Source organism: Manacus vitellinus, unplaced genomic scaffold (genome assembly GCF_001715985.3).
Source record: "Manacus vitellinus isolate BGI_N305 unplaced genomic scaffold, ASM171598v3 scaffold_7_pilon, whole genome shotgun sequence".
NCBI lineage: Eukaryota > Metazoa > Chordata > Aves > Passeriformes > Pipridae > Manacus > Manacus vitellinus.
This window is the reverse complement of record NW_021940813.1, coordinates 22,047,770-22,117,737: the sequence shown is the minus strand read 5'-3', so window position 1 is coordinate 22,117,737 and position 69,968 is coordinate 22,047,770. Positions and strand designations below refer to the sequence as shown.

At 40.5% G+C, this 69,968-nt stretch overlaps 1 long non-coding RNA gene across 1 annotated transcript; it reads right to left on the bottom strand.

Annotated features, from left to right (window-relative positions):
* Positions 1-9,332: 9,332 nt before the first annotated feature.
* On the bottom strand, positions 9,333-53,787 carry LOC115307989. Its single transcript, XR_003916343.1, has 3 exons — positions 53,540-53,787; positions 39,730-39,888; positions 9,333-9,494 (listed from the first exon to the last, which is right to left on the bottom strand). It is a non-coding gene; the product is annotated as an uncharacterized LOC115307989 (long non-coding RNA).
* Between the last annotated feature and the right edge of the window lie 16,181 nt (positions 53,788-69,968).

Below are 69,968 nucleotides of genomic sequence, written 5' to 3'. Positions count from 1 at the left end.
CGGGGCCGGCAAGGCTCGGCTGCCCGGAGCCCCCCGCCCTGCGGGGCGCGGGTGCTGGGGACGGGGCGCGACACGGAGCACAGGGGTGTACTCAGGGCCAGCCTGTTCCGGGCAAAATCAAAGCGTCCTGAGGGCAGACGGCTGTTCCGTGTAGGTACTTCCATTTATTTATTTATTGTGCCAGATAGAAGGGGGGCTGGAGACGTTTTTCTAAAAGAATTCTGCATCACCACTGCCTCCCCAATGTCGATAAATTGTCCCTTTCCGAAGAGTTTGTCTATCCAAGCCTTTCTGTTTTCGCTCCTTTCTAGTTTCTAGTTTCTAGTTTCTAATTTCTACTGGCTTTGAAAACGAGCTTTATCTTTTCTCTGCGCCTAAAAGTAGTATCGATCTCCCCACACGTTTGATCTCCGCAGTAGCCGGCGGCCGGACCAGGACGACAGCAGGTCCCGGTGGGCAGGTGGGCCGGGAGTGTCATCTCCCAGTTCAGTTCCCGGGACCGACACTGCAGAGGGAACGCCGAGGCACACCTCGGTGGGGGGGCAGGACGGTCAGTCGGCGCCTCAGCAGAGATTTGCTTCCCCTCTCGTCTCCCCGAGAGGACATACTGCATTGCCCCCTCGCATTGGAGCGGCCCCGATCCTTCGCCCGATGGGAATTCCGGGTCGGCAGAAAAGGCAGAATCGTGACTTTACGAAATTTTGCCAGCAGGAGCATTTTCTAAAAATGTTTGTTTATGCTACGCATTAGGTCGACTTCCAGCACAATATTGTTCCGAAAGAGGAATATCCTGTATTGTGATCTATCCTTGTCTTATTTTGTCAGTAATTACAGTAAAATTAAATGGGTCATTGATAACACTCCAATGACACAACTCCCTGTAATTAACAAGCTGAATACACCTTTTTTACATTACACAAAAGTTGTAATTTTCAAGTCTGTTCAGATTTTTTTTTTTTAATTATTATTACTAAGGCACATGCCAGGAATATGTGCTGATCAGATGGCACAGCATCTCGCGGGAGAAGAGGGTTTGCACTATCCTATTTCCTAGGGTTTGGGGCTTCTACCTAAGTGGATGGCCACACCTTTAACTTTTTACAATCGAGTTATCAATTGGCCCTCTAGACAAAAAAAAAAATAATCCAAAACGAACCCCAAGAAAACCTACCAAACATTTTATTTTCCAACAAAAAGAAAATATTTTAAAAGTATAGTTTTGCAACTGTGAACTTTTAAAGGAAAAGGAAGAACTATGGGGATAGAGAGTCTGTCGGACTAGCATGACACGGGAAGTTAGTACGAAGTTAATCTTTAAAATTGTGCTGCTGAAATGTCAGTCACGCAAAAAGAGCTTCACAAGCCCAGGTGCGGCATCCCATTTCCAGAAGGGCAACCTGGCTACTTATGTCTGTGGCATGTCGCTCAGAACACCATAAAGGTAATATTTCTGGTTTGCATCCTCGTCAGTTATACCCCAATTGCAAAGGCATCATTTAGGGCAAGTCGGAATGAATTTGCATAAAAAATAAACGAGAGGGGGGAAAAGAAATAATGTAGAAGCTTATTTCTTGCAGGCCATCCTGTTATTGCAAATTAGATTAGCTACATAGGCTTCAATATAAACATGACACGAGGTTCACAGGAGAGTGAAAGTATCATCCACTCCAATCTCTCCTTTCATTGAAACGTCCCCCACAAATTACATCTTCTCATTTAATATACTTTTTCATGAGATTAAAACATCACTTTGACACGATTTCAAACCTTTTTGGTCGCTCATCCAGTGCTTACTTCAGAAAACAGCAAACAAGGGGAAAACTAGAAACATCTAAATAATCTCAGACCGCTGGTCTGGAAATTAAAGGTACCCAGAGGAAATACATGATCCTCTTGCTCCATCCAGTGCAGCATTCTGGCTATGGGAAGGCGGATAATGAACCCTTGAGACACGAGGCGAAAAAACCGGGATCCCACCAACGGGATATCCCGATTACTTGGCCGCAGCCGTGTTTATTTGCCTTTGGAAAAGCGGTGTTTGTCTCGGATCTGTTTTTCAGCAGATCGCTGTCTGATACTTCACATTCCCGTTACACGGATTCCCTGGCTGTCAACGTAAGGCGGGATAGCAAAAAGGCTACTGACACCTTTAGCAAATACATAATTTACATCAAAGATTGGCAAACCTGAAAAAGGTGCTGGGGCGGGGGGTGGGGTGGGGAGGGAGGGCAGGTTGTTCATAGATTGTCCTGTTTTAGGAATAACAGCGCTTGCAACTATCTAAGGCTACAGTTTATCTGCACCCACAGCCTGACCCAGCCCGCAGCTGGTGCAGGGAGGCAGCCCCCGCCCCCGGCCGGACCCCTCCTCCCCGAGGGGCATATCCCTTTCCCGAGGTGGATGTGTCAATTTTTGCCACAGGGGCTGCGCAACCGGGGGCGGCCCACGGCGGGCAGGGGATGGCGGCAGCCCCCTGGGCCCGCCAGCAGCCGCTCTGCCCCCTCCGCGGAGTCGGGACCAGGAGCGGCGGGCGGAGACGGGCGCGCTGAGTCGCTGGTGCAGCCCGGCTTGGTGGGAAGAAACGGTAGTTCGTCATCTTACTCCCTGCTTGATACTGTACGTTTGGGAACAATTTGCAACCACCCTTCCTAACCCCATCCCATCATCTATCCATCCCTTCATCTATTCATCCCTCCATCCATCCCTCCATCCATCCATCCATCTACCCTCCCCCCCTTAACAAAGAGGCTTTCAAACCATAACCTTTTATGGCAGCCCGCGGGAATCAATGCGATAAAACGGGGTTTTAATGGGTTAATTGACTGGAGCCGCTATCATGTTTAAACACCTGTTTCTGAAAAGAGATTCAGCCAAAACCAGTCCCCTCCCTGATCGATAGATGTACAACCTTCCTCCGTTGCCTGTTGATCGACCCCAAATACCATCGTCGAATATGAGAGGAAAAATCCATGTCACCGTTTTAATATCCCGATACTTTATGGCAATAGTCAGAAGCTCTACAGACACTTTGGAGTCGGGGAGAGAGGGTGGGACCCTGGGTCGGACCAACCCAGGTAGCCCTAAACCCCTAGTGTTTTTTTCTCCGGGACTTGACTTCGAGAGGCTGGGCACAACCTCCCTGTCGAGAGGTCCCGGCAGCTGTCACCTTCACAGAGAACCGGATCCGGGGATCCCCGTTCCCTGGGAAGACGGAGCCGGGCTCATTCCGGCCGCATTAGCAGTGCTGGGAGCCCATATGAATGCTCGTTCCGAGGGGCAGAGATTAAGCAAGCATTAGTTGTAATAGCTGAGGGCTGCTATGCCTACTGATTTCCCTTTTTTTGGCAGTATTAATACAGCCAAGCCCACCGGTCAGTCACAGCGAAATTGATTCTTTGCCCAAGACACCTTTCACTAAATGGCACCCGCGCACCGACATGTTAATTTTTGAACGTGTAACCGGAGCGGGCGCTGCGCGCTCGGGAGGCAGCGCCGTCGCCCCCGGCGCCCGCCTCCCGCCCCAACCCGCCCCAGTCCGGCCCCGGCCCCCGGGCGCTTCCCTCCTCGCCCTCAAAACCCATGAGGCGTCTTCCCCAGAAGGCGGAGGGGGGCAGCCCAAAACACTGTCGCCCGCGCTTCCCCCCTCCCCCCAAATCCGTGTCATAGCCGATAACCCAGTGACTGCAATCGGCTCTTCCCTCCTTGCAGCAAAAGTAACTTGGAAGCCCTCCCTTCGCCGGCTTTCCCTCCTCCGTTCCCAAGACAGGGTGAAGACCCCCTCAAAAGTTAGAGGCACACTTACAGTTGCTCTTCCAGCTCCAGCCTCCTCCCAACATATCATCTGAAGGGGCAGCCTTATTATTATTACTTCCCTCCCCGCCCGCTCTAGCCTAGCTCACACCTTCATCCGACCGTGCCCGCAGGTGCAGGGCAGCGCGACATGGAGCCGGCGGTCTCGTCTCGCCCCTCGCCCAGCCGCAAGCTCCAGGCGGCTGTGCCCGAGCCACGAGTGCCCGGCGACACACGCACACTCACCATTCGCGCTCTCTCGCTCACTCGCTCTCTCTCTCTCCCCCTCACACACACACGCGCAACACACACACACACACTGCACTGGAGAGGGGGAGAGAGGGAGAGTGGGAGAGAGAGAAGAAAATGAAATTTATTATCGATAGAAAAGATTTTAAAGACAATTTCAAGTTATTGTTTCGGTCTGGAGAGAAAAGGGAAAAAAAAGAAACGGGGAAAAAAAAGAGAGGGGCTTTTCTCCCCACCCCAACATAATGAAATGCCTTTTGTGTGGCACCGAACAATACCAAACAAGTATTCTAATAAATAGCCACTTTTTTGTTCCGTCGCGGCAGTGAATAGAATTGAGCAGTTGGTTTGAGAGCAGCTGGAGCGCCGCGCCGAGCGGGGAGGTGGAGCTCGGAGCCTTCCTCCTCTTTCTCTTCCCCTTTACCTCTCTCACACGCACTTTCTCCTCTAAGCTTGCATTTCTGCCTTCCAGCTCCTGCTGGGCCACTCTTCCCTGCCCCTTTCTCCGGTGGAGATGCCTCCTGGAAGGGAAGAGCCACCCCTGGATGCTGCTTCCCGCACCTGTGTCACGCCGCGGGGCTCCCCGCGCTTCCGCCCGTCCCTCCCCACGTTCGCCTCGGTCGCCCCGAGACCCCGCTCCTGCTCTCCCCGCTGTGTCCTGACGGTCCCCGGCCGCCCAGGGACCCCTTTCCCGCGCCCCCCCGCCGTACTCTGCCTCCGGCAGCTCGGGACGGCGGAAGCTCCGAGCCTGGTCAGACCCTCCTTTGTTGACAATAAACTTGGATTTCACAGGGAGGCTCAGAGCCCCTCTCCGCCCCTCTCGCTCCCCCTCTCCCGGCCTTCCCTCGCTTTCCCCGAGCTGGAACCGGGCTTTGTCAGCCTCCCACTCTCCGCTCGGGATCGCTGCGGAGGGTCCGCACCTCCTCCACCCTGTACCACTGACTGAGATCACCTCCCCTTTCCTAGACAGCACCGTTAGTTTTTTCCTGCATGTTTTTTCCCTCCCCGAAATACTCTTCCAGTCCCTCTCTGCCAACATGACAACCGTTCTAGGAAAGCAAGTCGATAGATGTTATTAAAATGGACAAAATCAGCTAAAGATTTTCAGGTAAAGCTGAGTGCCCCGTTTTCCGTTCTGCTTCGGTTGTGCGGGTGTGTACCTGTTCGTCTGTGCCAGGGGTGTGCAGTGAGGAGAGAGGGCAGAGGGGGACACAGGATATGGTTTTCCCCGCCAGTGGAGCCGGCTCTAGCGTCCAGGCGGGTCATGGCTGCCTGTACCCTGATGGGGGACCAGCCGCGCCAGGGCTGGGAATGAACACCGGGGGCAGCCGCCTTCCTGTGGCCGGACTGTCTTCTTCTCTTATTGGGGAGGGATCTAGTCTTCATTTAAAAAATAAATTAATAAATACATCCTCCTACCCCCACCGTTAACCCCCCATTCTCTTGCCATCCAGAGCTCTTCTTGTCTCGCAAAAGCTGCGGGAAGCACCCGAGGTTCAAATACACCCCAACAATTTCTGCAAAGACTCCTTAGCATGCAGGGATTACCTCGTCAGCTATTTCGAGTTGCTCAGTCACATACAATCATTAGATATGTTGGAATAAAAAGCAGATTGCTTTAAAGTTAAACCATCGTTGCCCTTTACAGACTCGTATTGGCGCCTGAAGGGGGAACAAGGGAACGGACGGGCATATATATTAAGGACACAAATTAAATGTTACATCCTCATCCGTGGGAATAGAAGTGGGAGAGACCTCGGCCAAGGTGCAGCGCTCGCTCTCCATTAGCGCTTTCCCTTGCACGTCCTTCCAGAGCTGCCCAGAGGGATCCCTGAAGGTGGGGGCAGAAAGCGGGGGGGGTAGGGGGGGCCTCCGCGGGGGTTGCAGGAATGCTTCGGTGTCCCCTCCCCAGAGCTCGTCCTTCCCCGGGGATAGTCTCGCTGTGCTCCCGCCCGGGTGCGTACCTCTGCCTGCACGGAAAATTTCCTCTCCCTTCTTTCCCCCCCCCCCTCCCCTCTCTTTTAAGTGGATTTTTGCTCTCACTTCAATAACACATCGGCTCTAATTAGCTGCAATATTAAGAAACGCTGCTAAATGACAGTTTTATCGGGTTTGTGCAGATAGGAGGAACGCGGGGACCCAGCGAAATACCCACCCAATGCGTTCGGCGCTGGATCCCCGCCAGCAACCGCTGCTCGCTCTTTTTATATGGAAAAATGGCAACATTTTGGAAAGCAGCTTTAAAACTTTGACTTATATTTTACATGCTAAATAACGGGGAGAATGGCGACAGCGTTACAGAAAGCTTCAACCCTGCAAATATTTGAATGGGGCTTTTTTGTAAAGTAGAGCAGCTGTCAGTCAGCTGGCTTTGACAGCCTGCCACAATTTTGTCATTTAATAGTGGGTGTTAGGCTAAGTGCAAAACACTCTGGCAAACAGATGTCAAACCTACATCTCATATAAATGGGGGTTGTAAAATTGAGTTTTAACCCACATATAGGGTTTTAAAAAGCGGTGCCAGTGTGTAAACTGTATACAAAATAGAGATACTGACAATCTCCCGCGTGGGTTTGTTATTTAAAGTAGGCTTATTTAGAAATCTGACCTCCAAATTATGCTAAATCTTCCTACATTTCAAACAGTGGAATATGAGAACAGTGCTTGGGAAAGTCGAAATTAAGGACAAATATGATGGCTTGTTGAAAGGGGCTGATTGCCATGTGTACTGAGAAACCAAGGCACATTCAACTCACCATCGCTCTTCCAAGTCCGAAGAGAAGGCAGGAAGGAAGGAAGGAAGGAAGGAAGGAAGGAGGAAAGGAGAGAAGGAAGGGGGGAAGAAGGGAAGGAAGGAGGGAAGGAAAAGAAGGGTTTGGCAGGTTCCGAGGTTCAGGGACTATTTTTTAAAGCGGGACCCGAGGGATTTGATTTAGGCGGCAGGGGAAGGAAAGATCACAGACGCAGCGAGCACAACCACAGACTCCGTAGGATGAACGAGGGACCGTGCAAGGAGGTGGCCAGACCTGCTGAAAAGAATGGCAGGCACCCGTCTAGAACATGGCAAAAGAGATTTTGAGCGGTAGCGGGAAGAAATATTACTCAGTGTTAATTTCTTCGGAAGTTCCTATTTGAAACACGAACTGCTTTTTCTTTTAAACTCACATTTCCAAGACTCATATCTTCACTGAGATGTGGTTTTCCCCTGTACTTCGAGGGACCTCCCTGACAAATTTCCTTTGAACATTTAAAAACGTCATAAATATTTACACCAAAAATTGTTCGTTGCCTCAGCTGGTTAGAATGAAGCAAGAAGAGAAAATGATTCAGTAATGATATTATATGGATTATATCAAATTCCCTAGAATAAATCTGCACCCATATTATCATTTTCGAAGCTAGACATGTAGCTTCCTACACAAGTCAATATGAGGGGATTAAATGAAACATTTAATCGAAAAGAATTGTTCATATTAATAATTAACCACAGTTTAAATACACGCTCTGCTGATTTATTTGTCGAGTACTCAGTTGCAATATTTGAACGGTCCTAGCTGATGTTAAATGAGTAGAGGAATGCACACGGGATGATTATTGATCACACGCAGTTACTGCTGTCTACTTTAAATCCCGTTTGATCCGAACTCTCTCCACGCTCATCTCAAATTCCCCAAAGCTCTGCTGCTTGTTTACAGCGTTTCCTCTTCGCAGGTTTTTGTTTGTTGTTTTGCGGGGGCTGTAGACACTTACTTTTGCAGAACTACAATGAATGCCTGAGACTGGCTAATTCTGCCCCAGGTATTCAAAAAGCACAAGGGGAGATGTGGATGCCCGCAGCCCCGTGCCCGACGGGAGGTCACCCCGCTCTGTGGGTAGCGGGCAGCGGCCCTTGGCCGCAACTCCGAGGTTGCAGATCTCACTCCTGGGCTCTCGGAAAGAGGCTCGGAGCCTCTCGCATCCCTTACCAGGACTCTTGGGCCAGTACTGCAGACACTCTCCTTTCAGGTCTGACCTGGAAGTTGTCGCTTCAGAAATTCCAGATTTAAAAAAATATATTAAAAAAAAGCCTAGCGCTTCGCCTAGAGTGCTCCAGGCTGAGGGTACTGAGGGCTCTTCGGGTCCCAAGCACCAGCCCCGAGGTAAGGTCTTTTCCATGCCTTGACAAGGCCAACTACAGTCTAGCATCGGTTAATATCGTCGAAGAAGAAATCCGGTTTTAGTTTGGAATAATTGCCTCCAACTTGTTTTAAGTCAATTGTAGCTGGAACTGTGATGGACAGTGAGGCTGGCTCTGTGGCCAGTCCCCGGCTCTGGAGAGGAGCCGTGGTCTGTCTTTATTCAGTTCCCTCACACAGAAAAATTCCTGTATGCAGCCCATTTGCCTGCAAAGAAAGGCTATGGTGGAACACGACCCTTATTTTCAAACAACTGACTGACCAACAAATATGCAAAAAATATTTATCAATATCTTTGATAGATACTAAAAATCTCCTCTTGCCACCTAAAAATGAACATTTTGTTACCTCTAATGTATTTGCTTTTTTAACAATATACTTGTACAATTGTTGCTTTCCGTCACAGACACAGCTGCCCCCTTTTCAGCATTCTGCAATGAAACAGTTCCAAACTTCAGAATTCAGAATATAATTGACACAGTAAAATATTTTTTTCCTCAAACATAGCAGTTTGATCAAGTCTTGAAATAAAGTCCAGTGACAACCCGCCTGTTCTACAATTGCTCTGAAATACAGATCTGCACCCTCTCCAACTGCAATGTCATAAGAAATCCAAGCACTCAACTTGTATTTATTCCCGTACTTCAGACATTAATATTAGCATGTTTTCAAGGATGAAATATCATAGCACAAATTCAAATGGTAGCACTGGGAAATGACTAAAATAACATGGGAAATGTAAACAAAGATGATTATGATTTTAGCATTTAAGGATTAAATGGTGTTTGTGCTGTACATAGGAAACCCAAAGTTTGCCAAAATTTTGTCTTCCTTGACAAAATGAGTGTGGTGGAATAATGCCTAATCCGTACTAGAGTGAAATCAGAGGGAAGCTACAAGTCTTGTAACATAAAGATTGCAAGCTATAAAAATCAAAATCTAATTGCATTGCTGTATAGAAATCATTTTTTACAATGTTTGTGTTGATTCTCTCATTTCATTTTAGAGCAGCAGATAGCAATGGAATTGCTTCCTTAGTGTTTTGTAGTTTTGGTTTTAACTTTTCTTTTTGGTGCTTTTTTATTTTTTAAGGTCTTAGACCCTTTCAACAGGGTCTGAAGTCTGAACCACACCATTCAAGTGCAGAATATACATTCCAAGACCGAAGTGCAAAACAGTTTTTCAAATGGCTTGTGCATAGAAAGTATGGGGTGCAGCTCAGGTTATCCCACTGTGATGTGATCCAGTCCTTCGAGGAAATCATCGAAGTTGAAGGTAGTGCTGTAAAATGGAGCATGGCATAGCATCAGGTATTAAAGAGACTGAGGCAAACTAACCCTTCTCAATGTACAATGAAACATTTAGAGACTGTCATCACTGTCATGAGCCCACCAGAACATGTTATGGCTTTAAGAAATCAGTTTCTTTCTGAGTATCTAAGCAAATGTATTAAAGATCAAATTTTTACTGTGAGGGCAAAAATGTTTGCACATATTTTATATACACTTATAATATATTTGTAATTCCTGGGGGAGGTGATAGTACCTTTTCCATTTGATGCCCTAGCAGTCTATGCAAGTTCCAGTGCTGGAGAAGTGCCTTCTCAAGTCATTGGGATGAGAAGATCATAATGAGGCATAGCGTGCTGATACAGTGACTGCTATGAAACTATTCAAACCTTTCAGCTCCTCTTCCAGTGAAGATGATTCACTTCTGTGATTTTACCAGGACTGTCACTAGTTCACCCAAGGGTTGAATTGCTTTTCTGTTACATTAGGTCCAGCTGTGCTGTCAATTTGCTGCCTTAAGCTTCAGCCAAGGGTCCTGATGTCCTAATTGTTGCCATTGTAGAAATCCTGGGCTTTTGGCTGGGATGGACATCCTTTGTGAGAAAACCAGGAGGAAGGAGAGAGGATGGTTTTCCCCAAAGCCCTCTCCTCATAGGCACTATAGCCATGGGCCAATCTAAAGTGGGAGCCATGGACTCAGTCCCTGCTGCAGATCCCAAAAGTTGTTCACATGCATTGAAACAGTTCAATCAACTGGCTGTTAATAACAATTAAAAACCAGCCTTGAGTCCTTGGTAAGTCCGTTATATTTCAACATTTGTAGGGATCCAGAATATTTAGACACAAAATTCTCACTGAACATAAACTCTGCATATAAATCCTGGACTTAAATCTCCTTGAGCTGGAGATGTGAGATATCAGGCTTAATCTCCCCGAGCCTTCACTGAACCATAAATATGCTGACTACCATAGCACACGGGAACATCACAGAAGAATTGACTACAAATTTGCTAATACTTTTAAAGAGAGATAAAGAGGTAACAAATGTGCTAATGATGATCATTACTGTTTACCACTATGACACTCACTGGCTGGGAAGGCAGGAAATAATGTTCAGAATATCTGAGGAATATTGCCTTGTTTGAAAATATCTCTGCTACTAATGTGATGACTATCTATGGAGTTGTGGTTGCTGGGAATTCACACACTGATTTCATGGAGAGATAAAAGAGTGGAGTTTATATGGAATAAACCCCTTTTGAATAAAACAATCTGCATAAATGCTTTAAGAAAGCCTATAATTATGATAAAAATGTTGCTCAAAGTTAAAATTATGAAGCAATCAAAATTTATAAACAGTCTCTCATCGACTTTTAATCATACTTTCTCATATACAAACTGTAGAAAACATATAGTAGCAATATATAACAATATGCATTTTATTTTTGGTAATTTAGGGTGCTATGTCATGCTCTTTAATCAGACAAAGCTTGGCTTGTCAAGATCTGCCGTATTATCCTTAAATGTCAAAAAACACATTTAGGCCTCTAAGTTATATATACACTTAGCTGAGGTTTTATCCTGCTGGCAGCTAAACACCTCTGGAGAGGTGGTGTGCCCTCTCTTGGCTAGATTCAAAGCTTTCTTCTGTCATATTCCCACCAAGAACCTCTGGCTAGGGCCTCTACTCTGACTGCCTGCTCTGAAGGTGCTCACTCAGTCTAACACAGGATCCTACTCACACCTCCCCTGAAATTCTCTTGTAGACATTGCTCTTCATTTGTGATTCACTAAAGAGAATGCTTAAATTATATGCATCATGTAGAACTTGGATGGCAAGAGATATTCAAAACAAGGAATATTTGTAATGGGAACCTTGCCAACTTGAATGGTAGCCTACCATGTCTATAAGCTCCATTGTTTCCTTTGAGCTGAACTAGCTGAACACATTCAGGATGCATCCTGATAGTAACATGCCTCTCTTGGCAAGTAGTAAAATTCACTGGTACTGTGTCCTTAAAAATGTTATCACAGATAGGTCAAATTAATGAAGTATTTGCTTCAAACAATACATATTTTTTTAATGCAGTATTACTAGATTATTTTCTGGAACAGAATAGCATGCAGAGTATTCCATCTGAACTCCTTATGAAAATGAGATCTTCTATTGAACTGACTGGCACAGCCCTTATAGATAGATTGAAGGATGGAGAAGCACCAGGTATGCAGCTTGACGTACATTCTCAGATAGCATTTGACTATCAAGCAGTGGCATTCTTGGATGTGCTTGTTATGCTCCTGCCCATGCCCCAAATCCAAGCATGGTGCAACTTCCCTTTTCAGACAAAGAAAGAGGACCATTCTAATTTTAGGACTTTGTGGTTTTGTGAGAGAAAGGCGGATTTTATTTTTTCTTCTTTTTACAGCCCAATTTTCTGACTCCTGGCCCTATTAGGGGTTTGCCTCCTGAAGGATGGGTAGAAGTTATTTTCTGTGATTAATACAACACCTCACTTAAAAGACTTCTTTGCTATGAAATCTCTATATTTAGCAGTCTATAATCATTAAATGTAAACATCAAGCTTCGCTTTGTGTCTGTATGTGGCCTAAAAATGTGGTTCTGTTTCTAGCTGAGAGAGATGAATGTCATGAGTGCTCTGTGTAGGATGGAGAACACAAATACCACAACAAAACCTAAACAAACCTAAAGCATGGAACAAAACATTTTGTACACGTACATTAAAATTATATTGAAAATTGGGAGCATGAACTACCAAACTAGGCTTCTTTCTGTTTTACAAACTGCAACGTCTGTTAAAAAAAATTTAAAGTATAATTGCAAATTGAAATTTCCTCCCTATTCTTACTTCGACATTTGTGTTTTTCTCTTAACATCTCCCACATGTTAATGCAGCAGCTTCCTAACCCTCTTGTTATGTATCACATTCAAATGTAACAGTTTAGCAAATTCTCCAATTGTGTTGGTGTTCCCTTTCAGACATGGAAAGCAATTTGATGTGTCCTTTTAATGAGCCATTTTCATGCAAGGAGGAAAACAGTGGTTGGGGAAGTTACTAAAGCTTTCTGCTCATTGATTTTAAGACTCTCTATTGAATCTATGTTGCTTAAAACCCAGATTGTTTTGTTAGAAGAGTTATTCAAACCATATTTTCTTCTAACTCCTAAGTTTGAAGAAATCTAGATTCCTTTTACTCCTTTGCAGGGGCTGCAGATTTGTCACTGAATTGACTCTGCCACAGAACTGTGAAGTGAAATCCAAGACTTAATTTAAAAAGTTTTTAGCTCTTGGGTTGCTAATGGTGACTGTCAAAATGTTAGAAGGATGCAAAACCATTTGTGGATGGTAGTGCAGGGGAAGTGCAGAGGGAAGTCTAATAGGGGCAGGAGTTCCCTTCATCTGTAGCAGGCACGGGTTCTAAATCATAATGGTGACAATATAAATGCCATTTTTTAAGCTGTGCTCCCGTGCTGATCATTTCAGTGATATTTCTAATGAACACAAACCTACTTATCTTGGTTGAATGCTGAAGTGGACAGAGGGTAGCATGCTCAAGAAGAAAACTAATTGCAATGGATGGTTTCTTTAGAGAAACAAGAAACTTGGGACCCAACAAAATGACTGTGAGAAGAACAGATGTGCCAGACCCCCTACTCTAGTCACTAAAGCAACCACAGCAGTCATAATCCTACTTATGGTCACATGTCTTCTTGTACTAGGGTTCCTTCGGGGTTTCACTTAACTGAGAAGACTCTGAGAGACGGCACATACTGAGCTTTCGAGCACTGACCAATAGTGACCAAACTTTTGGCTACAGGGAGCCACATGAGCTGTGTCACACTGTAGAATGTAGGTGTGCTTTCCTAGCCCTTTGCTCTGGAGAGACAACTCAGACAATGGCCTAGCTCCATGATGGAGATAGATTGAAGTACACACCATCTCATCCCTGTGTTCAGGTTGTTTTTTTTTTTTTTGATGCACTGGAAAAGAGCTGCAGCATGTATGCCAGTGAGTCCCCTCATCTAAAATGTTGAGACATATGGCTGTTGGGCATGCTGATGAGCATGTGCACCCTACAAAAAAGAATACAGCTGCAATCATCTAAGGAGGTTGGAGAATGTACAACAAAAAAGCATAAAGGAAGGTGGTCCCTGTAGCATGTTGCAGACACACACATTCCCACATGTGCATGACATTTATCAGGGGCTGTGGGTAGTGCATGTGTGCAAGGCATGAACTTTTGGTCATGTTGTCGGGGCAGCAGGGATGTGTACTGGGACACTGGGGAAAGAAGGTTACAGGATACAAACTGCCAGAACAACTCATCCAGATTCCAGCTCCCTCACAGCAAGTTGGTGGTCACAGGGAATAGGTTACAGGATTGAATGAATGTTTTTCTGGACTGGATCTTGCTTGCTGAATACATGTGAAGCACATTGGTACAACTCATGACTACAACTCCGTCTTGCAAAAGTAAATTTTGTTGGAATAAGGGACCATTAGAAAGCAAATTCTATAGGACTCATGTGAGTCCATTTAAAAGCAAAATTGTAGCTCAAATAAGCTGTTGGTTTTTTTTTAAATTAAAGAATGGTTTTCTAAAAGCAAGGACTGACCATAATGTAGTTAAAGTGTAGGTGAAATTGTTAGTTGAAGCTACCGGTGGACAGAATTTAGAAAGTGCAGGCTCTATAAATTATATTCAGTATGTTTTCCAAACTACATAAGTAAAATGTCAATTATTTATTAAAAATCCTACTTCAGTACAAAAGCTTAAAGTTTCTTTTTGGGCACAATGACATTGGCTGTACTTAGAGTCTGTATATTAGAATGACATAGGTCATTGGGAAATCATAAAAGTCTTACCAAAGAGTGAAACCACTGCATACATGCTGAACTACGTAACCCCACCACGAATTGTCTAAACAAAATAATTTGATACTGGCTGTTTCCCACACTTTAATTAGCAAGCACAGATGGTTGTTGCATAATCCTATTTAATGTCTGTGTTGGATACCTCCTGAATTGCTCAGTGATTAAGTTCATACCTTAGTTTGGCTAAATGCATTAGCTGAAAGAAAACTGCTCACACTAAGATTCACTTTCTGACATAAATTTAATGCAGGCATGTTTCCTTCCACTGGCTTAAGTGAGAAAAAGCTCTATTAACTTATAGTATGTTGGTTGCAAAGATGCCCTGAGGTATTTTGTATAAATGTATATTGATGCCTTATGCGAATTTTTCTTCCCCAGCAGAGTTTCTTTGCAACAGAGATCACAGTGCCCCCATTAGATAATCACCACCCTCAATGACATCCAGGCTAATCATGCAATTGATCACAGGAAATCAAAGATTTGGGAATTCTCCGAACAGCTGTCTGCAGCTAACCCTCTCTGTGCAATGGGCTGCCTTGGCCACATTTCCCCTGGAGGCAGATTTATGAGAGGGTGAGGGAGGGCAGATGTTGAGTCTGCAGCCCACCTGTCTGCAGTGCTGGGCCCCAAGGTATAGTGATGGCTGTAGTACCACTCCTGTTCCCCACCACTGCTGCTGCTGCCTTGGAGTGCTTTTTGCCACAAAGCAACAAGATCTCCAGTCCTGTTAATTATGGTGGCTAACAAGATACTTGCATACCTGTATGCAACATGAATCATACTAATTCAACTCTCATCATTTAAGATTTTTGGAGTTACAAACAGTGACAGTTCTACCCTGCTTTACCACATTAGGAAATATATTTTAAGATGCTTAACCATTTTTTCATGTGAGAAAAGCAACTTCTTAGTTGCTCAACAGGTGCATAAGCAGTTATTGGTAGAGAAGTTATGTGCATTTACTTAGACAAATAAAAATTTACATAAAAATAACTTTCAAGTATTTAAAAATGTAGAAATGAACATGATAAAAAAATTCTAAGTGATTACACAAGATTTTAATAATTTTACTATCTCAGCTCAGTTGGTCTCTCTAAAAAAACCCCTAAAACTACCATAAAGAAAAGTAATTATGTTTTATCTTATCTCTCCCAGAATATATTTTATTACAAAAGTCTAGAACATCTGTTGTGTAGCTTTCTGTGCATTTTAATAACATATTTTAAAAATTTTTAAAGGGAGGATACATATTTCTGTTTATCAAAATATTTATTGGATGACAGAATGTACAGATATCAGTGGGATGTGTACATATGATTTTTAAAGAAAATGGCAGTGGACAGCTTGTGGTGGGTTTGTCTTAAAATCACAGTAGTTCTTTCTGTGTCTGGCATAAAGTTACAACTCACTTCCTAAAGTTACACACTGGTTCTGTTCAAGAACATGGGACAATATTCTATCTCTTGTCAGTGGTGGAAGAACAGATACATAATTTCACGCTTGATTTTTTTATAAGGAAGTTAGTTTTGAGAATGCACTATGACTTAGTAATAAAAGGAAGCATCGACATAGTTTTGTATCAACATTGACATTGTTTGCTGAACCAAGACCACAAACAAACTCACCTAAACTGTACTGTTGTTAATCTGTAAATTAAGGGAAACCTATTTCTTCCCGAAGGACAGAAATTATAACTTCTACAGAGGTGATCAATGTACCTGAACTTCCATCAAGACCAAGAGGTATTCTTCATGTCCTCAAGATATTACCTCTGCATTACATACCACCTTGGGCTGTACTAAAATGTTGCTACCAGTGTAATTAAGTCTGGCTTTTGTCCACAAGGCAGAGAGAAACACAACTTAAGCCCAAATAAATGGTTGTGGATAGGACCTGAGATGGATATCTCAAAAGAAAAGATATTTCCCAAATCCTAAAATAGCTTTTATGGTCCTGATTGATCAGTCGTCTCTTCCACAGAGCTCCCGCTGGATGCAAAAGAGAGTTCAATGGGAGAAAACAATGGCTTGAGTGGATGACATGGAGAATACTAGAATACATCTAGAATTAAGTTAATGTTCTCTTCAGGAGAAGGTGAAAACCAGATACAGTAATACACTACTGGTCCACAAGAAGCTTTTTTAGACATTTTTTCTTTGGTTGGGTTTTTTAAATGCATTTATGTTTGGGTGCTTTTTTTCAGGCAAACTCAATGCAGAAATTTATAAAGATCCCACTTATTCCATCTATGTCCAACAAATACCAGAAAAAAATACAAAAGCATGCAAGGATGTTAGATTAATTATGGGGAACACTGTGCTTGTTAATGATTTTCATTATATTTATTTAAAGACACCAAAGAAATGAGAAGGATCTTTGTATTATATTCTTCTGAAGCCCTGTGATAACAAAAAGTTTGAGATTCTTTTGAATCACAATAATTCCTTTGAAATAGGCAGAAGTGGTTAATGTGGGATTCCTGATATTCAGCAATGAGAAAGGAATCTTACTCAAAATACGGTAATTCTTAACTTCCATCTCTACTTCTTCCATCTCTCTGTACACTCCCAAAGACAGTTTATGTGGTAAGCTCTGCATATCAAAGTAAAACCAGGTATTTCCTAAAGACATGGCAGTACCTGGAGAATCTTTAGGAACTCAAGAGACCCTTACACTGAATGTCTTTTTTTTTCTGCTGGCCTGGCTTGGAAATAAAAGCTGAAAAGTTATCTTATGAAAATCAATCTTAGAGAACACAGAAAGCAGAAGCACAGTTCAAGTAATGAATGGAACAACTTCAATTATGTTTGGTTTGGGTGTATGGACTGAGTTAACTGCACTTACAAAAATGTGTTTTCAAGTTAATTATCTAATGTAATTTTAATCTAAATATATTAAAGGGACTTTTTTTTTCTCATTCTTGGTCTACTGTGAAGTCATTCAAGTGTCTAAGTGATTGAACTCTTGCATAAAAGTGTTGACATTAAAATAGAGTGTAATAAAGAGAACAGGGTAATTGCTAGAAGGTCAATGAAGAGAAAAGGAAACAACTGTGCTCAATTTAACAGTAGCAGGGTAGGCAACATTGGGAAGTGAAATAGCTGCCAAAGAATGGACATTTGGGTGACCTGCATTGAAGAAAATGAAAAATGACATACTATTTTCTTATTTTCAGATAATTGGTATTGCAGATGGTTCTGTGACTGAAAATACACTGAGGCAAGCTGAGTGGGATGTACCTTGACAACAGTCTGTGTTCTCAAACTCTCTTTCTGAACTGGTCATCTGGACCCCCTGTAAAGTCAGTGGAAACAAACGGTATGATTGGTTTCTTCCTAAAGTACATGTCAAAAATGTATTTCTCTAGAACTACAGGTATTTTTTTTTCACTGGATATGAAGATACCTGGAGATGACAAGTTCAGATGTGGGCATCTAAAAATATATGATGGAAACCCTATTAAAGTCATCTCTGGTGTTGGAAAACCATCAGCAGTGTAGGTGGAACCAGGGAAGACGGGGGAGTAACAGCCTTGGACATCCACTAACTGCTGCCACATCAGACCTTTGGTGGGGAACTTCAAGACTGTCCAGTGACACTACATAAACTTAGCAATTGTGTCAGTCCCTGGGTTTACAGAACATATACAGACTATATACTGTGGTTCCAAAGTCAGAAAGAGGACTCTTGTTTCATGATCCTGTTTCTAGATCAAACTTGCTATATGAAGTATGAAATTGGTGGTTTACACCAAAGTAGTCTTGGAAGGAGAAATCGTCAGGTTGCAATATATGCTCTTACACTGTTTAGTGATGCATGAAGCAACTAGAGTAGGACCACAAATCTGTAGTCCTAAGAAGCCTTAGATTTTCTTTTATTGTTAAGTCAAAAATATACACCAAGATGAAGCCATTGTCTGTAGCTAGGGCTGATGATAGGCTTCCTTAAAGAGAAATCTACTTCACAGACTCCCAAACACCTTCAGTTGCTTTCAAGTTAGGCTTTATAGGTGGTTATTTAGAAGTGCATGTGCCCTGCTGGTTTTATTGTACTTCTTTTGATCTGGGGAATGCACTGTAATACTGTGCTTTGTAATCTGTGTTATTACCAAAATATTCTTCCCCTGCAATTTTCAACTATTTGGATATTTGAAACATTAATATTTTGAACTCGTAATTTTATCCTGGGCACCAGCCTGTTTTTCTGGGCTATGGCTATCAGCAAACAGGTAGCTGAAAGTGCAAGTGTTCAGATATATATTCATGTAATTATTCTGAGATCATAAAATTGAAAAAGGTTCTTTTGCAAGTACAAAATAGAAGGTTAGGCCTCTCTTCAGCTGAACAGCATATCTTATCCTCCTCCCTTCAGTATCTCTCTCCCCATCAAAACACCAACATGCACAGGTGAGGTTTAGGTTACATATTATTTTCCAACTGGCTGATTCTATAATTCTATGATTCTTTGCTTCTACTCGAGTACATAGAATAGGTTCGGTTTTGGCATATGGATCATCTCTCTTACAGTATCATAATTATGTGTCTTGGTAGAAGATATCTAAGAGACTTGTGAAGATTGCAGCCCAGCTTTTGATTATTTTTACATCTAGCTCATTTATTGTCTAGCTCAGCTAATTTGGTATTTTTATCATATACTGATGCTGTTGCATGACCTAATGTCAAGGAATGGTTATAATGCTGTTGCAAATTTAACCATGTTGGGAAAATACTGATCTATTGATACAGGCACCGAAATTCTTCCAACCAAGCCTAAGAAATTTGAACTACACAATTTGACATTCCCCTTGGGCCAAAGAAGCTTTAAGAAATTCTTCCGTGTAAAAATTACTGCTTTATATCTCTTCTTGATATACTGAACTTACTGTTTAATTTGCTGGATCTTCACACTCTAGGAATTTATTCCCACATAATCTGGAAGTCTTGACTTTGTAAAAAACCCCTGAAAGGCCAGCAAGGGTTCTCCATAATGCACTGCTTGCAAAACCAAGGCTCTAGATTTGCTGATCCTAAAGATCCCTTTTTTCCCATGGTGAAAATGGACCATAGGCATACACAAGAAACAAGCTCATTTGACTGGACAGGTAGAAGAAAGCAAGTCCTCTTCTGTCTTAAAGAGAACTTTCCAAGAAAGTATCTTGCTATAGATGAGTTTTTGAAATAGAGATTTCATTCATGTAGAAATATCAGTACTTCTGTGACTATGCAGGGCATGGATCTCAGTTAATGTCTAGATTTGTAGACAGAGCAGGTATCTGTGCTCTTGGGAATAGATTGATCCTAATGACAGAAAGGCAGAAATCTAGGATTTATGCTTGTATTATCAAACACTGATGCTGCAGGCTTTCAGGTAGTTTTCTCTGACAGTTTTCTACAAAGAACCATATAAATGGAATGACAAAGACAGATGTCAAGATCCCCATTTTAGAAGTGAACATGGTAGAAAGAGAACATAACCATCTTGTAAGGTATTTGGGCTTATCCTTAAAAGAGAACACCTGTACAGCAAGGGTAGATTTTTGCCTAACAGAAATGAAACCAGATTACTGGCTTGGAAAATTAATTATTATGTGTATTTACTTATTCCAGGAGTGAGAAGAAACAGGTGCTAAGAAGCACTGAGGTCCTATTAAGGCATCTGTTTGATATTCAAGGTAACAGCACTTTTTAGAATGGGTAACACTCAAGGACGAAAGCTGTAACAGTTACAGATAGGCTGAGGAATACAAAAGTAATCCTCTAAAGTTCATACAGCAACTAAAATGCATGTGATATCGATAAGATCATAGGGGAAAGGTTGTCTAAAAATGACAACATCAAATAAAAGAGCTAAATAAACTCTGGTACATAGACAAAGGTAAAATTCCTGTAAATGTCCATGCACCGTTAGAGAAAGCCTAAAATTAAAAACATGTTGCCAAGCATTGGAGGACCTATAATCTGAATTGCTGAAGCATGATGCCGTCAAAAGACAATGGGACATTATTTGTCACACACAAAGCCATACAGAGAGAACAGACTGTGACAGAAGAGGCATAGGAGTGACCTCGTACCTGGAAAAAATCCATAGATTATAATAAGCCACATGATCACATGGCGGATCCTGCCTAAGTACAGACCCCTGCCTTCAGAACCACTGTGTGGAGGGCACCCAGAGAAAGACTTTGGATCAAATCCTGACACCAGTGGGCACATCAGTGGCTCTAGAATTTTAGTGCCTTTATGGGGATCCTGAGGCTGCTGGCATAACCCCACCTGCTCTCTGACTTCCAAACCTACAGGTGCAGCCTTCATCGCAGCAGCAGCAAGCTCCTGTTGCTTCACAGCATCCTCCCTGCCTGAGCACATCTGGCCAGGCACGGCCCAACTGGAGTCCCCAACCTGTATGTGGAGCAGCTGTAGGAATGGAACCCTGGCAGGAGGTCCAATGCTGTATGCTTAGAGCTGTCCTGGGACAGGTTAGGGTAGAGTGGAAAGAGACATGGGGTTTTATGGGATTGGGAGAGTGAAGCTTATCCACAGAGATGCAAGAGATAATGACACCCAAGTACAGTAAAGAAAGCAGTAGAAAGCAACTGTAGTGTTTAATAGCAATAGTAACAGCAATAATAATAAAGACGAAAGCACATACTGAATTAGCACAGAAATTTTTAAATTATTGATAACTTCAGTATACCTTTTTGGAAAAGCTACTTTTAGAGAGAGAACAAGTCTCTTTCTGAATTCTTCCTATCAGTTAAAATGTAATCTTTTCAGCTCTCTGCAAAGAAGGTGATATGCTACTTACTACTTAATGCTAGTGGAATAATCTGAAAATTTGTAACAGGAAACAAGAACTACTAAGTGAAATTAAATATTCCTATAACACACTGGCACAACAAAACAATGAGAAAGAAAGCTGCCAGAATCCATAGGAAAAACTATCCTTACCAGCATGGAAGAGATCTCAAATGAGGGGAAAGCTGTGCCCTGGGGAGAAATTCACTATTTAGAACAGCATTCAGCTAGTACCTTTGCTGTTTCTCTATTTGACCTTTCTGGCAAGGCTAGTAGATTTAACTTGGAGTTATTAATGTGAAAAATTGTTCAAACTCACATTTAAATTAGATAGTACAGGAGGGAATACATTAGCCCTAGTTTTTTAGCATCATAGTTTTGAAGATTTTCAAAGGTAACATACAAGAAGGAGGAGGTTTAAGGAAAATCAAAGGGAGGGTGTTTTCTTTATCTGTAACAAGAGCTATCTTGGTTATAGATTAAATAAGTACATTTTTGCTTCTTCCCTAGTACTTCCTCTCCAATCCATGCTACTTATTTTTGGAATAAAGTCAACTAATACAGTGAAATGAGCAGGCAAACACCTTTGCCATGGCTCTTGAACTGATCAGACAAAAAGGATACTTCAAGAACTGTGAATGGTTTGGGGGAAGATACACAGTCAGTCACCTCATCAAAATGGTACAAAGGTATACATCATCCTAAGAAAATCTGTTGAAACCACAACTCCTAAATCCCACAGAGATGAAAAAGCCTCAAATTTTGTGTTCAGACTGCAGTAAAAGTGCCGGTACATGGCAGACTACCTGCAGGGAGGTGGTAGCTGTGTTGTAACCAGCTCCTCCAGAAGCTTCCCTGGGCCAGTTAGGTTGTGCATAGTTTACTGTGGATGGCAGGATCACTACAGTTATGAAAGATGGTGCTGAATACATGGAGACCATCAGAGAACTCATGTTATATGACATTTATTTGGTTCTTACTAACAAGTTAACATCCTCTTTGAATGAGAAAGGTGAAAACACTGCAGAGAGATATAAAGGCTGATGAGTCATTTCTATGACATTATAACTGAAGCCTTTCCCAAACAAAAATGGCAAGCCTTCTCACTGTCTCTACTAGTTTGCTGAAACTGTCTAACTCAAAGAAAACATGGTTTTCATATTTTCCCTTCAATTCCACTGGTGGAAGGACAGGCCATTTATGCCAGTGGTGAGGACCGAAGACACCTGATTTGGAAAAGTCTTCTGTTTGTGACAGGGTCTAGTTGTATATATTCTGGACTACAGTTACATAATGTTGTTCCTCCACTCAAAGCTCCTAAAAGGTATATCTTAGAAAAAAATGAAAATAATATATAGTGGCCTAATTTTGGTTTTGCTACTACAATAATGACATCAGGACCCAGAAAAAAATAAGAACTTTTGGAAACATATAAGAAGATGTAGTGCCTGCTGCCAAAGACTCTATGGCTCCAGAATTACCCCTAGGGCCCGAGTCTGTAATACAGAGATCCCTCTGAAATACCTGCACTTGAAGGTACTTTTCCTCTGTATTTGGCTAAATGGTACTCTACCAGTTTATACACTCACAGCAATGAGTTTCTTTCTAGGACTTCTCATTGTTTAGGAGAGCCACTGTTTGGAATAAGGAAGATGTTCTCAGGTGACAAAAATCCCAACATGATGAATGCATTTTATAGTGTGAAACTGCACAGTGCTTTGATGGAGAAGATGCATTTAATGATCTAAAAGTAGGTAGAACAGCTGTCTGACATAACATTTCAGGACTGACTATGGAGTGTATCTTTTCAATGCAATCTATTCTTGGTGTGCTGGTTTTGTGAAAGAGTGAGAGGTTTGCAGTACACAAATTCCTTGGGGTAAAGGGAAGGTTTAAATCCTCCCACACTTCACCCTGAAATGTTGGTGCTAGGTAGCAGTCTTGGCACTTAGATTGTGTTTAGACAATTCCACTGTATCTTTCTCCAGAGGTGCACACCATTCTGAGGTGGAAAGTAGCAGAAATAAACAACTGCAAAACAACTGAGAACAAGATTATATTCCTGTGATTTGGATATGCTAAATCCCATTTGGGGAACATTATCATCCTAGGCTCACTTCATAATCAACAGAGAAGAACATGCACTTCCAGGATGTGATTTGGATGAAAAATGGTCTCACTTTTCCTGTCAATTTCCTTTCTCTCTCAACTATCTTTGCAGGCGGCCTTGAACAACTCTGCTCCTAACTAGGCAACTATGGTGCTGTCTCAGGTGCTTTTCACTGGGTGTGAGAAAGCCAGGCCTCAGGGCAGTATCTGGTTCACACGTTTTTGGTGCTTAACACAAATTCACACAGAATGAAACACTACAGTCTCTACATTCTGTAAACCATGTCTACTTGACTGTATGAGCGCCTATATTAAAAATTAACAGTAAAGAATACTTAAACAGCAGTGACAGCTGGGACCAAGCCTCGGGACTCTCTCAGGCCTGCCCTCACCAATGGGCTGCAATATCAAGCTCCCTCTTACCTATTCTCTCTCTGCTCCAAAGGCTCACAGAGTGAGCAGAATGAAGAACTTCTCTAGTTTGATGGGTAGGATAAGCTCTGAGGAAAACGGAATTGCGGTTCAAACCCCTTCAGTCTGAGAAAGGCTTAAAATCTATGTTTCCCACTTCTTGTAAGAGTGTTCAAACAATGAAGTTATTCTGAAGTGGCTGCTGCCTCTTCCTCTTGCATCATTAGCTGCTTGCTCTCAAGAGACGACTCAGTGCTCTGGATTTCAAGTGGATGAAGGTGATTGAGGTTCAACACTTGTTCAGATCTACGCTGAGAGGTTTCCCAGGTGATTGGTAGGTGGGAGTTTCAGTGACCTGCTCAGACAGTGGAGAAAGATAGGTTCCTAGCTGCTTTGAATGATTTCGGAGGTTGCCACATTTCCTCACCCATTACACTTGGAATTGAGATGTCTACCTCAGATGCACTGAATCATCCTGCTGAGCCAGGAGCTACCTGGAAGCACGGCAGCACCCAGGCTGAGCAATTCCTGTTGATAGTTCAGATACTGCCTTCCTTTCATGACACAGTTCTTAGCAATTTCTTTTGAGCAGGTACCAGAGAAGCGATGCTTCAGTGACAAATATCCCTCACCTTGCATGATCTACCTCAGCAGCCTGGAATACAGGAAAGACTGCTTTAAGCAAAAGACCGCATAATCATATTCAAGGTGATCAAGGTATTTTAATTTCTCAAGATTTCCCTTCCACAAAGAGTCAGTATACTTGTGATCATACTACAGAGCTCCCTGGGGAACTGGGAAACATATTCAACACATACATGCAGATATGTGCTGGATGTTCGCCACCCTAGGCATGACATTCTCCAGTCTATTCTTTAGCAAAGCAATGAGCATAACAGGTAGAGAAAGTGTGTTCACTCCACTATAAATAGCTAGTTGCATTAAGTATAACATTTACATTTGCTTGTAGTTGTCTGAATTCAGAAACAAATTTGATGCACTACAGTCATGCCAGTAGATCCTCTATTGCCCCTCCTCCCCCCCCTTAATTGCACACCTTTTTCGCTAGCTACTTTTCCCCTTTCAGTCCTCACCATGCAAATTATGCCCACTTTCACTTATTTTCTGACTAATTTAGACCTAAAATTTATGCTGCCATTCACGTCACTGCTGAAATTGGCTCAGAGCTTTCCAAGGGAGTTGCACTTGTTGACAGCAGGTATGAATATATTTCTTAGATTTGAATGCCTTCGTGTGAAAAAAAAATTGCAGAGCACTGTCAAAGCTGTGACTGATACACTGAATAAATGTATAAAGTAAATAACCACACTTACTATGATGAATTCTAGTCTTAGACTCTAATAAATACCTTTTGCAGGCAATAGTTGCTGAACTTTTATCTGAAAAATATGAGCCTGGTACCCTAACATTTATGTACTAAAAATGCAAAGGCTGGTTATCAATATGCTCACTTAAATCACAAAATTCAGTACATGGACAGGTGGTTAAAAGATTACCAATTACTGCAATATCGTGACGGACTCCTCCAGCAGGAACAAGAAGAAGTACATCCCCCAGGACAGCTTGAGTCTGAGAAGTAAGTTCTGTTCTAGATACTTTTTACGCAGAAGGTGCTGAGTCTCCTTTCATAAGATACTGATTTGGATCTTTGTATTATATATTGACTGGCCCAATACTGACCTTTGTCTGAACTGTAGCTGAACAGTTTTCAAAGCATCTGCTTACCAGAACAAAAGTAAACTGCAAAAGCATACTGGATACAAAAGGTTGACCTCTCTAGATCATTTTTAACCTTAGTTTGCTACTTAAACATCAATTTGTAGTCTGACAGGCAGCTTACTCAGGCTAACAATTTAACTGAATGAAATGCTATTGTTTTGGTCATAATATATAACCTTTTAAAGAAATTTTACTCTTTAAAAAATGTAGAGATTTTCTACTTAGATAGAAAATTTTATAATAAAATATTTCTGCTATTAAAGAAGTTGGCAAAGGCCCAAATCCTTTACCACTGCAACTTTTTAGAATGAAACATTCAGTGCTTTGAGAGGTAAATACTATGGATAAAAAATCAGTATAAACACCAGCAATGTACAGGGCACTTTTAGACATCCAGACAGAATACAGGTGGAATAAGGAGAAGTAGCTACTGTTATTATTCTTGGAAAGCAAGTAGTCTACAATAGCCCTGAAAGCATGTGATTCTCTCTATTACTTCACATTCAGCTTTATTAAACATTTAGCTCTGATTCAGCAAAGTACTTAATAATGAACACAGCTCAAAAAAAATCTGATGGTTCTCCATGGCTGTCCTCATACTGCACGTGAGGAAACGGTCCCGAGCAATGCTCTGAGCACCAATCTGGGAGCAAGAGTGACAGTGGGTGTTGAGAGCATGATTACAGGAAGGCAGAAATCTGACTGCAACACGAACACAACAAACTATCCCCAAGGGTGAGGAAGACTGAGTAACAAGTTTAGCAATACAGAGTTGTTGTCCAAGTGAAAAGCATAGTCCTAAGCAGCTGCAGCCAGTGTGGCTACATCCTTGTTGCAGTGGGCTGAAGAGCTAGAAAGCTTAGAGCCTACATTTGAACTCTGAGAGACCTAACTTTAACATAAAGCACCTGCCTGCACACTTCGCTGAAGTAGCACCTTAGATCTTCAGTTAAGTCATCAATGTTGAGACTTATGGAAGGCTGTGTGATACTCTCATTCAAGGCATGCACCACAAGGAAGCTGTGGGCTTTGGTGGATTCAGCAAGAGTATTCCTAGAACATTTTCAAAAACATAAGTAAATATTTTTAAATAGACAATTCTTCCTGCTGAAACTATTTATGTGGGGATCTGATAGAAATTGTTAACATTTTAAAGAGATAACTAGAAAGTATCATATAAATGTTTGAAATTAAAAAAAAAAGATTCGCTTAAAAGTGGAGTTTGCTTAAGCTGATACTTTTCATAGGCAAAATAAATAGCATTTGAATTTAGAAAAAATTAAATGAAAAGGGAAAATATTAATTGTGAATAGGAAAAGGGAAAAATTTTAGAGATAACCTAAATTTCCCATCAACTCTACTCTAGAGAACACAGTTTTCAGTGAAATATCAAATAAAACTCCCTGTGAAAACAGAATTAAAAAAATCCAGCAGCAAACAGGTTTCACCCAGACACTGTTTTCCAAAAGGGTTTGACAGCTGCCCAGTCACCCAGCCAAATGAGTATCTAGAAGGCCCCAGACCCACTCCACCAGACAGCAGTAGAGTAGGTAGGTAAATAGGTATGAGTAAGCACATACACATGGGATAATACCACAACTCTATTATTCTCTGGTAGGTAGGAAAAAGAAATAAAAAAAAAGTCTACTGAAGTGGCTGAAGGCATGGGGGCTGGTGCCAGAACCAGTGTTCAAATGCTTGTAGCCCTCTCTTCCCCTGGGCCTTGTGCTGAGCTCATTTGAATCCTGACTGCTCTTTTCATATATAGGTTTTCCACAGAGCAGTCAGACAGCCCAAAGAATATATTGAGTGTTGAGGTCAGAATTAGGCTTAGAAAAGACCAAGGATCTTTGCACTTTACACTGGGCAGAAAAATTTCCCAAAGCCACAAATGATTGCCCCAGCTCCCAGAAAATAATGCAGATTTCCAGCTGCAGCCTTAAAAGGCTCTGAGGCCAATGACTAAACTGCAGTGGGTTGACCCTGGCTAGATGCCAGGTGCCCACCAAAGCTGCTCTATCACTCCCCTCCTCAGACGGACAGGAGACAGAAAATATAATGAAAGACTTGTGAGTTGAGATAAGGGCAGGGAGAGATCACTCATCAGTTACCATCATGGGCAAGACATACTCAGGAAAAAAACCAAAAATTTATTACCAAACAAATCAGAGTAGATTAATGAAAAATAAAAACCTAAAAACACCTCCTCTCCTCCTCTTTCTTCCCAGGCTCAACTCCACTCCTGATTTCTCTCCCTCTTCCCCCCAGTGGTGCAGGGGGACAGGGAATGGGGGCTGCGGCCAGTTCATCACCCACAGTCTCTGCTGCTCCTTCCTCCTCAGGGGGAATGATGAGTCATACTCTTCTTTGCTCCAGCATGGAGTCCCTCCCATGGGAGGCAGTCCTCCATGAACTTCTCCAACGTGAGTGCTTCCCACGGGCTGCAGTTCTTCACAAATTGCTCCAGCGTGGCTCCTCCCTGTGGGGTGCAGTCCATCAGGAACAGGCTACTCCAGCATGGGTTCCTCACAGGGTCACAAGTCCTGCCAGCAAACCTGCTCCAGTGTGGACTCCTCTCTCCATAGGTCTACGTCCTGCCAGGAGCCTGCTCCAGTGCAGGTTTCCTATGAGGACGCAGACTCCTTTAGGCATCCAGCTGCTTTGGTGTAGGGTCCTCCAGGTTCTGCAGGTGGATCGCTGCTCCACTCTGGACCTCCATGAGCTGCAGGGGAACAGCCTGCCTCACCATGATCTTCGCCACAAGCTGCAGGGGAATCTATACTTCGGCACCTGGAATCCCTCCTCCTCCTCCTTCTTTACTGACCTTGGTGTCTGCAGGGCTGTTTTTCTCACATATTCTGATTCAGCTGCATTTGCAGTAATTTTTCCCTCTTCTTAAACACATTATCACAGAGGCACTACAACTGTTGCTAATGGGCTCTGACTTGGAGTCTTCTGACATTGGCCCCATTGAACATGGGGGAAGCTTCTGGCAGCTTCTCAGAGAAGCCACCCTTGTAGCCCCCCAATACTAAAACCCTGCCATGCAAACCCAATACAGGTCCTTAGGAAAAACAGTCTCCCTCATCCCTCAAGCAAACAACCCAGGTAACTGGTAACCTGAGCAGCTGTTTCTACTTCCATTGAAAAGAGTTAGAGTCAGAAAAAAGGCTAGGGTGGGGGAAAAGCAGGAGAGATAAGTCAGAGCCAGTATTCAAGGTCACTTGGTCTGGGAGGTACAGTGAGACGCAGAGGTCTCTATGCAGAGTATGCTGCTGCCGAGGAGGAAGCAAAGCACTCACAGAAGTGTACAGGCAATAAACTGGTAAGACCATTTTTGCCTGAAAGTGATGCCAATCCTAACCAGAGTTAATGACCCCTGGAGAGCCGAGAGGTTTGTAGGTTACACCCTCTAGCGTTCATTTTTAGCAGAAGGAGGAGGGCACAACATAGGAAGGGGGAATCCAAAATGTCAAGTGCTTTTCAGAAATTTATGCAAATTATTCAGTGATGCCATATCTTTTGCCCTCTAAACCTAGCATAACAGAGACTGTGTTAAACCCGAACTAATACGTAAGCAGGCCGTTCAGGTACACATTGTTCCCATCACCTCAGCTATGGGCACCAAGCCAAACACTAAGTAAATAACATTTGTCACAGAGATTTGATTCCCCAAGAACATTTGCTAAGGTTGGCCAATTTCCTTACTCACTCTTTGCAGAAGGTGAGGATCCAATGCACAACAATGGATTGATAGTATGTGTGTAAACTAAACTGATATAAAATAATGAAAAAGGCAGCAGTAGAAGTGGGTATGGGTCAGAAAAACTTAGCTGCAAGAAGCCAGCAATTTCTTTGTCCAAGTCTCTGACCTCTATGACACTGATGCATATTGCAGATGAAAAAAGAGACATGCCTTTGCATTCAGTTCATCATTGTTAGGCTCTCATTAGGATAAGCATGAGTAAGAACCTGTTGTGGAGTCTCGTTACAACAAGTCTTTGAAGGCATCTTAAAGGAAAAAGTCCTCAGTACAGCACCATAGATACTGATAGCTCACCTGCAGAGGTATGATACTGTATCATATGACATGGAACACAAAATGACAAAATGAGCACTGATCCATTAAACAGATTTGTTCTTGACAGCGCATGACATTATGGTAGAGTCTTTTAAAGAGCAAATTCATGTAGTCATGTCTAATTAATTGGTCTGAAACATGAGACTGACAAAACTTAAGGTTGCAGCTAAGCAAGATCCTCAGTGAAACACACTATCAGAATCTGCTGTTACTCATCAGTCAGAATAAAACCAACAGCACCACTCCAGAGAGGGAAAATCAGGGATAATATCTAAGCAATTAGTAGCTGGATCCAGTGTTTCAAGTGTCACACATATTCTGTGACCACAGGAACATGACAACAAGGATCACCCATTTACAACATACAGGACCAAGGAAGCAACACAACAGGCACAGGCAACCACAAAGGCAGTTAAATCCTGGATGTGCTTAAATATAAATGTGAACACTTCTTTCCTAAATTTAAGAATATTCTCTGTCAATCCACTTGCTCTCAGGGCCAGATTCAGGATATCTACTTCAAGAAGGTTACTTAAGCATCAAAATCCAGCCTCTAGGAAGGTGGCTTAGGGCACACAAAGCTGTCAGGTGGGAGAGGTCAGCATCTTCAATAGTCAGGCAGTGTTATAGCCTGTGGGGTGAATTTGCAGCTCACTAAAAGAAAACACAAAGCTGTGGATTGAACCTCAACCAACACATAGTCCTGAGCAGGAGTGCTCTGGCCCATTTCAGAGCTGCATGCATACAGAAGGCATAAATTCTACCGACAAACCTACGTCTCCTGATTTCCTGATGGCACAGAATGCCTTCAGAAATGCCATGGTACTAGGAAAAGATGTAGAGGGAATTCAGGGCATTTTGATCCAGATCCCTAATGTGCAGCCTTGAGTCAGGCACTTACGCCTTGATTTTGATGCAAACCTGGGGCAGAAACAAAGAAGAGCCATAAACCCGTGAGGCTGGCAAGGGGTTACTTTCATCTTGCCTGGTGGAAGTGAGATGAAAACTGCAGATACAAGAGGAAGGCATTCAAAGAGGCAGCAGAGCAGTGCATTGGCAAAGCTCCTGCCGGAGGTGTCTAAGGGAGCAAGAGATGGCAACAATTAAGGGAGCCGTGGCGGCAGGAGTAGGCAGTGGATTTGTCTTGACGATTTCGGAGACAAAGGAGATGGGAATGTATTTATAGAGGCAAGCTGGATTGGAGAAGGTATTTTCAAAATAGAGGTTGCAAGAACAAGGTTACCGTGCTTGTGTCTCTGCCACTGAATCATTGCGACAATTTCCCCATCTGTAAAACTGAGATAATAATACTTACCTATCTTATGGAGGGAGGGGAGTGTGTTGTGAGGATTAATTAGCTAAGGTTTGTACAGCACTTTGAACATGTAGAGAGCGATATAAGTGCTCAGTACTAAGATTATTATTAATATGGAAGAAATAAGCCAGGGTGGGGGTGGAGAGTGAATGAGCAAGCTTTTAAAAGATAAGGAGAAGGAAGTAACAAGAGGATGATAGAGAACAGGAAAGGTTGGGATTAAGGGACAGTTTCTTAAATTAGCAGTAAACATAGGGAAACTTTACTGAAAGCTTAAATGAAGGAAGAAAGTATTAGGAGCAGAACTGTTAGAACTATAGGCCTATGAGCTCTGATATTATTCTCATTTTCTCTTGTTTTGTCAGCTTTACAACACACACTGTGGGATTTTTGTTGTCTTCCCAGAAGTCTTTACCTGGAACACTGGCTGCAAGTAAAATAAATATGAACTGTCAAACTCAAACTTTTGCTCTGGCACTACAGCTCCCACCGTATCAGTAAGTTGTGGGTCTGAAACATGAACTTAAAAAATAAGTAGTCTCCTATTTGCATCTTTTATGTAAACCTATCTGCCCTGGCCCCTGTGTTAGTGGTTACCTTGGCTGAAGGCCCAGTGTCCACTGAGACTCCACTCAACCTCCCCCCCCAGGGAAAAGGAGGAGGGAAGGGGGGAAAGAAGAGGGAAAAAAAAACTTGCAAAACTGATACTGCCAAGAAAGGTGGGTTTATATTTACACAGAGAGGGAAAAAAAAAAAAGAACTATAAGCACTACACACACAGGGAAAACTGATAATAAAGACTACTTCCCCACAGAAGGTGTTTTCCTCCTCCGAATAACAGCCGTCTATCCCATGCAACTGTCCCGGAAGAGAGGGAGTTGTTTCCTTCTCATCTTTTTATATCTAACCTGATGTAACATGGTATGGAATAGCTTATTGGTAAAATATACATCAGGTGACCTATCCTAGTTCCATTTCCGTCCCAGGGAGGGTTACAAACTCACTACAATCTGTAAAACCTCAAGAAAGAAAAATCAACCTCCCTCCCAGCCATACTGTTAAGAACAGAAAAAACATGTATTTTTAGCACATGTAAAACTTGCAATATTAAGTTCACTTTCATCTCCTTCTTTCAATGAAGCAAAGCAGATGAGAGTATTCTATTGGCCAAGGATTTGTGAGAGGTTGCTCAAGACTGGCAATTTTAAGCAGAGTGTATGTTCATTAAACATAGAACAATTCCAGGACACTCTGTAGTGTGCTTCTCCATGACAGTAAGCAACTGCAGTGGTCACTCTGACTTTGTCATCTACGAATTTATAATGGAAAACTATATTTCCTCCTGCCAAATTCCCAGCTTCTATTTTGTGACAGACAAATTACAAAAAAACTTAAATTGTTCTGAATTTTATCCAGAATGATCAGATAAAACAGACACACTCTGTTCACCCAGCAGAGGAGATAGAATGCAAAAATTTTAACTAAGATAGGCCAAACAGACTTCAAAGTAAGCGCACCTTACAGAGCTTATTTCAGCCTAATAAAAGCAATGCTACTGAGACAGATCATTTTTCTTACAGACGTGTTTGTCATCAACCCTTCTTTGGGGATCATGGATTGAAACCAGTGTGGGTCTAGGTGTATCTTGATTCTCTTTGTAGTTACAGCACCTAAAGTCACCTTTTAGTTTATCATCAGGTTCATTATTCTGTGTAGCTGACTCTACCCATACAAACCTATTCATAAACATAAGGAGACACAATTCCAAGGAAATAGCTAATTTTCCTGGAACAAATCTTGTTACCAAAGGGGCTGACTAAAGCAAAAAGTTTTGATAAAGCTAAGTATTTCTGAAAGATAAGTCCAGAAGCTCAAATACAGCTTCTATTTGCAGTGACACCTGATGCTGGTAGCTGGTGCTGGTAGGTGAGGTGTCTGAAAGAGCCTGAGAACTTGTCTTCTGACAGTGAAGACCTCTGAAGGCTCTTGACCTGGTTGTCCCTAGTACGAAGGCTGTTCCCAGTTGAAAATTCAGTCCTAGTGTAACAGGAGAATGCATCAGAGCTTTACATGGAGCAAATAACACTTTCCCTTGGAATGTCACAAAATCCAGTAATGTAGAGAGAAGGGAGACTGTTGCCTGTAAAGTTTCCTTAGAATACTGCGAAAACATTTTGTACAGTTGTATTGTCAGCGTTATGTGGCATTTACTCCAATTTGTTTAGGATGTTGACAATAGAACTTCATGGCTTTCCCTCTTGAGTCCAGGTTTCTAACAACTGCCTTCCATAGTAAATTATGTATTTCAAATTATGTATGTTTTTAGCAAGGCTATGCTCTTTCTTTTACAAATAGAATAAAACACAATATTTAATATGCAAGCAAACAAAATGTCTAGCAGCAACAAGGAAATGAAGGTGAGCTGGCTGTATATCACAAATGAATACAGAGAATCATTACAGTTTGCATACACTTCTAGAAAGGTGTCCTCTTCCAATAATTCCAGTCACAGCCTTCCATTATCTAAGCCAAACTTACTTGTTTAGATAACTACATCAATACTGCCAGTCTCTTAGCCGGTGGTTTGCATGAGAGACAGCTTAGCCCTTTGTGGGTGAGTGCGTATTGCTGCCCTGTCTGGAAGGACAGTAGATCTCTGTGTAGCTAAGAGTGGTAATGTGGTGCTCTCCTATTCCTTTTCTTCTGTCCCTTTGGGTGAGGAAGACATTCATGCAATGTTCCTTATACAGGAACATAAAGTTGTTTTTTCCAAGAACTGCCAGTCTGACCTTCGGACCCCCATTCTCACCTTACACCTTCATTTTGCTGTTTTATACCTCTTACTCTGTTACTTTAATGGGCCTAATGCCTGAAAGGCAATCAGCAGCTATACTAATTTTTGCAAAGGGGACTGGCTGTTATTATTAATGCTGTCAGGTCCATCCATCTCTGAGTTTATAATGTCTGCATAGCATTTCAGTGACAAAATGAAATCATGTTTTTAGACAGTATAAAATCTGCACAGTGCTTCAAAGACATTGTGATATCTGGGGGAGAATTTATAGCTCTTACAAAAATTGATGTTTTAAAAAGCAATGATTTTTTAAAAAGAGACCAGGTATTCATGAAGGTAGTCCAGAATAAGAATTCTTGGAGACCTTGCAAGTAAAAATTTGAGGGTTTGTCCATGTGAGGAAATTAACTGGCAGAACTATGGCAGTATAATTATAATGCTGCAGCAGTTACTTCTTGTGTAACTCTCTGTGTTCCTACATAGACACTATACTGGAATAATAGTCTTTTTTTTTTTTTTGTTATAGACCTTACACTGCTTTCTAACTAACATAAACTCTTTCTGCTTCATAATCACTCGGCCCCCTACGACTGAAATCAGCCCTCCATTTTCTCTTTTGTGCAAATGCCCCTTCACCAAATTACACTTTTGCAGCATAACCAATGACTACAGAAAATGTCTGCAACTACTAATTATAGGCAAAAAAAGAAAAAAACCAAAACCAACAAAGAACCTGACATGGTAAGAGAGTGTGTGCAACAGAGTGACAGAAGGCCAGAGCCAAGGCTACCACGTTTATTGCCAGTTTATTGTGTGTAGCACTCACAGATGAACCCTAAAAAAGTTTGTTGCAGTGATTTAAAAGAGAAGCAACACATGGTTTAGGGAAAAAGCTGAGGCAGTTCAACACAGCACCTTCAGTGAGTGAATTTCAATTGGCTTTCAACTTAGTATTGCAGGAAACTTTGGGAGAAAATGAATTGAAGTATTTACAGAGCATATAAATCACAATAAAAATGAGAACACTTTCTCAGTTATCTACTTGATGAATAGTAAGGGGGAACAATATTAAGCTGGAAGCTTAAAAATTTAATATGGGATAATGCAGAAGCGGGTATGGTTCAACTGAGGATCTGATATTGTAATAACCAAACAAAAATGGAACTTGAGTGGTTTATACATGTTATCAGAACTCTTCAGGTGAATGGAGGTCTTACTAAGAGGATATATTTTTTTATAACTGTAAACTGTACAGTCTGATAAATGTTTAATATTAAACTTATCTAAAATTCTAATAAAATAAAACATACAAGGACAACATCTACATGAAGTAGTTCAAGTTGTTTTTGCTGTGGCTCTAAGAAACAGTTTATATTGTGTTTGCTATCACAGTATCCCTGTTTAATAAAAAAAGGGGAGCGGGAGTCACATAAAGCAAAAAAATGGGAGTCAGTATTACCTAAATAAAAGTTTCTTGCTCACCAGATGAAGCTGGCCACAATACATTGTGCAGATTGGCCCGTCAACACACAGCAGACCATGGGCTCCATCTTACAGACACTGCTTTAACAGACAGGTAATCTCATTTTGCAGTTTGCATTTCCAAATTTTGTATGCTTGCCAGGAATTGGATAGTAATGAAAACTAAACACCATAGCTACAGAAGATGCCCTCATGCTTTAAGTGACTTTCCTTTTCGTATGTTTTTAGGCTTCTACATTTCTTCTTCTAAAAATGCTCTAACAATTAAGTTTATTGGTAAGAATATAATAAAATAAATAAAATATAATTAAATATATATTGCACAACATTCACTAAAATGTGTTCTTAGTAAGCAGAAGTTCACCTTTTCCTGAATCTTTCCCTCTTCCTATCAGGAGACAGAAACATAGCATGTGAACCATGTATCTTAACACAAAAATTTAAATTCTGAATCAGAAAAGGCCCTGAGCAAAACTCCAAAGAATAAAATGTAACTTCTAGACTTGATGTTTTATCATTTCCCTCTTCTAGTCTGGAGAAAACAAGCAGAACTGAAGCTGGTAGTGAAGTGACTTACCAGACTGATAGAAAAACAATGATTAGGAGTCCCAGATTCCCACTCAAGCACCATCTGCAGTGAGCTACATTCCTTGATCACTCCTATAGTCTTTGTTCAACTTAGAGAAGACCTGTAACTGAATTCTCTTTTCCTCAGCACCTCTTTCTCTCTCTGACAAGCTGTTCACACTTAATTTGTACAGGGCACCATTGAGTCTTGATGTGCACTCCATCTTCCCAGATTAGTTTAGTCGAATAGCCACCTCACCACCTACATCCAAGCAATTGTTTTACAACAAGAGATTCCCTATGGCCAGGCAGCAGAGAAATCCTTAGTGTATGGTGCAAAAGAGTTGCTGAAACTGCTTCAAAAAGAATGAATGAGCAGATAGTATGTTGGTAAGGTGACCCAAAGCCACAAGCAGCAAAACGCATGGGAATATGAGAAGCTGCTGGGTGGTACTAGTTGTCCATCTAGCCCAGTATTTTGTCTCAATGGCAAAAGTAAATGTCATTCATGGACAGCATGTGAGCCTAGTCATTATTTGCAGTCCATTTCTTTTGTATTCCCTCAGCACACAAATAGAAACACCAGGGATTTCAGAGGGCACCTCCCTGTCTAGTCCTTCTATACCTCTTTATGGACTTGTTGTCCATGGATTTTTCTGGCTCTTGTTTTGAAGACCATCTTAGGGTCTGCCTCTGCAACCTCTTGAGGTAGCAAGTTCTGGAAATTCACTATCCAGTGGGAAAAAGGCTTGACTGCTTCTTTGCTTTAATTCAGGCTCCTACTATTTTCACTGAGCAGCCCCTACTTCTCATATGTAGAATTTTGTGAGCAACAGTTCAGCATTACCTTTGTGTCAGAGCTTCACTTGTCTGCCACCTTCCCCCTCTCTTCTCCAAACCAAAGAGAGGTATGACTTCAATTTATTGATTCGTGAACAACTCTTGATTACTCATACTATCAAAACCACCTGTGTTGTGTGTATTTTATTTAAGTAGAGCATTTTGAGCTTCTTGTAATACAATGTTCTCAGCATCTTAGAGAAGCCTTAATTAAGAAAAACCCACACATCAAGTGTAATGTTCATATTTCTCTCCATTTGGAAGCGCGAGGGAGAACAGAATGCTTGAGCATTTCTAACTATTATTAAAGATGCCCAAAGAAATAATATTGTTTATGTTGTGGGATTTGAGACTAGGTAAGTAATCATGAAATTAAGGACTGTACTATAATGTGAATAGAAGGTAAGAAAAAATTTAAATTGTAAGGTCATGTGGTGCCCCTCTCAGTATCAGCACCTCAGGATCAGGAAAGACAGTGGGGATTAAGATGCAACTGAGAATGAAAGGCCTGATTTCTCTTGATTCTTAGTGAGATCTGGGAGCCTAGATGTCTCCTTCTCCAGGGAAAAATCCTTCACCATATAATTTCCAGAATTTAAACATCAATTTAAGTAGAATTTAAACACCATTATAATATTGCTGCTGTGTAACTTGGCATGGTTTTTCTTTCAGAATGTATTTTAAAATACAGAAAAATTCGAATAGCCTTTATGACCGTACACCTTCCTATGCATCATTATATTATCTGCCAGCGGTATCTCATTTCTGCAGCCTTAAAAACCTAATTTCATAATCCTCGTACCAACCAAAGCAAGGTATCTCACTGCATTTTCTTTCTTTTATCCCTATTGTTGTAGTGTATTTTCATAGAAATACTTAGGCTGTAGTTACTAGGGACAAAAACGCCTCTGAGTGCCATGTCCTATGAAGTCTGGGCACCAAGGTCAGGTCACTGACTATTTCAATATCCACGTCTCCATACCTGTAGCTGAGTAAATTCTGCACAGTGTTTATTTCAGGCCTTTTCTTGCTCATCTCAGAACAGTTGTTTAAAAATGTCTATTTTCAGGGTGAAATGTTTTAAGCCTTATGTTTGACTGAGTAGTAGAAAGCAGAGATAACGTTCCCGTTCCAACTCCAGCTCCAGGGACCTGCCAGGCCTCTCTTTCCCAGCTTTTGCTGACCCCTGAAGCCCTGATAAACACAACCAGCTGAGCCTGGCTGGTCCTTTGTCCTGCGTGTCAAAGGAATAATCACACCCTAACTGCTTACTCTGCCTTTGGCCCCTCCTGTGTCTTGCTCCCCTCCCCATGTTCTGCTTTGCATTGTAATTCCCTGGCTTTCTGACCACTGCCTCTGACCTCCTTTTCATTTTGCCCTTCAACTTGGTAAAACTGTATCCACTTTCCTGCCCTTTGGCTTGGCTTCTGGTCCGAGGTCTTGCCTAGATGCTTGCCTTGTATATCTTTACTCTTCTAATGCCTGACTTTGACTTGCCTGGCTCTTTCTATTGATTGGGCTCTACACCCAACTTCAGCTAGATACTAAGGTATTGATTACTTGTTAAAGTCCCAAAAGAAGATAAATTTTGTTTTTAGTTTCATTCTTTCTTTTTGCTACGTTAGGAATATAACTCTCAGCCTTCAAACTGAGATAGGAATGATCTGTTCTTTGTCTCTGAGAGAAGGGTATTTCTTTTTTTGCAGGGTGAAATTGTATGTCTCAGATTCAGCTCTCAAATATGGAGTGAAAAACATGTTCCCAGCCATTAACCTGAGACCCTTGATTCTGCCAGAAATTCTCTGGCCAACAGAGTTCAGCAGCAAGCACCTTGACAACAGAGAGGTATTAGTTCAAGTGAAGACCTGTATTAACACGTTACCTCACAGGGACTTAGCCAGGAATGGATGCACTGATGACTTTTTACCATGACAGAGAACTGACTTTAAACAATACTCCCAAATTGTGGAACTATTTTTTGATCACGTGTTCACAAATGCCTGTTCCAAATCTGTGAGAAAACTGTTAGCATGTGAAGCAGGACCTAATGTAGTACATTCAAAAATGTTTCTTGTTTTGAGGCAATAAGAAGAAACAAGCTGACTGGATCATATTCTACTTTTCTCTGTGCCCTGGTACACCAGTGATTTCATAAAGCGGCAGTCAAGAGAAATGTTACAACTACCATTTATGAACATACACTCTATCCTCGTGTATAGCCTATATTCAATTCACGAAAATATTTAAGAAAGAGCTTGAGTGCTTTCCTGACAAGGGTATTTCCAACCAGGGCCTCTGTTCACATCAGTTCTTTCACTAAGGCAAGAATGAAAGCTAAGGTAATCTGAAAAGTTCACTTTAAATCTTAATTTTCACATTGCAGTTTTCTGATGAGCCCAATCCCCATTAAGCTACATATTTTCTATGCATGGCTTAACAATGACCTGTTTTTTAAACAGTAAAATTCTATGCTCTTTTTTTTTCTTCTTTGAAGAAGGAAAATATATTTTTTGCCTTTTCTTTTGTTAAAACGTTTTTAAAATCCAGTCTTGTAAAAGGCCAGTTCTACAATTCTGTGATTCTGTGTGCCTCTGTGAGCAGGGGAGCATTTACACAGGGCTCAGTGCTGGTCAATGTCTCCACACACCCAAGTGACAGTCAGACCTTGCCATGCTTGTTTGAGTATGCCAACAAATTTTCATCACTTCAGACACCCCACAGAATTTGGAGGAAGAGTAAAAGGGTCATCCACTAATAATCTCTAAAAATATGAAAAATAGAGTTCTCAGCTCAAGATGGGCCATCAAATGTGAAAAGATAAGCAGAATAAAAGAACATAGATTTTAATTTGATTTGTTGTATATGGACCTCTTCTACTTTCACTGAATTTAGAAGAAACATTTCGAAAATATAACCATCTAACTGGAAAACAAACTTTGCTACTGTGACTCCATATACATACAGATGGTGAAGTTTTGGTAAAGGCAGAAAAAACCCCAAACTCTAGCACTTAGATCCCATTGTCTTCTAGAACTTGGAGGTTTCATGCTTAGGAAAAATAGCCAATTTCTGAATAAAAAGAACTGGAAAGAGGGAATTACTTGATTTTTTCTCTCTGCTGAGCTAATGAATATTTTACTGAACATGAGAAAGTACTAATCTACTTTTTTATTTCATGAAAAGCAATCTTGAAAACTCACCAAAGAGGACTGGAGAATTACAGTGTTCTCTATCCATCCAACTCTGTTTTCCACTACATTCCCATTTTCTTCCACCTTTCTTTCCAATCTGAAAAGAAGGGACTGATGCTAAGCTCCCTCTGTTCTCTAGCCCTCAATTAAAATTCATGATGTGAACACCTAAAAGTCAAAATGCAGAAGTCTGCCCTCGGTTCTTACTCAAGTATAACTGTTGTTAACTTTTGATAAATTTGACTCATTTTTGTACCATTTTATGTATTTTCTTCTAAAATATTTAAAATAGTTTCCTTCATGTAGGATATACAGAGTATTGGTATTTACCTACTTACACTGGTGATGTTGAAGTGTAGTGCTATTTGAGGTGGCACGAAAGAAGCCATCAGATTGGTGGTTTTGTCATACATGAATAATGTATCCAATCCAACTTCATTTTGACAATATCATTATACTAAACTATGATATATAATTTTTATATACTCTAAGTATTTTTTAGCTACATGTGGTATACAGTCCAGCAAAAACCCCACCCCTAAATGACATAATGACATTACTGAGGCTGGTTTCAATGAAAATAGTACTTACAAAGTATAGCACAGTAGTCACTATATATTCATTCCCTCTCCCATCAATTAATTACATCACCCTTTAAGACAGACATATAATGTAATTAGAGATTTGAACAGTTCACAGCCAGATCACTTAAAGTAACATTGTTAATGGGCTTTAGAAGTTCTCCTTTTAGTATTGCCAGTGTTATAACTTCTAATTACCTTAATAATTAGGGCTGTGTCATTCATGATTGAGGTAACAGTTGCTAACACTAATGGGTATGAGAGGTCTCTCAGAAGGCATGTTTTGATGTTCTCGTCCAGTTGCTTAGGGCAGGCAAGAGCTATTTGTCCTTGGAAACATAGCAGTTGCTATGTGGTGGCCTGGGCAGAGGCATCCTTACCAACCACTTTAATAGCACCACCACCACTGCTGTTTTCATCAAGGAGTGACTGTACGAAATGCTCTCACCAGGCACTGCCCTTGAAATGCAAATGTGGCACCTACGGATGAAATCTGTTGAACTCTAATTGCAATTGTTGTTATTGCTACAAATAACAGTATAAACTTGAATGTGAAACCTGACAGAAATTCAAAGAAATCCATAGGTAACCCTTCCCCAATCCCAACCCTACAAATTAGCAATGGTTAAGGTTTTCAAAGTCCAAGATGACACATTTACTTAGATGTGTTTCATTGTGCATGAGTAATTCTAGGTTAAAGTCTAAAGGAAAGCAATTGGAATTTGCAGCTATTTTGTCGAGATATTACACTAGTATCACCATTTCAAGTCCATTTTTTCTAAAGACTTCTGGCACATATACTGAAACCAAGCCTTTTATGAAGAATAAGAGTCAAAGTTCCTCTGTATTTGGCTGAAACCAGAAATTCAGAGATAAAAGCCTGTTTGTTGGCCATGCTGCCCTTTGAGGCTTAAGAGTTCATGGAAGAGTGGAGAACTCAGGATTTACTCTACTGTCTTCCATACCTCAAATTTACCAAGATTTGTGTAATTAGAGACCAAAAAAAGATTTGGAGAACTATCAAACACAAGTAAATACAAAAAAAGAGCAACTTCATTGGACAGACATTCACCAAACTGGTTTTAAGCATCTAGTTAGTCCCTGAGGACTAGGAACAGAATGACCTCTCTTATTTACTTTGCTTTTTGGAATGTTATTACATGTATAATATGACAGTGATGGAAAATATTAAATCCCCAGGGGTCAGGGGAGCATTTATTTCTTACATTTGTTTGTTTTCCAGACATAGATTCAACTGATTTCCTGACTCAAGTTAAATTACACTGAATAGGTAAAAGGGCAACTCTGTGATACAGAGAAGAATGCCCTAGGGATAAAAAAAAAAAAAAAAAGACTGATTTATCCCAGTCACACTAAAAAACCCCAGGAACTTAACATTTATTAGACTGGACATGAAGGACATACTCATATAGATAAGATACAGATGGTAAATTAGCCCTTTAAAGTACAACATTGAAATCAATACACTACACAGACACCACAAAGACACTCCCATTCCTTTTCATCTAAATTAAAATCTAGGTAAAAACCAGAAAAAAACCCCCAAAAAACCCAAAACAAAACAACCACCAAATCCCAAACTCATGTAGGTACTTGAGCAACAGGTGTGAGAATTTCCCTCTCTCATCAGGTAAATATATAAAGTATTCATGGTTGAATCAGATTTAATTTCTATAGGCTTCCATTATTAGTTTGGCAAGTATCCTTTCTTCTTTTGTGCTCCTTTTCAGTGAAAACAAAATAATTATAAGAGTACTAGCTTTGTCTGCTTTGACCTGAAAAAGTATTACATACACTCCTTTACATACAAATACAATCTCATCAAGGAAAGAATTTCCATTAGGAGTGATCATATTTCCTGTTGACTACAAGATATAATTCCAGGATTCAAAAATCCCTATATTAAAGTAATCTTGAAGATTTTTACATCAGCAAGTCACAAAATACATGAATGAATATTCACATACATATATGTGTTTGTATACATTGTATGTGCATATATATGTATGTAGATACACACAACTCACACATATCATAGTGACACTAGTGCTAAACATTTTGCTCATACATTCCTAAAAGTTTTCAGAAAATCTTTACTAACCATTTGGCTACAAACCTATTTCACTAAATTTCAGAGCAGTCGTGACAGAAATTCTACAGCTATACCCTTAACTAAAAGACAAAAGCTATGAGATCTTAGCTCACATGAAACTATGCCAAGATCATTTAAGGAGCCCAAAGCTACTTGTAATGCAACACAAACAACAAGTAATTCAAAGTACTCTATGGACACATCCTGTCATAGAGGAACTTGCTACCAGATTTCCAGGTACATTAACAACATCAGCTATTTATGGGCCATTTGCTGTGAATTACTGTTACATTAAATGCCTAAGCAATTTTTTACACGCATAATCCCACGTCATAACTACATGCATATGAATAAGGGTATGCATGTAACAGTACTTACATTAACACTTTATGTTTGCATTTTAGAAGAACATTTAGTGCAAGTATTTTTGCTAGACTCAGACAAATTAAAGAAAGTAACCTGGTGACTCCAACTTGGCAAAACACAGGTGCACATCATATGGAAGAAAAACACCCTTTAGCCCTTGTGCTAGGAAAACGTTTATCTTCGTGCATTAAGCCCAGCCACTCCATTCAGCAGAAGAGGGCATAATGGGGCTACCATGCCTCTGTCTTCTAGGTGTATCATCCTCTTTTCTGTCACAACTCCCATCCATCCCAAAATATGCCTTTGTCTAGTATATCCTATGGGTACACATTAAGCTTTTTCTTTTCTGTCTCACCCTGTGGAGACTCAACACAAAAAAATCCCCAGTGTCTCACTTGTGCACACACAGGCTTTTAGAGCTGTTGGAACGTGTGCTTCACATTGCACCGCACAGTTCTGGTGCCCTCAAGTCATTCAGATAGAGGCCTGGCCCAATTATGAAGTGATATCCAGACATCTGCATGCCTGTCCTTCCTTCCAGTGAAAACCAGAGTGTGATAGAGATGAGCTACTGACATAAGACAAATCTCTATAAATATCTGTTTAAAAAACCCCAATAACAGTAACGTTAGTTCCAGTGTCACATCTTGCCATCAGAGATCAAGAGAATTTCATGTGACTTCACATGAAGTGTGACACCTTCTCACCTAGCCCTAGAAGTAAGCTGTAGCTAGAAGGTGCATCCAGATGCAAAACCAGAAAACAAGCTCCAGGTCTCAAATACAGACTGGGTGAAACTGCTTTTCCTGCCTACCCACCTCTCAGTTAACAAGCTTCCTCTGCATTCAGTTCTTAACCCTGACATACTAATTTCCTCTGGCATCCAAGGTACAGAAATTAAGAAAACAAATGTAAGATAAATTCTCCCATATTTCAAAAGGATATAAAATTCATGTTTTCTATCAGAGATAGCCAAAAGTTCATCGAATTAGAACCACTTTCAACTACTAATATATTACATACATAACTCACTTAAAACCTTTTACATATAGGGAGGATAAACGCTTAAAAATTTCCATTCAGTGTTTTCCTGGAAGAAGCAGTGCTGGCTAAGAGCTTCCCACTAGGAAAAATAAGGATATCTGAAACTGCCAATTCTGTTGATCATAGTGCAGTGAAGACAATTATATTCAAACACATCTTTCTAAAAAAGCCCAGCAACATTCCTGTCAATGTTACACTCTGTCACTAGAGAGTAAAAGGAGAAAAAAACCAACCTCACTCTAAGCTCTGCCGTGATGTTTTCCCAACTTCTAAAAAGGCACAAGCAATATGTCCTTCTGATATTAATATAACCACACTACCAGTTTTAATAGTGTTTAAGGTGAAACTACTTCCTTTCATTGTCCTCATGCATGAAAAAAATCATCACTGGAGTTACTAGAAGGCTGAATATCTGCATGTTTATGAAGAAAGGAGTGATGATTAAGATAAAAGCATCCCCTTACTGATCTCAGGCCGCTTTTTCAGATTAAAGAATAAAATTAAAGAATATTATAACATTAAAAAACTCAGAGCTTGCTGAGGGTGAGTGAGTTCATGATAGGCACAAACTAATAACTACATCCACATTCCTACTGACAAATCACTATACTACAGGTGCATGCATAAAGATTAACATAAACATACTGCTATTTGCTATGGGATTTCTATTTTTCTACTTATATTGTTCTTTTTGAAAATAAATATATTACTCCACCAATAATTTCAACATCCTTGAAGAATATTGGAGAACTGAATACTGTATACACATGCTTGTATGCTACATGACAATGTTGTAGGAGTCAACTGCAATTCTACAGGTCCATTTCTTTGCACAGTTTAAGCAGTTCATTGCTAAATAAAGCCTCATTTCTGTCCCTTTCCATCATATGATTTAGCAAGTGCATATCGAAAAAATGAGTAATTGCATTTGAGTCAACCTGCATGCACTGAAGTTAAGCACTGCTTAAGTGTTGCAGGATTAGGGTTTAAGCTTCCAATTATCCCTATTGCAGCTGTGTGAGATATACCCCAATGAATGCATTTGGCATCAGTTTTAGTTTGCGTTTTCTCTTTCAGGGGACTGAAAATGGCAAACATGAGTAGAGGTTGAGTGGTGTTGTTTCTGTTAGGCCTACACACCTAATAAAACATAATATTTACTCTCAATATTATCATCAATAATTGAGTTAGAGATTCACTGTATGACCCAGTGATCATACTACACATGCTACTTCACTTTAGGAAACAGTCTGGATTTTTAAATTCAATATTGTGTAAGTTCGTAAAATTGATACATACATATAAATATAAATAAAATATTTATATGTGTGTAGTAGGTTCAATATGTCACTGGAACGAAACCAGCAATTGCTAGGGAGGTTTTGTGGCTGGTTATGTTATTCAGAAGGCCACAGTACACAATCTCAGGAGTCTCTGCTTACCTTAGGAAATACTGTTAAGAATTTAAGCCACGTGGGAATTGTTATGTGGGCATTTTATTAGTTGTCAATTGCACAGTATTATTTGTGAGCCAGTATTAGACTCATATCCTAAAGCCTTCAGTATGCCATACATCCTCTTTGAAGAAAAAGAAAGTCTATTTTTTTTTCACCAAATAAGTCCTACAAAAATACTTAAAAAAATGTCAAGACTACACTTTGTCTACCACTAGATCCTGCTATGGCCTTATGTACAAATCATATTTGAAGCAAGGGAAAAACAGGTACTGTAATTTTTGTCACAAGATATTCAGATAAATTAATTAAATCAGGGTCATGTCCATATCAACTTGAAAAATGCACAAATTCTTGTTGCTATATTACTAGATGAAATTTAGATCTGTGTAAGAAGCTGAATTTATTGCCTGATGGCAGTGAAACCAGCAGTATGCCCTAAGAGACATCAGACAACTATTAGAAATCACTAATATTTAGCATTCCTGACAGAAAAATGAAAAAGCAACTCCTAACGTTTTAGGGATCTGATGTGTTTCTTTGCTTAAGGCTGCATTTGACGTACCTATTGACATAAACCCTGGAGTCACAGTCCCCTACCAACTTAGTAAGGTCATGCAGTTGAATGGACACCTAAATGCAGAGATGTAATGATGTTTGATGCATGTGTGGTTGTCCTCCAGGGTGGAGTATGGACATGGCCAGCATGCAGATGAAATCAAAGAACCTGAGAACACTTCAGAATCTGATAATAAAGACATGGCCTAATTCACTGTAAGTTTTAATGGCCTTTCCTTGTCCCACCTTCCTCTAAGCAGGATTTAGATTTGATCTCAATAGGAAGTCAAAGGAAAACTCCTAAAACTTATTGGGTATCTCCTTCATAATAACAAGGGATAGCTACTGAAGCAAATGCCAGTGAGAACTCTATTTTAGTTCCTTGTGTTACAGATCGTAGAATCATGGAGTCACAGAATGCTTTGGGTTGGAAGGGACCTTAAAGATCATCTCATTCCAACTCTCCTGACTTGGGCAGGGACACCTTTCACTATATGAGGTTGTTCCAAGCCCTATCCATCCTGGCCTTGAACACTTCCAGGGATGGGGCATCTACACCTTCTCTGGGCAACTTGTTCCAGCGCCTCATCATCCTCATAGTAAAGAATTTCTTCCTAATATCTAATGTAAACCTCTTTCAGTTTTAATCCATTCCCTCTTGCCCTACTACTACATGCTCTTGTAAAAAGTCTCTGCAGGGTCCCTTCAGGTACTGGAAGGCCACAATTAGGTCACCTCTAAGCATTCTCTTTTCCAGGCTGAACAATCCCAATTCTCTCAGCCTTTCCTCATAGGAGGGGTGCTCCATTCCTCTAATCATCTTGGTGTCCCTTCTCAGGACTTGCTTCAACATCTTTTGATGTGCCAAAAGACCCCAAGGGATGCTAAGTCCAACATTTTACCTCCTTAGATAAGTAGCAGATACTCCAGTGATTAGGTTTCCTGGTGTTGGCTTACGTGAAGATGATCAAGTTGTGATGATACAGTAGAATGTAACATGGCTGAGAATCAAGCTATGAAATTCGGATTCCCATTTCTTTCCTCTTGTTTTCCATGCACAAGACATAATGTTTTCTGATCTTTATCCTTTTTCTATCCCACCAGCTCCCAGTCATGCCATTCTCTATTTCCCAACCATTTTCCAAAACATCCTTTTTGTCTTTTTGCTTTCTCTGTGTCCCTTCCAACCTCTGCTAATTTTCTTCTTCTCACAGACATTATTCCAACAAAACTCTGCATTTATACCATATTTGTTCCTATGTTCTGTACTGCCCTGCATCCCTATACATCATGTTGATCACTATTCTTACCATTTGACTTCCTGTAGCTTCCAACATTTTATCTGTAATCTGATTTTCATCAATCAAGATTTAAAAAAAAAAAGCCATAATACTGGTAAACATGAGGTACCTGAAACAATAATTATTACTGTAAAACATGTTAAAAATATGCCACAGAAAATTTTCAAACTATTACCTTGTTATTTTGAAAAATGCCAGTGTGTGCCATTTTTTCATTACAAAATTGCTCCAATCACGTGTGACAAAATCTTCATATTTGTCACTGTAAGTTTTAAAAGGTTTGCAATAAAAATAGAATTTTAATTGCAAACTTTTGAAAATGGTAAATTTGGGGAAATTTTAACAAATACTAATACAGAGATTCTCAAACACTTGTGTGTTATGTTAAAAACAATAATTTAGTCTCAGAACAGGCTGATGAAACACATAGTGTTTGAGCGGTGGGAATTTGAGACATTTGACACTTTTCAAAGTGAGATCTGTAGATTCACAGATGCTTGCATTGGGTCATTGGACAGAGACCACCCATGTTCAGAAGATGGATGCTACTATACATCATACAGTATATAGTAGACACTAAATTTTTTCTGGAATATGATTTTGTTTCTATGCATAGGTAAATTTATACCAACAAAACCATCTTTACTTTAATAAAGTGTATTTTGTTTGGGGAATTGGTTTATGAACACTGGCTAACATAAGCAGCAACTACATTCAGATAGCTTTGCAACAGAGCTCTCCAGAACATCCGTCCCAGAAGAGTCATTCAAGTGTTGGTGAGATTTCTAAACGAACCAGCAGTCATATTTCAGAACTCCTATCTAGGTTAAATGCAAAATTAAAACCAGAGATTGGAATAAAATTCAACTTTTCTGACTTTCTGTGGCATTTTTTAATCAAGGTGTACTGCTACTGCAGCTCCCCGTGCTAAGAAATAAACTCACCACGTACCCTGTTATATTCAGTCTCAGCAACAGAATCCTGAACTCAGTTGCTGGAAAGTGAGAAATACAGTCTTAAACCTCCTGTTTATTTTCCATACAGCACACAGGAAAGCAGCAAGGAAGAGAAACATTCATTGTCAACTCCCATAACGTTCTGCAAGTATAAAAAATCACGGCAGACAACAGGAAAAAAATGAATATATTTAAATACTGAAGTGCAGAGAGGGAACAGAGAAAATACATATAACATAACTGATAACCTCCATCAGCATAGATTTTAAGGCTGCTGCTGCTGCACTGGGCGTGAAAAAAGTCTATCTGTAGGAGGTCAAATACACTAAGCTTTAAACTGCAGAGAGCTTATAGGAATATTAATGGCATAGTCTATCCCAAGAGAAACACTGTAAAGAAGCTAATAATTAGAAAGGGGAAAAAAAGAGAAAAGTTGTCATGTGTTCTTTAATTTGAGTGTCAGCTGGTACATAACGGAAACCAAAGCCAAGTAAGTGTTAACAGTAATTCTACAAAATTTCATCCTTTTTAAAGCAAGTTTTCATGTTTTCTCTTCTCACTGTCAAGTGCATGAACGTCAAAAGTGCCTGAATGCAAAGGCATTTTATATTATGGATCTTACCAAATAACTCCTTCACCACTAGAAATGGATCTAATGGACAACTTTGTAAAACCTCGGTGACACAGTATATCAATTCAGTGCCATGATACAGCAGAGAAGGCCAAGTCTGCCTTTCTTATAAGACAGGCGAGGTCCTTCTTCTGAAATCAGTTTTATATAAATTTGCAAAGTAATGGACTGCTGGCTTTGAAAATGTACACTTTAAAGCTGTGTGAGATCCTGACTATATTGCAAGATGGTGATGAGGGGATTCAGTTCTGCTGCACTGCAACTTCTTGCAGTACCTTTTCATAAAGCCACAGGTAATTTTAAATGTGGAAAAGGTGCAGCCTTTTTGGAAGGAAGGGTGGGAGAAATAGGGTCCCCATGAAGAACTTCTATCAACATCAGCAGAGTTAGTCCTACCTGGCTGTCCTAGGACATTGCTAGAAGGATGGAAGAGTATTATGGAGAGAGCAAGACTTATCTAACTCAGTTGGAGGAGGGACAAAAAGGAAGCTTTATCTTTTCTCTAATTAGCTTCTGGAAATGTGGACAAGCAACAAAATGATGAGTCCTAACACGAGCACAGTGCTTGTGCAGTCATTTGGCCGAAAGGTTTCAGCAGTGAGTAATCCCTTGTTTTCTGTCTTCTAGCAGACACCTACATTATCTCAATACACCCGGTAGTTCAATAATGAGCCTGTATTATTTCTCATTTATCAATGTGCACTTAAATGGCCACAAATAAGAGGGGTTACTGCATTTGGTAAAAAAAAAATTATGTCCAGGGGGGTAGAATGTGAACTACAATGAATGTGTAGATATGACTTATAAATGCTGAACTTTAATTATCCTAATTGCAATGCTACCACCTATAACCTGAGTTCACTCCTTTTTTTATGATTATATCAACTTATTTCTCTCTATTCAGTTGTTTGGCCAGCTCCATACTGCACCAATTTTTTGTTAATAGAAAGCCAGGCCATCATCAGACCATAATAGTCAGCTACATACTAAGGCCTTACACATCTACTATTGTACAAGTAAATTAGGTTAATTAGGTATTACTTTCATCACTACTGCATTTTTGCAGTAAATAGAAAAGAGAATTAAAAATCTGTTATTGTTGCTATTTTTGATTCTAGTGTGTAATGTATCTGTTTGAACAATCTCTCTAACAATATTCCAATACCTTATCATTTGGGTGGTATGGCTAAGGAATCTGGCTGGGAGAGCTTTGATCCTATTCGTGTTTGTTTCTACCAAATACACATAAAGTGCATACTCTGTGGCAGTATCAAAACACAGGGGGAAAAAATGCTACTTGCTAATTTAGCAAGCAACATTATTTTCTATCTGAACAACAAAATTTTGCATTTTAGGAATTCAAGAGAAACATCTGGCTTTACCCAGACAAGAACCTGGATTTAAAGCCAAGCATTAAATCCATCCAGGAGGAGACCACACCAGTCCAATTGCCCTGTAAGGATGGTGTGTGTCATCTGCCAGCAACAAATATTGGAAGACATCCTGCCCCTCTGCGTCCTGTGTGATTAGTAACACGTAAGAACTGGGTCCATGAAGCTGGTTTTTCTTTTTTCCCCAAAATGCACTGATACAAATTAATCTTCAGTTTACAGCCTGAAACAGCCCCTTGAGAACCCCTCCATAATAAAGCTCATCTTTGCATTTTATAGAGACTAGACTTAAAAAGAAGAAAATATGTGAAACAGAGCTAGATTTTTCTTCATTGTCAGTAAGAGGGTACAAGTACTACCTCAATTTTTCAGTTATTCTGTAAATAATGTCTCACTGCATTTTCTTTAGGAGTATATAAAACTGCCTGGCTTTCATATCTTGATGTACACAGTACATTCTGCTAAGAGATCAAGGCAAGTTCATACCCCTATCCTCAAATTCTTTAATGCCTTAGGAAAATGACTGCTACAAATATTTGGGGGTTAGAAGTGCACACAGAAATTACCAGTAGCATTTCCCCTTTGATTGCCATCATTCTGAATAACAAACACTGTCACGGTAGAAAGAGAGCAAGATGACATGATACCATATAAAATGACACTACCTAAAACATACCTGTAAATGAAAGCTTTGAGAAAATGCTATCTTTTTAATAGGAAATATAGCTCACTTGAATGAATATGCAATATTCTCTCAGGGTTTGAATTAAATACAGACCTTAATAATTACCCTAATTACTTCTGTTGTGATTCTACCTTTGAGTCTACATGAAACAAACATCTAACAATTAGTTACATTTTCATTTAATCAACTGGTTTTGAATAAACAGCTGTTAGTATTTCTTTTAACAAACCTGTTCTTTTAGAAAGACCAAAGACAAAATTGTTTGTTTCGATTTAGCATCCAACATGTCATTTAGTTTGGACTAACATATTTATTTGGATTTTTTGCCCAGCAACCAAAGTTCTCTATCTGGCCACAAAAGAAACACAACAAAAGCTACAGCAGAAGGTGGAACACATTATTTGGTAACACATCTCAAACACAGCCTGGACAAACCACCTCTGAGGGTAAAAACATACATCACATTTCAGCTTCCAAGCCCAATTTAGTCTTCAGTCTCTCAACTGAGCCTGTCAATTAGGGCGTCAATTAGGCCTTGATCCAGCAGAGCACCGAAGCATGTGTGTAATCTGAGCATATGAATAACCTTGTTGCTCACTGCAAATCAGGATGATAGTGACAGGGGAAAAATGAACAGGACCACCAGTTCATTCTCACATACAGCAATTACATCACACTTTAAAATATTTTCTTGATGAAGCAACATACTGGAAAATTGTGGCATTTGTCTTCTCTGCTCCTTTTGGAGCCAGTATAAACCAAGGTTGTTGTTCATCTTCCTTTTTAGTTGGCAGAAAGAAACTAGATATTCACTCCTCTAAAACTACATGAGAAATTATTTTCTTCCAAAACAGGCCTGATTTAAAGTGGTATCTCTTTTTATAAAGCTATACAATAATAAAATTGTTTCTTATGCATAGTGCAAACTGAAGATTTTCAATATTTGACTTGTTAGTAGACTTGACACTAGTGAGGCTGCTGCTCCTAGATACATAACTAGAAGTGATTTACTGTTTTGTGCCTGAGCTTGCCTGTACCTAACATGAAGATCACAATCGCTCTCCTTTTCCAAAGCACTGAGGTCTGTCAGTTATAGAAACATTCCCCTAGAATAACTTTTTGCTGTTGTTCTTGGGCATACATACCGTAGCTCCTGAGGCAAATCAGTAGCCATTGCAAACTGATGCATATTCCTCTCCACGAAAGTAAAAAAATGTAGCTACATCATGAGATTTCCCAGTTAGAGAATCACAAAGGACTGCACAATGATGTGCCTGCAGAAGTACTGGTGGAGGGAGGGCTGAGAATACCCAACTCAGGACTCCACTGGGCTGTTGTAATAGTTTTACTCTCTGGACGATCCCTTAGTAACTAGATGAGAAACACAGAAATGTCGTCTTTAAGAACTTTCACTTGACCTCTTCAAAGCTTATTCCCATGCAAGTTTTAAAATACCACAAATGTTTGAGATAAACTATGCAACATGGAGCTTGCTAATGACAGAGGCAAGCCAGTCTTGGCAACATGCTTTCAAGGCTAGACAAATGCAAGTAAAAATACTGTGATAGTTCCAATCCACATTTTCCTCCCCAAGTCTGATGTTAGCCTGAGAGACCCACACCCTGACCAATTCTTTTATCATAACTGTAGAGCAAGTGATACAACAAGGAACACAAAACTAGGTTCAGGGTTTTGCCACACTCAGTTACAAAATGATTCCATGCTGGGTGATGCCACTCAGAAAGGAAAGGGATCCAGTAAGAGCCTAACCTTGCTCCCACTGGAGTTTGCAGCAAAACTTACACAGAAACAGAATGAAACCTAAATTTGACACCAATGTTAAAACTGATGGACGCCTTTCTATAGCCTGTCAAGTCAGTGATAGGTTGTTTGTACCTTTGATTGTTAAAGGGAAATTACCAGATCAGAATTCTGAATCCTTATAATAAATGAACTTTTAAAAATGTAACGCTTCTCAAACACTGTGTCATATGTTTTGTCAGGCTAGTGTAACACAAAAGGTTGTGATGTATACATTAAGATTTAAACGCACTCTCTTTGTAAGTGACAAGAAACGTGCAGCCTTTCTATCGTTTTTTACACATGAAAATGAACTCATTATTTCTATCTTAAGATTCAGCCTCAGAAGTATCTCAACAGCTGTGTTTTTTACCTTCTGAAAACGGCTGATCCTAAAATGCTTTTGCAGCTTTCTACTGAGGGAAAAATAGAGTTTAAAAAAAACCCACTGGCATTGCAAAAACTCTTCCGTCCAATGCATTGGCATGTTTACTTATCAACACATGTCCAGGGCTCACCCAAACATCCTTCCTCCTTTGAACAAAACATCTTTCCCCAGTTTCTGGGTTTAAGCAGAAGAAAACACATGGTGGAAGGTGCATGCAGCCTATCTCAGGAGCCAGAAAACAATTCTAAAATGTGTACAGGGCTACAACAGTTAAATCTGAAAGCTGCTGAGAAATTGCTTGGATGCTATGAGCAAAAAGTGTGGTTCCAGAGTATAATCCTAGTGATACACTATGTTCTTTGCAAAAGGTTGTGAGGCCTTGGCCTAATAAGCATAATCTCATTACACTGCAAATAAAAGTTTCCTATTTATCTCCAGATTTCAAATGAATCTAATAAGGCTTATGATACAGTCACCCAATACCCTAATCATATTTCTGCCTATCTAAAAGCAATCAGTAATTGTGTTATAGCAGAACGTGCTGACAATACCTCTGACACAGAAAGGAGAATGAGAGCCCAGCTGTACTAATTAAATTAAATGCTAGGCTGATGGAATACATTTGCTGAAGCTTGGAGAGTATGGGTGCAGAATTAATAAGCATTACAGCTCAGAGCAGGAGATGATATCATAATGGATGCAAGGTTTTGATGTGGAGAGCCTCATTCAGATTCAATGTACCATAATGTACGGATGTGACAGCTGCTTAGAGAGGTGCAGAACCTTGAACAAAGTGCACAGGAACTTTCTCTGCCCCCTCCTTCTTTTTTTTTTTCCCCTCCCCTCTCTCCTCCCCCCATCTTTTTTGTTACTTACTTAGGAATTGTATTTTAATATTATCCATCAGCTCAGAAAATACTCTGTTTGGGCCACAGTTTACTATTTATTGCTATCCTACTGGTTTGCACTGCCGCTTCTTTTCTTCCCACCTTTTCCTGTCTGCGGTTTTAAACTTACCAGCCATGTAAATTCGAGAAAGACCCTTTGAAAAACAGTTTATAATGCAAAATATATATATATATATATATGGGGTTAATAATAATTTTGCCTCTCTTCCCTCTTTCTTATTATTTTTAATGCCAGAAATCCCGAGGGCGGGGGAACTCCTGCAAGGGAGACGAAAAACCAAACGCACGCCACCTCTGTCACTGCGGCCAAGCTGCTGCTGGAGGCGCTGGGAGGGCTTGGGAATGAGCAAGAGCCACTGGAAAGGACCCAGAGCCGGTTTCCCCGTCCGAGAGCCAGCGGGGCCCCGCCACCCAGCCGCTGTCCCTGCCCGGCCGTGCCAGCACAGCACAATCTCTTGCTCACAAATGGCTGGCGGGGAGCGGCGGGTCCGGGGCTGCTGCGCCAGCTCCGCCGGCCGGGGCTCATTACCATGAGAATTTTGACAGGATATTAGATTTACTAATCCTGAACTTTCCGGGCTGACCCCTCACTCGCGAGCAGACAATGCCGGTGCCTGCCGGCCAGGCCCCTCCGCCTGCCCTCAGCATGTTTTACTCCCCCCGCCCCCGGCACACGCACAACCCACACGAGGGCACCGCGGGCCGAGGGCTCCTCCGGCCGCCGCCCCCTCCTCTCCTGGCCCGGCCGTCCCTCCGGCCCCCCTCCAGCCGCCTTCCCTCGCTGCCTCCGTCCTCTCCTCCGGCCCAGGTCGCTTGGCTGTGCCCCGTTTCCATTAGGAAGCTGAGCCCGTACGGGAGCAGGGCCCGGCCGCTGCCCCGAGCCCGCTGCGGGGGCTGCACGCGCCGCTCCCGCCCCGGGCCAGCTCTTCCCACCGGCCCCCTTCCATCCCCCCCAAACCGGCCCCTCCTGAAAACACAGTGCCGATTAAGTTGCTGAAAACAGCAGATTTCCACTGATACTATACAGATAGAGCTGACCATTAAATTGCAATTTTACATCCCCAGGCAGCAGTGGCTGCTGACAACCTCTAAAGCTTGTAATCCCATTTAACCCCCTCCTGTCATGAGCAGGCCCACCCTTTTGGAATAATGCAGGCCAAATTAAACCTGACACGGCAACAAGAGAAATAAAACCCCCTTTAGCTTAAAAGTCATGCCACAGTGGGTAACCCTGACCTTTGGCTTCCCCTCTCCCTTCTCCAGGGAGCCCCCCCAGATGCTGGCGTTGACAGAGGCGAGAGCGGGGAATTGCAAGGCAGCTGGATGGCCCTGGGGACAAATTAAAGGGAATTTTGCTAGACAATAGAAGGAAATTTCACCTGAGGGTTTGTTGTTTTTTTTTTTTCCTCTCCCCCTTTTTTCTAACTCTTCCTTTTGTAATAAAAAATGAGCCCTGATCGCTCACTGCCAACTCTTTCCTGCCTGGCCTGGCTGTCAAAGGCCATCCCTATTGAAGCAGCCTCAGCCAGTGTTACAGCCGCCTTGCCTCAGAGAGGAACCTCAGGTTTTCACAGCCCACGGCTGGCGTTTAGTGCCGATTTCAGAAGGAAGCTGACCACTTCTAAGGTCCCCTAAAACAAACACAAACCCGCAAAAAAAAAAAAATCATCCCTCCCTAGCTCAAAGTCATGACTATAGTCCATCTCCTTTGTTGGGAGAGGAGGGGAAAGGCACGTCAGGGTGAGACTCGTCCTGCATTATTCGCACACTGCTAGTCCATGAGTACAGGAGGAGCTTTCAGACCTAACCCAAGCAATATTGCGCTCCTTACTCTGGTCTCATTTGGGGAAATAACGCTGTTTGTTTGATAATATTTTTGAGAATACTGGACTATATGGACAAGCCTCTGTAAACAGTGTACATCTGCACCACCGCACCAGCGCTTGCAAATGTGGAGGATGGCTTTTCACACCTAATCTACACACAAGCAGACCACCACAAGTTTCTCCCCAGTTCTCCTCTCTGTTTACTGCCTGGTAAAGAGAAAAGACAAAAGTCAGAAAGCACCTGCATGCAGAAAAAAGCCACATTGCCACTCTATCTTCAATTTCTTATTTCTGTCTTTATGACAGATGCAATGGGAATATGATTCTATAGCAAAAATACAAATCACCACATTTTTCTACCTATCCATCTGTCTACAAATACACACCTGTATGCAACCAGACTTGCCCTTTCCATCCACGACACTTTTCTCAGCACTCCCCCACCTGCCCTTATTTCTGTACGCTGAAGATCACGCTAACAAAACACCTTCCAAAACAGTGCAGCAGGAGAGGTAAATGCCCGGATCGAGTGGAAAGTTTGCTACGGAAGTTTGCAAGCTGCTTACAGCGAGCCTCTGCAAGGGACCCTGTCTGCACCACACCATTTCGCCAGTAACTCACCGAGTCACTCTCCTAGAGGCCCCACAGCAGGAATGAACTTGCAGCGCTTCTAAATAGTGGAGCACCAAAAAAGCAGGCTCATTACCTGGACACATGGCTTCTCATTACTTCATTGCTTCAGATGCCAGATCCCTTGATGCTGCAGATCAGCTCAAAAATTTGAAGTACTCCTTCCTTTTTTCCCCCCCTTTCCAATTTTCTTTCTTTCATTCATTCTTTAAAAAAAAAAAAAAAGGATGCTTGACTAAAGTTAGCTTAAATTTGTTAAGAATAAAACCGGCATAAATGTTTATTTCGACTTCCTAGTGCGGCAGTGTACCGAAGCCCAGCCCGCCCGAGCCTCTTTAGCAATGGAGTGGTTTATTTAATTTGTCAGTATAATAGAAGCAGCTGAGTGAGAGACAGAGAATGCAGTGTGGTATAAAAGAAACAAAGGCTAAAAGTACCACTATTTTGATTCCCTTTTTAAAATTACTTCCAAAGTGTGGTATCTATTGTGAAGAATAATGCTGAACAAAGCACAGTGTCTTGGCAATATTCACAGAGCTCATTCACAGAGCCAGTTCTGTCTGTACATTCAGAGGTAGAATACACTTATAAATGATGCATTGGAAGGACTATAGTTCCTATTGTATTCCCAGTGTAAACAAAAAGACAGACAGAAGCTGAATGGCATATGGGCAGCAGGGCCACACTTTATTCAACCATTCCAGCACCATTGTGAAGGTAAAATGGAATGGGAGTTCTCTCTTCAAATCCAGTGAACACATTTTGGGTTAGGCTAACAATTTTTATATATATAAAACACAGATCTGGTGGTAATTTTGTACAGTTCTGTGGAAAAGTGATCTTTAAAGCAATCTACAATAGGGATTGCTGTCAAGTTTTGGAGGTCATTCCCAATGGAATTAAGTAGCCTCTGGAGAAGACTGGCTGAAAGAGGGTCTGTGTGTTGGCTGTAAAGGTGGGTGCTTGATGCATAGAGCCAAAATGGCCTAAAAAAGCAGTAGCAAAAGCTGGCAAGGAGACTGAGATGCTCAGGATCCAACCTACCTGGAAAAAGATATGCTACTGGAAGGGGCTTTCTTTGTATGGACTGGAGTTTATCCCTCTTTTTGCACAGTTGAGCCCCATTTGTTAGCCAGCAAAGACTGTCTGAGCCTGCAAAAGGAGGTTGGTAACTTTGCCAGATGAGCATAAATTGCCTTTACTAAGGTAGGCAATGTCCCTGCTGAAGAATTTATGGTCAAAGCATCTTCACTGTGTTTGAAGGGGATGAAAAACCACTTATGTGGAAGAAACATTAAAATTAGATGTGTCCTTTCTACCCTTGCTGTGTCAACTGATGCCAGGAAGTTTTATGATCACTAGCTCCTCTTCCTTCCTTTATATTTTCTGCTGTCACAGAAAGGCTTACGTGCTGAAACTCTACTCACTGTATTCAATCTTTCTGATTCCTGCAGGCATGCCTGTGTCTGTATGATACAGTGAATCTGCTGCACATCACACTCCTTGGTCGCATTTGGTGGACTTGTGCAAGTAGTGCTAAGGGACTAGTCTGCCTTTTCCTTTTTTTTTTTCCCTTCTTCTGTTGGCCCTGTTGCATTTGCTCCTTGCTCACCGTGGGTGATCACTGACTGAGTTCCAGCAACCAGGCTAGAAATATCTTGTTTGATTTTGCCTGACAGCTGTTTTGTGCTTGGTACAGCTGGGGCCAGGCAGGATTTCACAGCTGTTTGAAGTCACTGGAGAACGGTGTCCTTTGGGAGCTGAGGGAGGGTTGCAGTTGGAATGGGAGCTGTCTGGAGATGAGTCTGCCTGACCTGTTCTGGTATTAAAAAGCCTGGCAGAATTTGCTTTGTTCTGATGGGATGGAGATTTTGCAAGTTTCTGCCTTAGATAAGTCACTGTCTTATCAAGGTCTAACATGATCATGTAAATAAAAGAAACCATTCCAGATGAGGATTACTCAGCTTGATCCCTAAAGTTGAGTGCCTGCCTCTCTTTATGAGTATTTATAGCCTTTGATTAAAATAGAATCTGGAAACTCTGTGTCCCTGAGCACTTTCCTAAATTCTTTGATTCTATTCACAAGAAAATAGTATTTGGATTAAAGTATGTTTGATGTTTCCAAGAAAAAAACTCATCTAATACTATGTTTTCATTGCGAGTTGCTGCCTGCCAGAACTGATGCCAAGAAACCCAAAATATTTTAATGGCTGTGCTTAGATGTCAGCACTGATTACAGATGCTTGTGTCCTCCAACTAGAATTTTTCTCTTTAGGGATCAAGTTAGCAACCGAGACAGTTGGAAAAGTCTACAGCTGTTGTAGTACCATGGTCAGAGCTTGATCCAATATCTGTCAATGGACTTCATGAACTCCCTTGCACAGCAAGAGTCCTGGGCAGAGCCCTAGGCAGAGTAGCTAGTGGCATCACATATGGCTGAAGGAGTGGGAAAAAAACAAAGACTGTTCAAACAAAATGAATGGGTGAATGACCAAAAGAAAAAGAACTTGGAACTTGGAAGAAGACCTGGACAGACTCACTGTTATTGAGAAGGCATGTTCTCTCATCAACTTTATAAAAATTACATCATCTTGTGCTGTAAATTTGAGATGCAGATGGACACATTTTGCCTATTAGAAACCTACTTTAGGTGACATTCAAAAACACAGTGATGACATGGATGTGGAAATTCACTATTTTTTTAATGTTCTTTACTCAATGTCTCAGTTGGGCACACATATTTTCATTCCTGAGTGTTGTGGTTTAACAACAGTTGGTAACTAAGCAGTGCACAGCCTCTTGCTCACTGCCCCCCACCCTCCAGTGAGGTGGGAAGAAGAGATGGAGAAAAGGTAAAACTGACAGCTTAAGAACAGGTCAAAAATTGAAATAAAGTAAAATATACTGCTAGTACTACTAATTGTAATGAAAAGGAAGATAACAAAAAGAGACAGGAATAAAACGGACAGGTGATGCACAGTACAATTGCTCACCACCCACTGACCGATGTACAGCCCATTCCCAAGCACCAGTCAGTGGCTCTCAGCCAACTACCCCCAGTTTATATACTGAGCATGTTGTTCTCTGGAACATCTCTTTGGTCAGTTCAGGTCAGCTGTCCTGGCTATGCTCCCTCCTGTCTTCTTGTGCAGCTCCTCACTGGCAGAGCATTGGAACTGAACATTACTTCAAGCAACAACCAAAGCATCAGTATGTTATCAACAGTATTCTCATGCTGAATCCAAAACACAGCACTATACAAGATACTAGGAAGAAAATTAACTCTATCCCAGCTGAAACCAGGACACTTAGAGATTATTAAAGATGCTCAGTCCCCAGCTGGACAGCACTAAATGAAGGCCAAAAAGGTATTGCCAAAGGCACAGGTGTGTCTTTAGAGGTCATAGAATTTGGACAGGTAATACAGACTTGTCAGACAGTTATTACAATTAGTGATGAAAAATTGAATTTCAAAATAAACCGGTCTTTTCCAATATTTTCCATATCAGTAAGACTCTGTCACCCCCAGATATTTCAGTAAAGGCTGCTGGGTCTACACATAGACGGGACCTCTGGACATCTCTGCATGCTGGAAGGAAAAAGTACGATCTAAGTATCTATAAAAGTATGTTATTTTTATTTGGCATGTCAGTATATACTGGTTATGGCATTTCATGGCATTATATATACCATGAAAATGAAAAATAATCTCTTTTTCAGTCAGTCATATTATGACTGTAGGATTCCAATGCAGGTATGGTCATCACTATTATAACTGAAAGTATTAGAAGTAAAGATAAAAGTCAACTCACAGTATGTAAAAGTGTCAGTGGGTACAAGATACTATTTGGTGTTCTGGAAAGGAGAATGAAAATGTGTGGGTTTATTTTTATGTATAGAGACCACAAAAGTTTCCCATTAAGGTAATTAGAAATTACTTATAGACTGATACAGAGAAAAAAACCTCGTCTGGTCAGCTACTACATCACTACCACTCAATGTGTTCTGAAAGAGAATGTTCTCTTTATGACTTTCTAGCACTTAAATTCTTCAAGAGGTGAGTGAACACCCATAGTAGAGGTTGTTTTTTCAGGAAGGAAAAATTGTGCCGAGAACTGGCAGTAGACTCTAGACGCTGAATTTCAGTGACTGCACCACCACACTGTATATCTTATTAGGGTACTGGTGGAAATGTAACATTTAGAGAAAATATTAGAGGAAGAGATTTCATGGTTAAAATTTTAATGCTGTATAGGTAATATCTCAGAAATGTGTTTTTCAGAGAGCAGAAACAGCAACTCCTACTCTGTATGTCCTATTAAAACCAAAATAATTGAATTCAAATTTCAGCTACTTTCTATCCACAAAAAAAACATGGAAAATTTAAAGAAATAATTTTTTGGATAAATTGCATGGGGAGTACTTTTGAATTATAAATACATTCAAGAAAATTATAAGATGATTGAAGATAATTCATTAATAGATAAAGACTGAAATAATTTAATACATTATTCATGATATATTGTTCTCTCAGCTCCCTTGTTGATGACCTTCTGGTTACTTTTTTTTTACAGTACTAGTCAAAGCTATTCTTTATAAAGGAATATTCAGAATTCTTGACATAGCTAAAATCATAAATTGTGGACATCCTTGTACAGAATAAGCATGTTTTATCTTTTGCCAATGATTATAACACTTCTCCCATCAGGTTATCCTGGTATTATTTCTGACTTATATCAGTGTAACTAGGATTAAAAAAATATCTTTTCACCTCAGAGACAATACAGCTTCCATTTGTTTTCCTTTACAAATTTTTACTTTATGAACAATTCCCTCAAACACTCTTCTAAATAAACATTTAATAGTCTAATGGCATTTCATTCTGTGTGGTTTTTATCAGTACACAAGTGAAGTCACGGAGGAAACAAATAGTTTCAGAAGGAGTGGTGAAAGAGTGGCTTCCCATGGATTCATATCCTACATTCTTACAGCATCATACCATAAAGACTCTGCTTCCTCTCCTTGTGTCCTGTGACTTCCCCTCCACAGTAGCCCCTCTCCAAGTCCTCAAGGGATCTCCTTCCCCATGTCCCCATGCAGTTCTCCACAACTCACTTTTACTGTATTTTGACCTTCCTCCGGCATTTCTTACAATACCATGCAATGTCCCTGATGAGTCTCCTAAAGATCACCAATTTCCTCAGTTCCCTCTTCTGTCTCCAGCTACCAGCTGAACAAGAGGCAACATGTCTTGTGAGTGATTCTGTGCTGCATCTGCACTTATTAACTGCACAGCGTTTATTTACTGCTTGCTGAAAATACAACATCTGTGCATGTACTGCAATCTTCTCTCATTGGTGAGTAGGGGTTGATTTGGGTTTCTTGCCTCTTCATAGTGGCTGCTTTCCTTGAAACAAGAGAAACTATGTATCTCCAAGACGGCCTTAGTTGGACTTGGCAAAAGCTAGTAAAGATGAGAGGAAGCTGGATATTCAAAGAGCAAAAATGCATGAGGCTACTCTTTTGAGGAATCCAGGGTAAAATATGCTTATTAGGTAGGTAGCATTTGCTAGGTGTGCCAACTTCTATCCATTTGTTTCTCACCTAATTTCAACTCTGTCTTTACCATTTACTATCCTCCAGTTAAACAGAAGAATAAGAAAGGCAAACTGTTTTTTAGTCCTCCATCTTTCAGTGGACTGCTTAGTAAATGGATGTATGCCACCCATTTTTATTTGCTTTCAGTTTTAATCTCTTCTATCTCCCCTAATTCCCTTCTGTGTGGTACTGTTTTATGCTTTACAGTTTTTTAAAATCTTCTTTCCTAGCTACATTATATTAAAGCATCTTTGTTCTAATCCTTTCTATTACTGCCTCAATTCATCCCTTCTTTTTTACAGAACATGGATTCTTGCCCTTTTTTTCAATAAGTAGCTGTTACCTTACTTTCATTTTATATCCTTGCAAAGCATTTTTCTCTTTTAACCATCTATTTTCTCCTCCTACTCCTGTTTTTCTCCATTTTTTATTTCTTTCCTTTATCCTTTAGTTTTCTGTATTCTTTCCTCATCAACCAAGCTCTGTTTCCTGTAGTAAAAGTCTGACAGGTAAAACATTATTGCTACTTGTATGCTTATTTGCTAAATTCTTGTTTGAAACAACATTATGTTTGTTTCCAAGATGTCTGAATGCTACCAGCTGCTGAATTAATATGAGCAAGTTTTCAAAGTTCTCTCTTCCACAAGAAGATTGATTGCTTACTTCCTACAACCCAAAAGTAAAGCAAATTAATAACTGTAAATTAAACCGAGGATGATAACATTTTGCACTTAAAAGATACATTTCTCCCAGGTATTGTATGTGAATGGGTAAAGGTAAGTGCTAAAAGTATTACCTTTCTTGACATGAAAACTTAGGTTGTATAAGAACCTAACAGGAGGGAATTTTCTTTCCTAAATTCCCATTCTAACTGTTTTTGACCCCACACAGATCTTAAAAAAAAGCCAAATCTGCCTCAGGGAGCAGCTCCTTATCTTGATGCACTTCTGTGTCATTTTATTGCTTTTACTTGCAGCTACAGGCAAGTTGAAGGTTATGGGAGGTGTCTCTAGGTCTAGGCAGGCAGGTCTTCAGGAGTAGATACCTAATATTTGGAGTTGCAGTCATTGCTAGACAGATTGAACTTGTACAGATTGTCCTTCAGTGCCTGAGGGCAGTGAGTAGCATGCTTACATTCCATCAACCGTGGAATGATGCATTTTTGTAAATGACTGCAGTTGATGTTTTCTTCCATTACTTCCTTTGCTTTTAATGTTAGTTATCTTTACTAGAATAAGGACTTTCTCTCTTACAAACCAGCTACTCTAGTGCTACAATAAAAGAAAATCCAAGGTAAAAATACTAACATATTTTCTTGGGAACACAGACCAATTCTCCATTCCTTAAGCTTCCTTAATTCTTCATTTCCTTAAGTTATACTTACTTTGGGAAAAATAATCACTCAGCAGCACTAGAAGTATTACATTTTTAAATACAATCTCAAAGGAATCTGCAGGGGCAAAACTCATCAGTCTTGCGCTAGACAAACATGATGGAAGGTTGCACTTCCTTGAGGCCAAAAGATGGTAGTAGTCAAAGAAAGAAAGGCAGCAGAGGCATTCTTCCCTGATACAGAAACCACTTTGATCCTAATGCATCTATGGATTTGACTGCAATTAATCAGTGTATACAGTGAAGTAGCAATGTAATGTTGATGGTTTTAGCAAGGCTATCACTCATTATGCTGAGACTGTTGTACAGTTTAAGGTCTGCTGTGGTGCATTTAGAGTGAAGTCTTGCAGAAAAAACACAGTTTGGTTTCTGACTATGGTCTGCCTTGTCTCATCTTTGCACAGAAAAGAAGGCAGCAGCAAGCATCACTTTCAAAGCAAGGATAAGTTTTCAGGACATATATTGTTTTTACCCTTGTGTGCATGGAAGAAAGTCATTACCTTCAAGTTGTGGGTCTTCAGACTCTGCAATGCATGCTACTTGGAATTCCCTCTCTAAGACTATGGGATGTGCTAGAGATATACATTCTCGTTTTAAAAATTTTCAGAGTTCTCCAAGTCATTGCTATTCTTTCTAGCACACCCCTTGGCACCTGCCTTTAGTAGTCATTTGTCAAGAATAGTGAAGACCAAGGGTTCCTGTAAAGGTGGACTATAATAGTGGTTTTGCTGAGTAAGCACCAGTGGACAAATCACCCAGAACACTCATACATACTTTGTGCCATTGACTCACCATGGACTTGCTGCAATTCTCTCCCTTTCTGCTGCCATGTTGGCAGTGACTGGATATTGTTTAATGCAGATTATCTGGAAAAGGCATTGTTTCTGTTATATTGTCTTAAAGCTGGACTTCAAAAAGAAAAACCTGCATTAGCACCATTTACTATGCAACAGTGTTTCAGGATACAAGCGGCTGTGGTTAGTAGACAAGTGAACTTTAAAAACCAGGGGCAAGTGATGGCAATAAAAGGTTATGTAATTGCTTTTTTCTTCTAGAATATGTTTTGTAAAGTTTACCTTTGCTACAATTTGTCACTGATTAGAAGCATCACATTGCAAAGCCAGAAAGAGCTATTACAGTCAGGTGTTATGACTACTGGTGTAACACAGGATGCAGGCTTTGTAGAATAGGTTTTATTTGGTGTCAGAGATAATATTTAATAGCGTGTCAAGTCTGAAGTGAAAATATCCATTTATGGAGAATCAGCCATAGATATAGATTGTTTGAGGGACTAAATATATTTACTGTTAAGGACAAATACATTATTCCTAAACTTTGTCACCTTTTAACTTTGTACTCTGGCATTCTAGTCAGAAAAGTCCTCCATTAGCATATTTTGTCTCTCTGTGTTCGTACTTTCAAATTGTTGCCAAGTTGCTTCTTTTTTCAGTTAAACTAGCTGAATTTCTCCTACTCTAAATTGTGTTTCCAACTTTTAAAACATTCTTGTAGTTCTTTAAATTCCCTCTAGTTTGTTCTCCTTGTTCTTGAATTGACGGTATGACAAACAAGTAGTGTATCTGAAAAACAATCCCAGCAATCCTACTCCCACTTCTTTATGAAATGATGTATTAGTACTTTACCTCAGTAGTAGACTGAGAGTTCATGTTCAATTTCCTACCCATCAAGACTCTTTTCCATGATAGTTTTTCCAAGTATGGGGGATTCTAGTTTTCAAAAGGTCTTCCAGCTCTATCTTCTGGAAGAAATGTCATTTGCTGCTAACCCATTTGCATCTTCAAGGTAGACTTTTTACACTTTTAAGATATCCACTAATTTTCTTCTGCAATGAATTGTCCTGGCCATACTATGTTTGAAAAGAATCTTGCTACTTGAAAGACTTGAAAAAATGTTGTTCATGTTTGATGCACTGTCTTGAGCTTTGAGAAAGGATGTGTGCTCACTGACAAACATATTAAGAAAGCATATGTTGAGAGTTAAGTATTTTTAATCAGGGGTTGACCAATAGTTTATTTGTGGCTTCTGCGACAGGTAATCTTCCTTTTTAATGTCCATAAAAGCTATCCCTTTTCTGCCAGTTTCTAGCCCTTCTACCCATATGTAAAAGCTCAAGACCTTACAAATGATTTTTCCTCTCAGTTCTACCAGTTCCAAAGAATAATCTCCCCAAACATCTTCTTCATAGCTAACCCCTTCTTCACACATTGTTTTTTGTTCTAGCTATTCCTCATTCCTTTTGTCTTCTGTCTTGAGTGCCAGTTCCCTCAAGAGCTTCCTCTGCTTCCTGTCCTTGCTGCCCTTCTTAGTCTGATAGCATCATCGTCTGGAGGAGGACTGAGGGCCAAAGAATGGAAGGAGGAGACGATGAACTGACGCCATTCTGTAGCCAGATGAAGTGATTGATCACATCAGCACTCTCAACAGCTTGTCACCACCAGCCAAAATGCAGCTCAGGAGAAGAGCTCGGTGGATTTGCCTGCCCTGCTTCAGGCAAAGACAATGAAGTTAGCTCAAGTAACAGCTAGCACTAGCTAAATAACCTGTCTCAGTTTGTCTGGGGTTGGGATGCACGTATAGTACTTGATTTCACTGTGTAACATCTAGTGCTGCTGTGGAAACAAAAGGTTGGGGATGGCAGTTTCTGAAACTGGTGTGGCTGCTGGCAAAGCGCACCTGGATGAAGTTGGTCAACCTGAACTGGTTTACACGCTATACCTGTACAATTCAGCCTTTTGTGTGCAAATGTTTCTTTACTGTCTTAAAAGCATTTGTGCTTTCTGTTTAGTTTGGAGTTAAATGTATACATTCAGCTAATAAAAATCAGGATAAGCTTTAGTGTGTTCTCAAATTAAATTGCTGCATTTGATATAAACTCTTACAGCATTGTAAATAAATGAAGAAAGGTAAAGTAATAAAGAAATTAAATGCATGAAAATATGAATGAGGGAATGAAATGAAAAAAAACTTTTCCAATTTAATAAAATAATTGTTTTAAAATTCATGTGGTAAAAACTGTGCCATTCTTGTAATTACAGATCTGTACCAATTTAATCAGCGGGGTTGATCACGAATTCTCTTTAAAGGAAGGACTTAAGCCTGTATGTGAATGCATGCTTACCTTCACTGCTGTTGCTTGTGTATTTACATTAAGCATATTCTTACATGCTGGATCACAGCTGCAACTGAGTCTAGAATTACATCCTGGTGCTGCTAGAACTTTATATTGCCCTCATCGTATTAAAATGTGATAAAATAGTAGAGAAGTTATTAGTCTGAATAACACAGCCGAAAGCATTTTAATAAAATAAAATTGCTACATCTTCAAACCAAATAAAGTTAAATTGATTGTTTTAAGAACAGCTGACAGGATTCTTGTATTTGATAAAAATAACCGATATTATAAAATATTTTGTGTTCTTTGTATTTTTAAGGACAAAAGGAATTCTCGCTCCATAGATGAAGCAGCAGATGATTTAGCCAGAATGCAAAACAACCAAAATCACCACAAAGACAGGAACCCAAATAATGAAATTGTCAAATAAACAAAAGTAAAGAGCTAAAAGCATGAGGTTACTATAAGCTATTTTCTATAATAACCCTCCCACTCCATGAAGGAAGAGAGAAAAATCACTAGTCTCTTTATGGAGTACATCAAATCTCATTTTGTTCTAATGTGTTAAAGTGCACACTGAAAAAGACAGAGTTGACTCCTGGGGAAATAATGTTAAATCAGTTCAGAAAAACGAAATTTGGAAAAATACTTTCATTTTCCTTTTAGTGTTGCAACAAATTTATTCATCTGCCTAGATAATTTGGCGTTTTAAATAACTTCATGCTTAAGCTCTGTCAATTTGATCTCCCAAGGTTAATTGATTATTTCTACAACAGTCCTGCCAGAAAAGATCAGAGCTCTTACATCTTTCCATTAATCCTTGCTGTTCAGGGAGAGGGTGCAAAATGAGAGTACTACGATTGGCTTAAATCTTTGCATTAAATCTTCTCTTATTTCCCTCCCTCTAAAGTTGTATCATGTCTGATTAGTTTCACGTCACGGCACTCCATTTCATTAGTTTCACTGACATGGCATTTCAAATATGGTCTCATGATGGGAACATCAAATCTACCGTCAAGCATCTCTTGCTGGTTACCACCCGAGAGCCCTAACCCCTTATTACAAAGGATGCTTGAGTCAAGGGTAGTAAAGGAACGGTGAAAAATTGAACTGATCTACTGTGAGAAAAGGCAAAAAGTTTTGAAACATAGCTCTCCTAAAATTGACATTCAGCGTTTTGCTGCAGTAAACAACCATCAGCATGCGACACAGCCTCTCTGGGCTTTTCGAGAAGACACAAGCTTTATCAGCAATTGCTGTCGCAGTCCTTCTTTGCGGTGGCATAGGCAACACAATGGGGGATTAACCCTCACGCAAGGCACTGTGACAACTCATCAGTTGAAAAACAGAACCTGGTCAAACGGCAGCTTTTAAATCAGCATTAAAACTGCTGGCATAGAGGATCTCTTAAAAATAACTAGACAAAAGCCCCGCTGTGGTTTGTGGGGAACCCTCATTTATTTGAAATGATGGCAAATTGTGTTTTCCTGTTTGGAAACAAAAATATTTCCAGCTCATCAAAAGGCTGGAAATAAGCAGAAAACAGAGGTTCTTTTCTGTTATCAGCTCCTTCTCCTGCATTTCATGTCTCCTCTCCTCTTCCCTTAAATTCATCTGGCAGTTACACCTATTAGCAGCTTCCCCTTCCTTTTGTTTTGAATGTAAATGAAGATGTGACTGATTTAAAGAGATGTTGGTTTAAGATGCACTTAAAAGTGGAGGTAAAAGTCTCTGTCAGCAGCATTCTTGTGAATTAAAAATGCAATGGGTAAAATTGCCAGCCTGTAGGTGGGTGCAGAATTTGGCCTTTTGAGAATGCATAAAGGCTGGCAAGGTGTGCCAAGTTCTCCCCTCCTCTTCATTTCTAGGTAAAATCACTGCTGTCTTGAAATCTGAAAGAAGGGACCACAACTGTACTTAAGTAGCCCTGGAGATATCATCATCATCAGGATTTTATCAGGTTTAGTCTTTTAAATGATACAGTGAAATACTAATGACCATTTCCCTTTGCAGTAGTTTACATTTAGATCAGCAACAGCAAAGTCATTTAGAAAGATCCAGGGCACCGAAATTAAAACATGTGTAAATTAAACACATGTGAAGTGCACAATATGTGGCAAATTAGTTCAGAAAATACTGAGAAATGTGCATCTTCAGGGTTTGCCTGCACACCATGATGTGACAGGTATTATTGCCCTTTGTACAATTATTTAAACCCTGTAGGAATTCCCAGTGTCAGAGTATGTCAGCATACTGTTATTAGACAAGTTTAATTAGGATCTACCCTGCTGCTCCTAACAAGTATTTAATTAACTTCTAGGCAGGGTAATTAGCTTTAGATTGTGGCTGATTTTCTGCCTCACCTTCTGTTGACACTTGGCCTACGGTAAGGCAGCTTGCTTTGCTGACAGTGTAATGGATAGTAGCTTTGGGAAGACTAATATCAAGGCTGACTAGTCTAATAAAAAAAAAAAGATGAAAAGAAAAGATGAAATAATGACTACCAGGTCAGGGTCCAAAGGCATAAAAAAAAGCCACTCACCAGACAGGCAGACTGAAAAGCCTGGTAATGGGAAAGAAACAATCTGACTTTAAGCATTGCAGAAGAATAAAGAAAAAACTGTGATATTCAAAAATCAAACAAAGCAAAAGGATTTGAAAAGTATTTATTCCATGTATTTCCTTAAACTGAATAAAAGATGAAGCTTAATTATTATTTACATAGTACTATTGAGGTGTGCCTGTACTTTTCTGAAAAAGTCTCTCCAATACAAATGAATCCTTGAATCCCGGCTCTAAAGAAATATGCCTCACTTCCCATCAGCACAGTAAAGAATATGCCACAAAGTGAGCATTTAAAACAATTAGCATAGACCAAATGAACCATAGCAAATTGGTCAGGTCACCGTTTAACCCGTTGGTGGCTTCTTGAAGAGCTCTGTGATTTCCAAGAGTGTAGCTTTTGATATATGGTACGCTATTCTTCTATGCAGTCCTGATATATTATTAAAACTAATGGGACTGCATTTAGTGCCACAGCTAAAAAAATTTTGGGGCTAGAGGGAGTGAACACTTGGGAATTTAAAACCCTTTCCCTATCATTAGGACAAAAGGGTTATAATTCTCTTTCATTTTGAAAGAAGAGTAATTTTTTAAGAAGTCTTTTAATTTTTTACTGAGTGCCCCAGGTATCAAAGCTCTGGTTCTCCCAAAACTGCCTCAGTAATGGAAATACGCCAGCATTGCTCCAAAGCATTCCCTTTTGCAGGAATACCACTGCTGGGATTTGCATCATTGTTACAGCGTAGGCAAATATTCTACCAGTGAGGCTCAGCCTGACTACTTAGAGCAGCCCAGAGAGATTTAAATAATCACCAAAATATGGTTTAAAGGGGGACCCACATGTTTTGCATACCTTTTTGTTCTAACATTTCAGGTGACTTACAAAGACTCGTGTTTGTTTCACATTTCTGCAGAGCTCTGCTCTGTAAAG